Source organism: Ipomoea nil, unplaced genomic scaffold (genome assembly GCF_001879475.1).
Source record: "Ipomoea nil cultivar Tokyo-kokei standard unplaced genomic scaffold, Asagao_1.1 scaffold0706, whole genome shotgun sequence".
Classification (NCBI taxonomy): domain Eukaryota; kingdom Viridiplantae; phylum Streptophyta; class Magnoliopsida; order Solanales; family Convolvulaceae; genus Ipomoea; species Ipomoea nil.
This window is the reverse complement of record NW_017617134.1, coordinates 989,246-1,047,933: the sequence shown is the minus strand read 5'-3', so window position 1 is coordinate 1,047,933 and position 58,688 is coordinate 989,246. Positions and strand designations below refer to the sequence as shown.

General features: G+C 31.0%; 2 protein-coding genes and 1 long non-coding RNA gene across 5 annotated transcripts; 1 reads left to right on the top strand and 2 right to left on the bottom strand.

The window, feature by feature from the left end:
• Positions 1-8,300: 8,300 nt before the first annotated feature.
• On the bottom strand, positions 8,301-9,653 carry LOC109176434. Of its 3 annotated transcripts, none has more exons than XR_002053378.1 (3): positions 9,494-9,613; positions 8,559-8,760; positions 8,301-8,397 (listed from the first exon to the last, which is right to left on the bottom strand). It is a non-coding gene; the product is annotated as an uncharacterized LOC109176434 (long non-coding RNA). The 3 variants fall into 3 exon arrangements; XR_002053379.1 differs by lacking the exon at positions 8,301-8,397 and adding an exon at positions 8,402-8,441 and having other exon boundaries at positions 9,494-9,616; XR_002053377.1 differs by lacking the exon at positions 8,301-8,397 and having other exon boundaries at positions 8,473-8,760; positions 9,494-9,653.
• Positions 9,654-30,051: 20,398 nt separating this feature from the next.
• On the bottom strand, positions 30,052-40,842 carry LOC109176391. Its single transcript, XM_019325826.1, has 3 exons — positions 38,981-40,842; positions 38,807-38,902; positions 30,052-30,286 (listed from the first exon to the last, which is right to left on the bottom strand). Exons 1-3 carry the CDS (start codon positions 40,840-40,842, stop codon positions 30,052-30,054), a joined length of 2,193 nt encoding a protein of 730 aa, XP_019181371.1.
• Positions 40,843-51,467: 10,625 nt separating this feature from the next.
• LOC109176390 (uncharacterized protein YBL029W-like) lies at positions 51,468-57,173 on the top strand. Its single transcript, XM_019325825.1, has 4 exons — positions 51,468-51,613; positions 54,846-55,661; positions 55,897-56,082; positions 56,438-57,173. Exons 1-4 carry the CDS (start codon positions 51,569-51,571, stop codon positions 56,747-56,749), a joined length of 1,359 nt encoding a protein of 452 aa, XP_019181370.1. The 5' UTR covers positions 51,468-51,568; the 3' UTR covers positions 56,750-57,173.
• Positions 57,174-58,688: the final 1,515 nt, after the last annotated feature.

The following is a 58,688-nucleotide window of genomic DNA, read 5'->3' as shown; positions in this document are numbered from 1 at the left end:
GAGAGTATTTTAATAAATCATTTTAGGAGCAAAGAAGAGTATTTTGAAAAATTATTTTATGAGCTAAAGAAGAGAGTATTTTGAAAAATCATTTTAGGAGCATATGAGAGGAGTATTTTGAAAAATCATTTTATAGGAGCAAAGGAGGAATATTTTAAAAAATTATTTTAGGAGCAAAGGAGGGTATTTTAAAAAATCATTTTGTGAGCTAAGGAGAGTATTTTTAAAAATCATTTTATGAAATAAGCAGAATATTTTGAAAAATTATTTTTTGAGCTAAGGAAAGTACTTTGAAAAATTATTTTATATGAGCTAATGAGAGTATTTTGAAAAATCATTTTTTGAGCTAGGGAGAGTATTTTGAAAATAATTTAATCAGTTAAAGAAGAGAGTATTTTGAAAATCATTTTATGAGCTAAAGAAGAGAATATTTTGAAAATTAATTTTATGAGCTAAAGAAGAGAGTATTTCGAAAATTCAATTTAGGAGCAATGGAGAGTATTTTTAAAAAAATCATTTTATGAGGTAATGAGTATTTTTAAAAATCATTTAATGAGTTAAGGAGAGTATTTTGAAAATTCATTTTTGGAGCAAAGGAGAGAGTATTTTTAGAAATCATTTTAGGAGCAAATGAGAGTATTTTGAAAAATTATTTTATGAGCTAAAGAAGACAGTATTTTGAAAAATCATTTTATAAGCTAAAGAAGACAAAATTTTAAAAAATTATTTTAGGAGCAAAGGAGGGTATTTTGAAAAATCATTTTATGAGTTAAGGAGAGTATTTTAAAAAATTATTTTATGAGCTAAGGTGAGTATTTTGAAAAATTATTTTATATGAGCTAATGAGAGTATTTTGAAAAATCATTTTAGGAGCAAAGGAGAGAGTTTTTTAATAAATCATTTTAAGAGCAAAGGATAGTATTTTGAAAAATCATTTTATGAGCTAAAGAAGCGAGTATTTTGAAAAATCTTTTTAGGAGGATAGGAGAGTATTTTGAAAAATCATTTTATAAGCTAAAGAAGAGAGTATTTTGAGAAATCATTTTTGGAGCAAAGAATTTGAAAAATCTTTTTAGGAGGATAGGAGAGTATTTTGAAAAATCATTTTATAAGCTAAAGAAGAGAGTATTTTGAGAAATCATTTTTGGAGCAAAGGAGAGTACTTTTAAAAATCATTATATGAGCTAAGGAAGTGAATATTTTGAAAAATCATTTTATGAGCTAAGGAGAGTATTTTGAAAAATCCTTTTAGGAGCAAAGTAGAGAGTATTTTAAGAAATCATTTTAGGAGCAAAGGAGAGAGTATTTTAAGAAATCATTTTAGGAGCAAAGGAGAATATTTTGAAAAATCATTTTATGAACTAAATAAGAGATTATTTTGAGAAATCATTTTAGGGAGCGAAGGAGAGTATTTTGAAAAATCATTTTATGAGTTAAGGAGAGTTTTTTGAAAAATCATTTTAGGAGCAAAGGAGAGAGTATTTTAAGAAATCATTTTAGGAGCAAATGAGAGTATTTTGAAAAATTATTTTATGAGCTAAAGAAGATATTATTTTGAAAAATCATTTTAAGAGAATAGGAGTGGAGTATTTTAAAAAAAAATTATTTTAGGAGCCAAGAATGTTATTTTGAAAAATTATTTTGTGAGCTAAGAAGATTATTCGTAAAAATCATTTTGAGATAAGGAGAATATTTTGAAAAATGGTTTTTTGAGCTAAAGAGAGTATTTTGAAAATTATTTTATATGAGTTAAGGAGAGTATTTTGAAAACTCATTGTTTGAGCTAAGGAAAGTATTTTGAAAATAATTTAACTAAAGAATATAGTATTTTTAAAATTCATTTTATGAGCTAAAGAAGAGAGTATTTTTTAGAAATCATTTTAGAGAGTATTTAGAAAAGTCATTTTAGGAGCAAAGGAGAGAGTATTTTAAGAAATCACTTTTGGAGCAAAGTAGAGAGTATTTTAAGAAATCATTTTAGGTGCAATGGAGATTATTTTGAAAAATAATTTCATTAATTAAATAAGAGATTATTTTGAAATTTTGAAAAATAATTTTAAGAGCATAGGAGAGTATTTTAAAAAATCATTTTATGAGTTAATGGAGAGAGTATTTTAAAAAATTATTTTAGGAGCAAAGGAGGGTAATTTAAAAAATAATTTTTTGAGCTAATAAGAGTATTTTGAAAAAAATATTTTATATGAGCGGAGGAGAGTATTTTGAAAAATCATTTTTTGAGCTAAAAAGAGTATTTTGAAAATAATTTAATCAGCTAAAGAAGAGAGTATTTTAAAAAATCATTTTATGAGCTAAAGAAGAAAGTATTTTGAAAATTCAATTTAGGAGCAAAGGAGAGTATTTTTAAAAATCATTTTATGAGCTAAGGATCATTTTATGAGCTAAGGAGTATTTTAATGGAGAGAGTATTTTAAAAAATTATTTTAGGAGCAAAGGAGGGTAATTTAAAAAATAATTTTTTGAGCTAATAAGAGTATTTTGAAAAAAATATTTTATATGAGCGGAGGAGAGTATTTTAAAAAATCATTTTTTGAGCTAAGAAGAGTATTTTGAAAATAATTTAATCAGCTAAAGAAGAGAGTATTTTAAAAAATCATTTTATGAGCTAAAGAAGAAAATATTTTGAAAATTCAATTTAGGAGCAAAGGAGAGTATTTTTAAAAATCATTTTATGAGCTAAGGGGTATTTTAAAAATCATTTTATGAGCTAAGGAGAGTATTTGAAAGATCATTTTAGGAGCAAATGAGAGTATTTTGAAAATTTATTTTAAGAGATAGTATTTTTAGAAATCATTTTAGGATCAAATGAGAGTATTTTGAAAAATCATTTTATGAGCTAAAGAAGCAGTATTTTGGAAAATCATTTGAGAAATATAGGAGAGTATTTTGAAAAATCATTTTATGAGCTAAAGAGGACAGTATTTTAAAAAATTATTTTAGGAGTTTGAAAAATTATTTTATGAGTTAAAGAGAGTATATTTATAAATTATTTTATGAGCTAAGGAAAGTATTTTGAAAAATTATTTTATTTGCTAAGGAGGGTATTTTGAAAAATTATTTTGGGAGCAAAGGAGAGAGTATTTTGAAAAATCATTTTAAGAGCAAAGGAAAGTATTTTGAAAAATCATTTTATGAGCTAAAGAAGACAGTATTTAAAAAAATCATTTTAGGAGCAAAGGATGGTATTTTGAAAAATCATTTTAAGATCTAAGAAATGTATTTTGAAAATAATTTAATGAGCTAAAGACGGGAGTATTTTGGAAAATCATTTTATGAGCTAAATAAGAGAGTATTTTGAAAATTCATTTTAAGAGTAAAGGAGAGTATATTTATAAATTATATTATGTGCTAAGGAGATTATTTTGAAAAATTATTTTATATGAGCAATGAGAGTATTTTGAAAAGGGGATTTGTTTGAAAATGAGAGTATTCTGAAAAATCATTTTTGGAGCAAATAAGAGAGTATTTTGAAAAATCATTTTAGGAGCAAAGGACGATATTTTGAAAAATCATTTTATGAGCTAAGAAGAGTATTTTGAAAAATAATTTAATGAGATAAAGACGAGAGTATTTTGAAAATTCATTTTAGGAGTAAAAGAGAGTATTTTGAAAATCAAGGAAAGTATTTTGAAAAATCATTTTAGAAGTTAAGGAGAGAATTTTGAAAAATTATTTAATGAGATAAGGCGAGTATTTTGAAAAATTATTTTATATGAGCTAAGGAGAATATTTTGAAAAATCATTTTATATGAGCTAAGGAGAGTATTTTGAAAAATCATTTTATATGAGCTAAGGAGAGTATTTTGAAAAATCATTTCATGAGTTAAGGAGACTATTTTGAAAATTCATTTTAGGAGCAATGGAGGGAGTATTTTAAGAAATCATTTAAGGAGCAAAGGAGAGAGTATTTTAAGAAATCATTTTAGGTGCAATGGAGAGTATTTTGAAAAATAATTTTATGAGCCAAATAAGAGATTATTTTGAGAAATCTTTTTAGGGGGCAAAGGAGAGTATTTTGAAAAATCATTTTATGAGCTAAGGAGAGTATTTTAAAAAATCATTTTTTGAGCAAAGGAGAGAGTATTTAAGAAATCATTTTAGGGGCAAAGGAGAGTATTTTGAAAAATCTTTTTATGAGCTAAAGAACAACGTATTTTGAAAATAATTTAATGAGCTAAAGAAAGAGTATTTTGAAAAATCATTTTATGAGCTAAATAAGAGAGTATTTCGAAAATTCATTTTAGGAGTAAAGGAGAGTATTTTGTAAAATCATTTTAGAAGCAAAGGAAAATATTTTGTAAAATCATTTTAGGAGCAAAGGAGGGTAATTTTGATAAATTATTTTATGAGTTAAGGAGAGTATTTTGAAAATTCATTTTATGAGCTAAGAGAGTATTTTAAAAATTCATTTCAGGAGCAAAGGAGAGAGTATTTTAAGAAATCATTTTAGGGTCAAAGGAGAGTATTTTGAAAAATCATTTTATGAGCTAAAGAAGAGAGTATTTTAAAAAATTATTTTAGGAGCAAATGAGGGTATTTTGAAAAATCATTTTGTGAGCTAAAGTGAGTATTTTTAAAAAATTATTTTAGGAGCAAAGGAGGATTTTTGAAAAATCATTTTGTGAGCTAAGGAAAGTATTTTTAAAACTCATTATGAGATAAGAATAATATTTTGAAATACCATTTTTTTTTAGCTAAGGAGATTATTTTGAAAATAATATAATTAGCTAAAGAAGAGAGTATTTTGAAAAATCATTTTATGAGTTAAAGAAGAGAGTATTTTGAAAAATTATTTTATGAGATAAAATAGAGAGTGTTTTGAATTAGGAGGTAAGGAGACTATTTTAAAAACTCATTTTGGAAAATCATTTTATGAGCTAAGGAGAGTAATTTTAAAAATAATTTTATGAGCTTAGGAGAGTATTTTGAAAAATCATTTAATGAGCTAAAGAAGAGAGTATTTTGAAAAATCATTTTATGAGCAAAAGAAGAGTGTATTTCGAAAAATCATTTCATGCGTATTTTTGAAATCATTTTTGAAATCATAATTTTTAAAAATGCTCAAAGGAGCTAAAGAGTATTTTGAAAAATTCATTATATGAGCTAAGGATAGTATTTTGAAAAATCATTTTATGATCTAAGGAGATAGTAATTTTCAAAAAAAAAAATCTAAGGAGATAGTATTTTGAGAAATCGTTTTAAGAGCAAAGGAGATAGTATTTTGAGAAATCGTTTTAAGAGCAAAGGAGATAGTATTTTGAGAAATCGTTTTAAGAGCAAAGGAGAGTATTTTGAATGAGCTAAAGAAGAGAGTATTTTGAAAAATCAATTTATAAGCTAAAGAAGAGAGTATTTTGAAAAATCAATTTATAAGCTAAAAGAAGAGAGTATTTTGAAAAATCAGTTTATAAGCTAAAAGAAGAGAGTATTTTGAAAAATCAGCAAAGGAGAGTATTTTAAAAATCATTTTATGATCTAAAGAAGATAATATTTAAAAAAATCATTTTAAGAGCAAAGGAAGGTATTTTAAAAAATCATTTTTTGAGCTAAGGAAGGTATTTTGAATATGAATTAATGAGTTAAAGAAGAGAGTATTTTGAAAAATCATTTTATGAGCTAAGGGGAGTATTTTGAAAAATCATTTTATGAGCTAAGGAGAGTATTTTAAAAAATCATTTTAGGAGCAAAGGAGTGTATTTTGAAAAATCATTTTATGAGCTAAGTCGAGTATTTTGAAAATAATTTAGTGAGCTAAAGAAGAGAGTATTTTGAAAAATAATTTTAGGAGTATTTTGAAAAATCATTTTAGGAGCAAAGGAGAGAGTATTTTAAGAAATCATTTTAGGAGCAATGGAGAGTATTTTGAAAAATAATTTTATGAGCCAAATAAGAGATTATTTTGAGAAATCTTTTTAGGGAGCAAAGGAGAGTATTTTTGAAAAATCAGTTTATGAGCTAAAGAAAGTATTTTGAAAAAAGCAAAGGAGAAGAGTATTTAAAAAATCATTTTAGGAGCAAATGAGAGTATTTTTAAAAATCATTTATGCGCTTAGAGAAGAGTATTTTGAAAATAATTTAATGACCTAAAGATGAGAGTATTTAAAAAAAATCATTTTATGAGCGAGTATTTTGAAAATTCATTTTAGGAGTAAAGGAGAGTATTTTAAAAAATCATTTTAGGAGCAAAGTAGAGAGTATTTTAAAAAATCATTTTAGGAGCAAAGGAGAGAGTATTTTAAGAAATCATTTTAGTAGCGAAGGAGAGTATTTTGAAAAACCTTTTTATGAGCTAAAGAACAGCGTATTTTGAAAATAATTTAATGAGTTAAAGAAAGAGTATTTTGAAAAATCATTTTATGAGCTAAATAAGAGAGTATTTCGAAAATTCATTTTAGGAGTAAAGGAGAGTATTTTGTAAAATCATTTTAGGAGCAAAGGAGGGTATTTTGATAAATCATTTTATGAGCTAAGGAGAGCATTTTTAAAAATCATTTTTTAAGCTAAGGAGAGTATTTTGAAAAATTATTTAATGAGATAATGAGAGTATTTTGAAAAATTATTTTATATGAGCTATGGAGAGTATTTTGAAAAATTATTTTATATGAGCTATGGAGAGTATTTTGAAAAATCATTTTATGAGTTAAGAAGAGTATTTTGAAATTTTTTTTTTAATGAGCTAAAGAAGAAATTATTTTTAAAAAATCATTTTATGAGCTAAATAAGGGAGTATTTTGAAAATTCATTTTAGGAGTAAAGGAGAGTATTTCGAATAATCATTTTAGGAGTTAAGGAGAGTATTTTGAAAAATCATTTTAGGAGTTAAGGAGAGTATTTTGAAAAATCATTTTATGAGCTAAAGAAGAGAGTATTGAAAAATCATTTTAGGAGCTAAGGAGAGTATTGAAAAATCATTTTATGATCTAAAAATAGAGTATTTTGAGAAATCATTTTAGGAGCTAAGGAGAATATTTTAAAAAATCATTTTAAGAGCTACGGAGAGTATTTTGAAAAATCATTTTAGGAGCAAAGGAAAGTATTTTGAAAAATCATTTAGGAACAAATGAGAGTATTTTGAAAAATAATTTTAAGAGCTTAAAGAGAGGATACTTAAAAATTTTCAGCTAACACATCTAACATTTAGAGAAGTTCAAATTCATTAATCAAAAAGTATAAATGGCAGAAGGTGATTTACCTCGCTTCCTTCAGATCCTTGTAGAACTTGTAAATGTTCTCTTCGTACTCCATAACTGCCAATTCATTGTACACATCTCCAGCATAAATATCTTCAATCTTCTCCTTCGGTAATTTAATGTTCAGTCCACAAGCAGCCTATGCAAAAACAATAAAAGTCCAAAAAAACTCTAAGTACTAATCCACACATAAGAGGCAAAATATAGATGTAATGTAATCTAGAGCAGAAGTCACAGACATATACAGAAAGAAGTGAGGGCACATATAACACTCATAGAGCATCAAAGCAACTTCAAAAGAAAATATAAATGAAAGAATTTCATATATCACAACAAAACAAAACTTTCTCATGTTTATCAACCCAAAAGGTCTATGGATAAGCAGAGCTAATAATTATTATCAGGAACCAGAAAAATGTTTCAGCCAGCAGTTAAATGCCCCTTAAATGAAGATAGTTGAAACAGAAAAACGAATGAATTATCAAGCAGGCAGGACTTAAAACTAAGCATGGTTACACGAAATAATCTTATCCATAACGGTTTTTATTTTCAAGTCAGGTAAAGCAGCCAAAAAAAAAAAGAAGTTATATCATGTTTATTTTTGCTCCTGCTATAAAAGATTGATTCTCACCTCAAACTGAAAACGACAATACAATCCCACATATAGCTTGATCATGGTTATATTTTCATCTCACAAGATTGAATATTCTATATTTGGAGTTGGAGGTTAAAATTGGTTAACATGAATTTACACAGCCAAAATCAACAGCACAATAAGTAAAAGTAAAGCTTTAAAAAACATGATTATTTATTGGAAAAAGAATTAGATACCTAACAGATGCCATAGCTTCTCATTCGTCACCTCACGCAAAAGACACTCAACTGATGTATCATGGTATTGGGCAGTTACGACAGGTTGCTTCTTTGAAGGAAGCTTTTTTGCTCCCAATTTTGGATCCATTGAGTTTTGGCCAATCAAGGCAAGCTTCCTAATAGGAGGCTGGGAACTCTTAGCTTGCATTTGCCTCTGATCTGAAGGTTGATTCCAAGAACTCTGTCTATTTATTGAGGGTGCTGGAGTCTCTGCTGGCTTGATTGGCTTCACAGTAGCTCTCTCCTAAGAAGGAGGCTTTCTAGGAACCTCCATTTGCAGCAGCAACTCCATCCACATTCACAGCATCATACATTTCTGCAGCAAATCAAGAGATAAGGCAGAGAACAAGTTCTTTAGAACTTCCGATTTACAGCAACAAAGCATGATGATGGGGTGGGGGGCATGGCATACAATAATTAATAATGGGTCCTAAGCATCATTTAACACTATTGAATAGAGAAATTATAGCCACCAACCTTGTTCTTGTCAGCAACTGCAGCTTGCGCATTAGCCAGTAGATGTGCACAAAAACCCCTTGTGAGGGGGCGAGTCACCTGAGGAAGCTGCTGCTTGCCTTCAACCCCTCAAACGGTAACCATATTGCCAATATCCCCAAGTATCCGGCGGTTCATTCCCTCTGCCGCCATGTTCTTTTGCTTTATTCCCTCAACTGCAAATCTGCAATTCATTTACATTAGGCAAGAAAACACCCAAAAATTAATATTTCTGATCTACAAAGACAAATGTCTCTTATAAAATTTCATCTTGATTACTCCATCAAATAAATTGAAAGACTCTTTTTCATACATCAAATCATAAACACTTTAGTAAATCATGAAGACAAAAATCAAAAGAAATGCATTCCATTAGACATTAACAAACACCCCAAAAATCTTACTTTTTAACAAAGAATATTTCTGTTCTGATCTATAATCAAATAAATTTACAGACTAATTGGCTTTTAACACTCCTTGATTTCATACATCAAATCAGAAAAATTGAAAGAAACGCATTCCATTAGGTAGCAAACACCCAAAGAAAAGGCTTTTTAACACAGAATTTTATATCTATAAGGACAAGAGTCTCTTATGAATTTTATCTTAATTACTCCAAATCAAATAAATTTACATAAAATTTAACTTCTATCAATCTTAGTTTTCATACATCAACTCAGAAACACATTAGTAACTCATGAAAAGAAAGATTGAAAAAACCCAATCAAGAGACCAGTATGAAATAAATCAAACAGTTCATGAGCAGTCAAGAACACAACTCCCCAGCCCTGGATAGAGTCCAAAAATCGGAAAAGCAAGAAAATCAAGACACCCAAATAACCTTTATCGACCATCAATCGAACGAGATTAAAGAATCATAGTAGTAATAAAATCTTCGAAATCAGATATATGATTACCTCCTCTATTTTGCTGTTGAACCACGGGTCTTGAAGCCATTCTTTCTGATATGCGTCTTTCTGGGTATCTCGCAGTCCTTCCTCGTCCTCCTCTTCCAACTCTCTCTGAGATCTTTCTCAATTTCTAGAAACAAAGGAACAAGCCCGATTATTAGAAGAGTTTAGATGGCGCCCCCTTTAAAGCTGTGGAATAGGGCTTCAACGGTCTTATGTTTTTTAAATCATAGCCATCTAAGGTATTGAGGCGGTGATACCATGCGCTGATTAAGGGAGAGAATAAAATTTTGAACACACCCACTCCCTCAACGGATAAATTAATCCTCAGCGGATAAATTAATCCGTTGAGGCGTTGAGAGGGTTTAACCTCTTTTTTTAAAAAAAATAAAATTTCATAACAATTTTTAAAAACCTTTTTAAAAAAAAATAAAATAAAATCTTCACAACCAACTTTTAAAAGGCAAATTTATTGCACAAAAATTATGGGGCCATGTGGACGTGCGCCGGGGATGTGAGTTGTCAAGATTCATGGCAGACTGGTTCGACTTGTCAAATGGGGACAATGCGACGAATTTAGCTGCTGTTTTCTGGGTTATTTGGGTAGCCCGCAATGACGTGGTGTGGCGAAGCAAAACCCCATCCAGCGACTGGGCGTGTGAACAACTGAGCAATTTGCAAGCCGACTAGAAGGAGGTCTACGCTGGCAGAAACCATACTCTAGGAACTGGTACTACTCTGACCGATTGGAGTCCACCACCAAGAAATGTTCTCAAGTGTAATGTGGATGCTATAGTTTCAAGGAATGGTGTTGGATTTGGCGTTGTGTTACGAGATCACGAGAGAGCTTTTGTTGCAGCAAAATGTGAACAGTTGGCCGGAGAGGAGGATCCGTTTATGGCAGAGGTTCTAGGGGTCAAGGAGGCCTTGGCTTGGATTAAGACGCAAGTTTATAGTAATATTATTTTAGAATAAGACTGTTTAAAATTTTGTACTGCCTTCAATTCGTGTTTTTCTGATTTTTCTTATGTTGGTTTAGTTGTGAAGCAATGTAAGTCGATTGCTAGAGATATTGGGAATGTAAGTGTATCCCATATCAAGAGGTCAGCGAATCGTGTGGCTCATGAGCTTGCTCGGGCGACCGTTTCTAGGCCTGTCTCAGGGGTTTGGACTAGTGTCCTACCTGATTGTATTACGCACTTATTCAATTCTAATCAGTAATGGAAGATTTCGTTTTTGCGTTAAAAAAAAAAGGCAAATTTGTGTGAAATTGTTTTTCAAATCTTTGTCGATGAAATATGTCGGATACTAATATTTAGACTGGAAAATATAATACTAATCAGGAATAAAATATTTATTTCTTATATAAGAAAGTGCATGTATGTAATACTTTTACATCTTAATTTAAAAGTATTACATTTTCCTTTATAATTAACAAGCACTTGTCAACATTACTTATAAGGAAAAATGTAATACTTTTTAATGAAAAATTTAATACTTTTAGGTTAAATGTAAAAGTATTAAATTACATTTTGCTTCAAAATATTACAATTTCCTTTATAAATAACAAATACTTTATTCCTTATCAATATTAGTTTTCTCTGCGAGAGAGACCTTCCAAATGTAGTCCTTCCAATAGCACATAAATAACTATAAATATTGAACACTTTACGTCTGTTGTGACGAATTTAGACGCGTAAAGTGATGCATGACAATTTTGTAATTAAAATTATCATCATTAAATTATTTTTTTTTTATTTTTAACCCCACAATAGACGCATATAGTCTTTTTCTTCTTTTTTTTTTTTTTGTTAAAAAATTAGTAAGTATTTGCGTCCTGTATCTACAAATCTAATAAAAGCCAATAAATTTAGTTCCCTAACGAAAATTTAAAAAAATGTTGGTGTAATTGTTTGTTGAAATGAATGATTCATATTATTTTGATTTTTTTTTTTTACTTTACCCCTATTATGTCAATTACTTTTCCTAAATACCCCTGCATTTTGTCAGTGTCAACTTTAGTAACAGAATATTTCGTTAACTATTTATTATTCTTAACGGAATACCACATAAGGAAGGTTTTAGGTTCAAACACATCCCAATCGAAATTGACATTATTATTAAACATAATATACTATGAATATGTTAAAGTTTATTAAAAATACAATATAACATTTAACATGAGCTTTGGTCAATTAATTATAATCACGCATTGGGCATTGATGAAACGGTACACCTAATTTACAGTATATATTCAACACAGATGATAAACCATGCCTATTATCATTGTCTTTTTAGGGAAGAAGGATTTGATTCTGTTTTTGAAGGTGTGCTGCGACAAGACACTAAAATTGCAGTGAAGCACACTAGGAGACTATATCAAATCAATAATTCATTTCTGGCGGAAATAGCAACAAGGGGAAGCATAGATAACGCCAATTAATAGGATTTTGTGTTGCAAAAACTATGCTTGGGTACTATCCAGTGAGGGTGCTTTCCTCTAAAACTATTATTGCACTAGTTAATCCAACATTTCTGCCACAGGTCATAGTTATGCATTATTGAAAAATTTACTTATGATAATCTTACATTGATATACGTTAGGATACCGAATGATACTTTGATAAATTCTAAAACACTAATTTAAAAACACACATTAGGCATTAGACTATTCGCGCAATACGCGTGTGGTAACTAGTATTAGTATACCACGCAAAAGAACGTTGCTTTTTTTTTTTTTTTTCAATTAAGTGAAAAGTTGCACGCGTCTTATATACCACGGAAACTATTTTCTGTTTTCTAATTTTGTAGTTTTCATTCTCTGTTTTATTTGTTTAGAAAACTTGGTTACTAACACTTATTTTTTCAATTTTTTTAATTAACGTTATAAAATAAATACAAGTTTAATTTCGAGTAATTTTTAGATATATTCATTTGAATGACATGTATATAAATATATATTTTTTACTTTGAAATTTGAATTCTAATATAGTAATATATGTGAAATTTCAATATCCGATATCCAGACCAAACTTGCATTACGATATAACATAACTAAAAATATCCGAACCAATAACCAATTGAGTTCAATCAAAATATAAAACTTGGCATAGGTTTCAATTTTTAATTTTGATAATATGAATAATGCATAAGTTTAAGCATAAGCAAATAAGTTATGTTTAAATATGTAATGCAAGTAGAAAAGATAGAAGATGATGATAAGTAAAAGAATATGATAATGAATGTAATCATAGTAGTGAATAAATATGTAAGTAGATAATGGTGAGAATATGATTATAGTGACATATAATCAAATAGATGATAGATGATTATATTTTTCATTTAGAAAACAATTTTTAATAGTTTTCGAGTTTTCTATAAAATTGGAAAATTATTTCATGTTTTCAAAATGGAAAAATGTGCTAGTAAAAATTTATAGTCTCTAATTTTCTAATTTTCCAAAAAACTGAAGAAATTTTCTAGTTAGTAAAACGGTCCCCTAAAAATTTTGTATTCTCATCAACACTTACTCAAATTTACATTCTACTCTCCCACATCCTTAGCAAAATTCCTTCACTGTCTCCGTCGTTGGCAGGTGTTCTTCGTACAGCATCGGTCGCCGCCAACTTGTCTCCATCGCAGCCCGCAGGTCTCCAAGGTTGCCGGTCGCAAAATTGTTAAGTCATCAGCGTATAATTTATTTTTATTTACTTTTTTTTTTTGAAACAGCATTTTATTTTATTTATTTATAATATATTGTTTCCAGTTTATTTGTTTATAACGGTTATTGCTCTCTGATGCTGGGGTAGGCGGAGGAGGAGGTAATGTTTCTTGCTCTCAGACTGTATTTCTACATACTGAAGTGGTCTTGTTCTTTGCTAGAATTATTGTCTTGGGCCTGTTTATGAGCCATTAAAGATTTAAGAATTACAATTGTTATTTTAATTTGGTCATTAAGTATTATAACTATTGCTTAAGTTGATTAAGTTTTTAATCTATCAATAGTTTTCAGGGCAATATAATAATATTTAGTTTTTAATTTTATAGCAAAAGCAATATTGTTGCACTACCACAAATAAAGCTTTTAACGTCAGTTTTTTGGCACTTTTAACGTCGATTTTCTTCGACGTTGTAAAAAACCGACGTCATCTATTGTCTTTAAATTTTAAAATTAACATATATGACGTCGGTGGTTTTTATGAAAAATCGACGCCGTAGCTTATTTTTTAAAAAAAAATGGACATAAAAACGTCGGTTGTAGGTCTTTTTAAAAAAAAAAAAAAAAAAACTACGACGTCGGTTTTTTTTTTATAAAAATCGACGTCGTATCTCTTTAAAAAAAATAAAAAAGAGATAAGCTGTAAAAACTACCCCTTCACTTAGAAGTCCAATATCTTCCCAAATATGAACAAAAATGGCATAAAAATAAAGGTTGCAATCTACAGAAAATATACAGGGAGTCACATAGGATGCATACCAAAAAATGGAAGCGTTATGCTGTGCAACTGTGTGTATCATGCAAAGTGCACACGGAATTGGATCCATAATTTCTATACTATAGATCCATAATTTCTATACTATAGATTCATAATTTCTATATTGTAGATTCACAATTTCTAAACTGTAGATTCATAATTTCTATACTATAGATTTATAATTTCTATACTATAGATTTATAATTTCTATATTATAGATTCATAATTTCTATACCATAGATTCATAATTTCTAAACTGTATAGTTATCAAATTATGAACATATAGTTCAGTGATTTGTGAATACAGAGTTCAACAATTGGGAATATGAACATAGAATTTTGTAATTGTGAATATAGAGTTCAATAATTATGAATCTATGGTATAGAAATTATAAATAAAAAAATCCTATGATTGAATGAATTCAAAAATCCTTAAAAATCCTAAATAAAAAAATTATTAAATAAAAAAATAATGGATGAATTCACAAGATGCAATCCTAAGATTGACCTCGTTTAATACTTTAATTTGATCATCATTCTTTCTCTTTGACTTCTAATTCCTATCAGTGATTACAAGTCATGTTAGGCTAAGGCAAGGCACCTAACATTCCTTAGATTGTATATTAAGAAAGAAAAGAAAATAAAAGAACAGGGATTGTATATTAAGTGATATATTGTTTGTATAATGGTAATTTGGTCATTACCTTAACTTTAGTCTCCCTAAGTATCGTAATAGTTATGATTAATTATTGTGTGGTAAATTGTGATTAGTATTTGACATTTCTTAATTACAGTTTTGTCTTTATTGTAGTTAAATTGTGATTATTAAGCTAATTGTCATTGTTAATTACTGTTATTAAGTTTTGGGACTAATCTCATTTATTACCTTTCATAATAATAATTATTTCTTGGTAATATGTTATATTTGGTACATTGGTATAATTACCCATCCACTTCATTTACATGACTATTAATATTAGTAATTAAGTCCTACCAATAAATCTTTAACGTACCATTGAACGTTGCATCGGGGTTACTGACACCGACGGTGAAGATGGGGAGATGCGGTTTGCATCATTAAGGCAAGTCATTAATATCTTTTATTGTTATTATTGATAATTAGTGCTACAGTTACAGTTAACCGCTAATTTGGACTAGTCACATATTTTATCTTTAGAAAATTGAAAACATTAAAAGGTGCATTACCATACTTTGGTTTGTCGTTATTACTAATATTAATGGTGATTATAATGTTACTTATTACTATTGATAATTAATTAATGATGACACTAATATCGTTATGGTATTCAATTATGAATCTTGAACTGTTTCTAAATAATTTTATGCGGCAATGTTCCAATTAAGAAAATGTCATGGACACTATTATTTTCTTGACATTAATATTTTTCAAAGTTTAAATTTTATTATGTTTTTAAAATTATATTCAAAAATATTTTATAAAAGTTAGCAATTTTAACCATTGTTTTTTCACATTTAATGTGATACTATTATTATGACTATTTATTGCTACTCTTATTATTTGCAATTTTGTCAATAATAATAAAATTATTATTATTATTATTATTATTATTATTATTATTATTATTATTAACTAGATTATGGAGAATGATTTTGAATCAATTTAAAATAAATTGCCCAAGTTTTACAATCATTATTGTGTAGACGGTCCAAGCTCTGAAGACCATTATTGCACTGGTCTAGAGGTAGAAAGCCTCCAAGCTAAGTCTTCATTATTCTTTGTTTTATGGAGTTTCTGTTCACTACCTTATGAGCTTTTCGTGATCATCATATCACTTTTGAATTTATTACAATATTTTGATTTGTGTAAACACCCTATTGGTTGAATTCATTATACAAGAGTTTTTCAATTTACTTGTGTGATTTACATGTTATTATGCATGAGCGGAGTTTACCTAATATATATTTTTCAATAGTGATTGTGAGTTTCTCTCGTCACCCAAAACAAATAATATATACTTCATCTAAAATCAGTTTTGTGAAAATTGATACAACCTGCTAATTACTTTTAATTATGTGAATAAGTCTTGTGTAAGATCGTTTTACTTGAAACATGTAATACTTTTTATTGGTTTATAAACAAAAATATTACATTTTAGTCAAAAAGTATCTATTCCATTTCACGTGGGATTATCTCACACCAGAACTATTATGAATTTTGATCTTAATTTATGATAAAATCTATATCTATATATCTATATCTATATATAATTAAAAGTAAAATCTCTCAGCCAAATTTCCTCCCCCCCCCCCCCCCCCCCCAAAACTTATTGGTCAAATTAATAATTTTAATTGGTCAAAGTAATATTAATAATAAATTTTAATTATGGTAGTTTAATTATGGTATATATATCTATATGCACTACACAAAATAAAATTTTATTGGTCAAAGTAATTAATATTAATAATAAATTTTAATTATGGTAGACAATGTAATAATTAATTATGGTATGTATATATGTGTAGTACACGGAATATTGCTATATATATAGTGCAGATTCCATGAGACCCCATATTAAATGAGATAATGAGACCGCATCCCATCCATTAATACATTTGTAATGAAAGATGAGATTGAATGAGAAATATAGTGTAAATAAGGCCATATTTTAATCTGAAGGGTTAAAAACTAATTATATTAATGTGTTAATTTTGGTTAGAATTAGATTGGAATCTTTGACATAATAATAGACCACATAATTAATGAAAATAAGTAGTAATCCATTCTTGTTAGTAGCTGTAGTATTCAAACCGTGAAAACAGTCTGGTGAAGCGCAGGAACAGTCCAGAGGTTGTGGATGACGAGTAATAACACGGGTATGTGCTGGTGTTTTGATTTTTAGTTATATTTTATGTCGATCTGTGCATTTTGGATCTGCGGCGTGTGCATATTAGCATTTAACGCATTTGTATATGGATTTTGTTGATGTGTTGTGAGCTATTTATATGAAACGCTAACACGAAGGAATCAGGGGTTCTTGTTTCTGATTTTAATTAAAAAGAAGAATGCTTATACAGTTGGGTAATGGGTATACTATTGGTGTGTGTGTTTAAATTGGCATGTGTAGTTTGTAGATTAAGGGGTTTTGGTATTTTATTGTCCTTAATGTTGTATCCAAAATTATTATTAGGGGTGTGCGTGGAATGATATTGTTTTTTCATTTTGAATGAATTAGACGGTATGGGTATTATTTGGTTGTTTTGCTATGCAACGTATTTTTTTATACACGCTGGTGTGTGCGTTTACGAGGGAAAGTGTGTGCAACGTGTTGGGATAAGGCAGGAGAAATTTTTGTTTTGCCCCAACGGTTTTCTTGTAGAAAATTATTATTAGATGTGTGCATAATGTATTGTTTTTTTACGTTGTTGTTTTTTTTTTAAAATGAAAAAGAAGGCAAGAGAGGTATTCCATTAACTTTTGGTCAAACATATTTGAATAGTTAGAGTGGTGTGTTTGTACATGTATTTCAGCGTGTGCATGATACTAGGTTCGAGATTGGCATGGGAGGTGAAAATAGATGTTTTATCTGTTGTTGTGTGTTTTATAACATTTGAAGTGTGTGCATTACCGTGGTATGGTGAGTGCAAATTGTAGGGTAAAGCGGTTTGCAACTTTCGTTAATTCATTTTGGTACATAGATTTATTAATAGGGGTGTGTGTGGAATGAAATTGTTAGTTAGTTTTGAATGAAATAGACGGAAAGGGTATTATTCGGATGTGTTGATATGGGCGGGTTTTTTTGTTTTTGTTTTTTTTTTTTTTTTTGTTTTTTTAATTAGGGCGCTGGTGGGTGCGTGTACATGTTAAGGTGTGTGCAGCGTGTGGAACAGTGTGCGTGAAGTCAAAAAATAATGTATACTATTTTAAAAGGATGTAGCGGAATGTTTGTGTTTATTTTATGTAATGTATACTATTTTAAAAGGATGTAACAGAATGTTTGTGTTTACTTTATGGAATGAAGTATTCTATTATTTATTACATTTTATGGAATATTTATATTGGTGTGTGCGGTGCAGGCCCCGTTGAAAAGAACGATGATGGGAGGGATTGTGTTATGGATTTCTCCTCGGGTAGCATGATGTATTGGATACCGGAATGTGATCCATGTCTCAAACCATTTGAAGGACAAGTATTTGAGACATTAGACGCCGGAATTGAGTTTTATATAAAGTACGCTGCAAATGCTGGATTTGATGTGCGGCGCAGTTCTGATAAAAAGAACAAATACGGTACTATATTGAAAAAACAGTTGGTGTGCTCCCGCGAAGGTTTTAAGGAAACATCGGGTACAGGGACATATAATATTGAAGGAACAAAATCACAAAAGCGGCGACGTACAACTAACAGAGTTGGGTGTCGGGCTAAGATCGTATTCAAGATGGGGAGTGCGGGGAGATATGAAGTAAAGGCTTTCGAAGACAAACACACACACAGTTTGTGCGAGGACAGCGACAAACCTTTCATGAAAGTGAATAGGAAAGATGAAACAAAACTTATAAATGCATTTTATAGATGTTTAGCCATGGCTCAAGGGAGGGGCGAGAAACTACGACAACTGACTGATGTGATAGAAGAGTTTGAAGGAGAAATGTGCAAGGAAGAAGAAGAAGGGAGCCCAGTAATTGTAAAACGTGCAGTTGTGGAATCATATTGTGGTGTGCTAGCACCAGAGACAATCGTAGTGCACCCACCTACAATGGCCAATAACAAGGGATTTGGCAAGTGAATGAAATCAGCGAAGGAGGTGGCGATGATGGAGCAAGTTAAGAAAAAGCGAACGTGCAAAACCTGTGGATTGGCGACTGGGCATAATAGTCGAAGATGCCCACAAACGCAGTGATGTTTTTGTTTTGTTAATATCGCACGTACTGAAAACAAAATCTAGCAAAATAATGGTGTAGTGTGCTTTACTTCATGTTGGATGTGTTTGATGTGTGCATTGTCTAAACGATGGTTTGCGTTACAATATTTATTAAAAAAATATGAAAAGCTCTTAGCCAAATGCATGCGTTTTAATGTTATGGAGTGTGATTAATATAGAGTTAATACCCAAAATTATCCTCGAATATAGTGGTTTTTCTCAATTTTGTCCTAAACGACTTTGGTGACTTAATATAGTCCCAGAGTTTTGTATTTTTACTCAATTTAGTCCCAGATTTTTGTGTTTTTGCTCAATTTAGTCCCCCATTTGTTATTTCGTCTATTTGTTGTTAACTAAATAAACAATTCAGTAATTTTAATATTGTCATCTCTTTACTCATAGACATGTGAAGTGCGAAATCTCTGTTTTTTTTACAAATTAATCCCAGAATCACTCCTAAACCTGCGAATATAAAATTTGATTCGTTGGTCTGGGAGTAATTCTGGGTGTAATTCGTTCAAGAAAGATGGATTTCTCACTTCGCATTTTGAAAGTAAAGAGAAGTCAATAGTGATATTATTGAAGTGTCCCTTTATTTAACACCAATTTGACGGAATAACAAACGGAGGACTAAATTGAGCAAAACACAAAAGTCTGGGACTATATTGGGTCGCCAAAGTCATTTAGGACGAAATTGGGAAAAATCACTATAGTTGAGGGTCATTTTGGGTATTAACTCGATTAATATATGACACGTTTTTTATGTGTTGGATTGAAAACGTGTAATAGAGTATAGCATGAGAATGGTAAGGAGGAACGACTTAAGTGTGTTCGGGCATCGATATTATTGAGTGCAAGAGACTATATATATATATATATATATATATATATATATATATATATATATATATATATATATATATATATATATATATATATGCAGTACACGAATATTGCGGTAAAATTATAAATTTTAATTATGGTAGACTAATTAAAATTACGGTCAAAATATACACTAATTATTTACGGTAATATTATTATGCTAATATTACACTCACACGGTTATTATATATTTACACCAATAATAACATTAAGGTGCGTGCGAATGTATGAAGTGCCAAATGGAAGGGAAGTGACAGTATCAAATGCAAGGAATATGTATTTCACGACAAGGAGGTAAGCCTGTCGATTTTTCATACTGTATTGTTAATTTTGTTAGTGTGTTTGATGATAATGTTCTTTTTTTTTTTTTTTTTTTTTTTTTTTGCATACCAATTTTTCATAATCGTTCTTTTATTCTAATCTACTGCCTTGAAATCTCTATTTTTTAAGATTCTAATTTTTTGTTTTTAAATTTACAAGGAAGTTATTTGTACGGACATCCGTCCGAAAGAGCCAATTTGATAATCTTCATAATGCGTTTGCAGTTATGAAGGGAAGCAACAATATCAAATGCAATGAATGTGTATTTCACGACAAGGAGATAAGCATGTCGCTTTTTCATATTGTATTATTATTTTTGTTAGTGTGTTTGATGATAATGTTTTTTGCATATCTATTTTCCATAATCGTTCTTTTATTCTAATCTACTGCCTTGAAATCTCTATTTTTTAAGATTCTAATTTTTGGTTTTAAATTTACAAGGAAGTTATTTGTACAGACATCTGTCCGAAAGAGCCAATTTGATAATCTTCATAATGCGTTTGCAGCTATTAAGGAAAGCAACAGTATCAAATGCAATGAATGTGTATTTCACAACAAGCAGGTAAGCCTGTCGATTTTTCATACTGTATTATTATTTTTGTTAGTGTGTTTGATGATAATGTTTTTTGCATATCTATTTTCCGTAATCGTTCTTTTATTATAATCTACTGCCTTGAAATCTCTATTTTTTTTAAGAAATCTCTATTTTTTTTTAAGATTCTAATATTTTATTTTAAATTTACAGGGAAGTTATTTGTACGGACATTTGTCTGAAATAGCCAATTTTATAATATTCATAATGCGTTTGCAGTTATGAAGGGAAGCAACAATATCAAATGCAAATTAAGGAATGTGTATTTCACGATAAGGGGGTAAGCCTGTCGATTTTTCATACTGTATTATTATTTTTGTTAGTGTGTTTGACGATAATATTTTTTGCATATCTATTTTTCATAATCTTTCTTTTATTCTAATCTACTGCCTTGAAATCTCTATTTTTTTAAGATTCTAATTTGTGGTTTTAAATTTAAAAGAAAGTTATTTGTACAGTCATCTGTCCGAAAGAGCCAATTTGATAATCTTTATAATGTGTTTGCAGTTGTGAAGATTGTTAACAATTGTGTTTTAGTTGATACTCACTGTCCTCAGCTTCTGGATGCACCAGAGAATGAACAACAAGATATTTGTTATCTCAACCGGAAGTTGATCATGTACTATTGATAACAATTATTTGGGTTAAGATAATTGATAGTAGTTAGAATAATAAAACTAACAATTTTATTTTTATTGTTATTGTTATTGTTATTGTAATAGGAGTTTGTTTTTGACGACGAAGTGGTAAGCGCAATTTGTCACTAAGATTCTGCCAAAGGATTCACTGAAATAGGAAGTGGCGTTGTAAAAGAAGTCTGTTAGATGAATTTTCATCCATACAAAGCTCTAAGAAGACAAAGGATGCGAAACCAAAAAAAAAAAAAAAAAATTGTCTTAATTCATGTGTTTGATTGTAAACAATTTGGATACATAAAATATAAAATTCAATACATGAAATACTAAAAATTTAACAGATCTATTACAGTTACTGAAAATATAAAAATTATAGCTATAAAATGTATTAAAATTAAAAATGTAAAATGAAGTTTACAATTCAATGCTTAGCCGAAATGGAAATAAATAATTGACTGAGAATAAAAATGGTATGGAATTTAGGCCAATTAAAATAGAAAATGACTATTAGTAATTGATTGATAATGAAAAATGCTTCCAAACTGACTCAGTACATGAAAAAAATATTAATCTCGGTTATATATTTTATAAAATGTAGAGTTACTGAAAATATATATAAAAAAATGTGTATATATATGTTACTGGAAGTATAGTTAGGTAAAGATATACATTTAAAAATGAAAAATGGAATAGAATCATTTAGTATCCACAATTTATAAAGAAAATTGTGTAATTAAAGAGGGAAAAGGTTTTGTAATACGAGATGGAAATATAAGGTTCCGAAATGGAAAGAATATTAATCGAAATGGAAATTAATAATTTTTACGCCAAATGTTATTTTATACTAAGAATATAAGGATTGTGTAATTATAAGGTTTAGCCAAGATGGAAAGAATATTAATCTCGGTTATCTACTATATATCTACTATACTAATAAGAGCCCAAGAGAGGTAGGCCTATAATGGGTAGAAAAAATGGCGGTCACAGATTTTAATCAAATGAATGGCTCAGATTGATTGAAAGATTGATCAGATTTAAATTTTACACTAAAATTTCCTAAAATACCCACACATCGTTACTAATTCCGTTAAAATTTTAAGAATTACCGTTAGTTCACCGTTAACTTACTCATTGATTTCAATAGAAAAATGTCTTAGGTTCAAACCTCATCCCAATCAAAGTTGGCATAATTAGTACTTTATTTTACTCTTATTAAATTATATATAAATAATAATTTAGTAGTTACAACAAAAAATAATACATATGCATTTCTTTAATTTATAATTATGTGTCCACAATACCTTTATTCAAAAAAAAATATTCATTATCAATAAATTAAATAAGAGAAATAATTTTATTAGTTATATTGTCTTTATTTTTCTTCAATATAAAAATTCTTTATATTCAAATTTATTAATTGATTATATTCGCTACATTATCCTTACAATGTCTTTATTCAATGAAAAAAAAATTATTAATTATCAATAAATTAATTAAAAGAAATATTTTCATTAGTTATATTGTCTTTATTTTTCTCAAATGTAAAGTTTTTACATTCAAATTCATCAATTGATTATATTCACTACATTATCTATTATCTTTTTTGTGCACTGTTTTTCTAATTAAATATCAAAGTTATAATACAAAATAATGCTATATATTTATTTACCAAGTATTTTATTAATACCATGAAAAATTAAAAAAATATAATTAATAAAGCCAACCATATTAACTACTTGAGAGATTTTGTGACAAAGAGAGTATTCAAATCACACAACAAATTGAAGTGAGAACTACCTCGCAATGTCCTTGTTTGACAATCAGCAGTTAGCGGTTAGCGTTAGCGGATTATACTAGCGGGATTTGACCAGCGAATTTATTTAATTATTAAAGTCTAATATAGAATTATAACTACACCATTAATCTAATTTTAATATTAAAGTCTTAATAGAACTTAACCACAAATCCTAATGTCGGAATCTTCTCAAACAATATTAGTATATATTTAATATTTTATGCCCTAATTTTTATTTGTTCTCCCTTATGTCCCGTATTTGGTTTCAACCATACCTATACAATTATTTTATTGACAATTATAATCAATCTTGACTATATTATCTTGCATTTGTAAACTTAGAATTACCTATTTAACCCGCACAGGCTTAGCTCAATAGTTTAGTGGGTAGTATTTGGGAGAAGAGACCAAGGTTTGAACCTCGGCGGCGGCAGTGCGGGAATTATGTCCAAAGTGGGTAGATTCCTTGTGCGTATCAGCATTTGACCCTGTCTGTTGAACCATTGAGTCACCGTGATTTACAACTTCCCACAATGCTCTGTCGGGCCGGAGTGTGGGGGGCCCTTGGGGTTGGTGACTCAACCTTTGGGAGAAGAATTACCTATTTAAATACGCAAATTCAACCTTCAATTATCTATGTATGAACAATTTCAATATAATCCTGTCTTCATATACTTTAAAGTACTTATTTAAAAAAAGCATTGGGCATTATCCCAATCGCGCAATGCGCGTAAAAAACTAGTATATATATACTAATAAGAGCCCAAGAGAGTTAGGCCTATAATGGGTAGAAAAAATGGCGGTCAAAATTTTTAATCAAATGAATGGCTTAGATTGATCCGATTTTAATTTTTCCTTAAGATTTCCTAATTTATCCTTAATGAATATGATTATCCGTTAACTTTTTCGTTAAATATTATCTTTTCCGTTAATTTCTGTTAGTTCACCGTTAACTTACTCATTGATTTCAATAAGAAAGGTTTTAGGTTCGAACCTCATCCCAATCAAAGTTGGCATAATTAGTACTCTATTTTACTCTTATTAATTAAAATAATAATTTAGTAGTCACAACAACAAATAATACATATGTATTTCTTTAATTTAGAATTATGTGTCTACAATATATTTATTTAAAAAAATTATTCATTATCAACAAATTAAATAAGAGTAATAATTTCATTAGTTATATTATGTTTATTTTTCTCTAATATAAAAATTATTTACATTCAAATTCACCAATTGATTATATTCGTTTCATTGTCCCTACAATGTCTTTATTAAAAAAAAAAATTCATTATCAATAAATTATATAAGAGTCGAAACTCGAAAGTAATAGTAATAACCCATCTCCCATGTGGTATTCTTCAGATCAGACTTCACGGAAAAGACAAATTTTGCCTAATAAGACGTAATATAATGTTAATTTTGACTACTCCTCGTTTGACTCTCATAACAGTGAGATAAGATGAGATAACAATTTCTTATCTTTAAAAAAATGTTGATCAAATACTTTTACATATTTTTACTATTTTAAAATTATATTTTCACGGTATATATACACTATTATATTTTCAATTTCATTTTATCTGATCTGTTATGTTTATCATTTGTAGTTAAAATTAACTTTTTCCCATTTATTTTAAACAATTTTCATAATTAATACTCTATTTTACTCTTATTAATTAAAATAATTAAAAAAATAATTTAGTAGCCACAACAACAAATAATACATATGTATTTCTTTAATTTAGAATTATGTGTTTACAATATATTTATTCAAAAAAATTATTCATTATCAACAAATTAAATAAGAGTAATAATTTCATTAGTTATATTGTGTTTATTTTTCTCTAATATAAAAATTATTTACATTCAAATTCACCAATTGATTATATTCGTTTCATTGTCCCTACAATGTCTTTATTAAAAAAAATTATTCATTATCAATAAATTAATTAAGATAAATAATTTTATTAGTTATATTGTCTTTATTTTTCTCCAATGTAAAAATTCTTTACATTCAAATTCATCAATTGATTATATTCACTACATTGTCTATTATTTTTTTTTTTTTGCACTTTTTTTAAATTAAATATCAAAGTTATAATACAAAGTAATGCTATATATTTATTTACCAAGTATTTTATTAATACCATGAAAAAATTAAAAAATATATAGAATTAATAAAGCCAATCATATTAACTATTTGAGGGATTTGTTGACAAAGAGAGTATTCAAAATAACAAATTGATGTGAGAACTATCTCGCAATATCCTTGTTTGACAATCAGCAGTTAGCGGTTAGCGTTAGCGGATTTAACCAGCGAATTATATCAACGGTTGGTAAAAAGATATTTGAAAAAATTAGTTGTTTAGATTAACATGTAAAATGACCTAAGGGTATACATATATTTAATAATAATTTAATAATAATAATAATAATAATAATTGTTTTTAAAAAATAAAAAAATATAAGTAAGCTAATCATATTAACTACTTAGTGGATTTATTGACAAAAAGAGTATTCAAATCACACAACAAATTGAAGTGGGAAACTACCTCATAATGTCCTTGTTTGACAATTAGCAGTTAACTCTTCAATATTAGTATATATTTAATATTTTATGCCCTAATTTTTATTTACTCTCCCTTATGTCACGTATTTGGTTTCAACCATACCTATACAATTATTTTATTACAATTATAATTAATCTTGACTATATTATCTTGCATTTGTAAACTTAGAATTACCTATTTAAATCACAAATTCAACATTCAATTATTTATGCATGAACAATTCCAATATAATTTTGCATTGATATACTTTAAAGTACTTATTTAAAAAAAAAAAAAAAACATTGGTCATTATCCAAATCGCGCAATGCGCGTAAAAAACTAGTATATTTTATAAAATGTAAAGCTACTGAAAATATAAAAAAAATGTTATTAATAATTAACTAATTAATTAATATTTATTAAAATGAATAATTGACTGAGAATATAAATAGCATGAAATTTAGGACAATTGAAATAGGAAATGATTATTAATAATTGATTGATAATGAAAAATGATTCCAAACTGACTAAGTACATGGAAAGAATTTAATCTCAATTATATATTATATATTTTATAAAATGTAGAGTTACTGGAAATATATATAAAAAAAAAATTGTATATATATGTTACTGGAAATATAGTTATGTAAAGATATATATTTAAAAATGAAAAATGGAATAGAATCGTTTAGTATCCACAATTCATAAGGGAAATTGTATAATTAAAGATGGAAAAAGGTTTTGCAATATGACATGAAAATATAAGGTTTAGCCGAAATGGAAAGAATATTAATCGAGAGGGAAATTAATAATTTTTACACCAAATGTTATTTTATACTAAGAATATAAGAATTATGTAATTATAAGGTTTAGCCGAGATGGAAAGAATATTAATCTCAGTTATATATTTTATAAAATGTAAAGTTACTGAAAATATTAAAAAGAAAATCTGTATATATATGTTACTGTAAATACAAATATGACGTAGTTTTGGGAATGACTACTTTTTAGACAATGAGATTTAGGGGTGTGCAAACTTCACTGAAAGTTCAGTTAGCCAATCAAACCTAAACATTTCTGTTAACTTTTCTGTAACTGAAAAACTTCAGTTCAATTAATGATTAAAGAATTTGTAAAATTTCGGTTCACGATTAATTCAGTTCGAAACTATCGGTTAACCCAATTAATGAAACGATTAACCAAAATTTAAATGATATATATATATATATATATATATATATATATATATATATATATATATATATATATAGAGAGAGAGAGAGAGAGAGAGAGAGATGTATTCAAATGAGGATTGTGCGGACAAGTGTAGCCATGTGCCATTAGTCTCTGTGTGTGCGCGTGTGTATGGATGTTTGGATTTAATAATTTCTGCTTTTATGTTTGTAATGTTGTTATGGTATTGTGTTTGCATATTTTGTTATGGACTTATTATTATAAGTATTATTTTAATTGAATTTATTATTATATGTATTATTTTAAAAATTTAAAACTTTAGTTTAAAAATCTTCGATTAATCCGTTAATTGAACGGTAATACAAACTTCGGTTTAGTTAATGGTTAAAACTTTAAAACTTAAGTTCAAACGTTTTGGTTAACCAATTATACCCCTACCGAGGGCTAGATAGAAATGAAAATGCTTTGCAGAATAAGAGACGAGCGAAATTGATTTTTCAGATTGATTGATAGAGGGGATCGGTGGTTTTAAAGGTGGAATTGGACCAAATGAATCAAAATGGGTTAAGGATTTTTTTTTTTTTTTTTTTTTGATAATTTTGGAAAGTATTGGCCTGAGTTATGTCATTTTGAATACAATATTTAATTAAAATTTGTAAAATAAAATTACTTAAGTAATAAATATCTAATTAATATATAAAATTTAATTTTTTTTAACATCGCGAGTCATTCCTTAACAATCATTTTAACTCTGCCAATTTATTTTTTTAGAAAATAAGTCGTATGGTAATCAGAATAATACACAAGCATCGTTGCTTCGATCGAATATGTTTTTTTGATAATGCTCAGCCGTTGTTAGAATCAATTGTTGGTTCACCAACATTTAGTCCAGTTAATCCCAGAGTGAATGATAATCAAATTTGTTATATCAATAGCCTACCTAACTATTTTACTGAAGCATTTTTAAATTTTCTCCCTTGCTGTAAATAATTGCAATGGCTAGTAGTGAAGCATTGTACGGTGAATTTATGATTTGCTCTCCAAGAACATCAATTAACATGCCTACAAATGGTAATATAACTCACATTGAAATTATTTATAATAGCCTTTACATTTTATTATATACAAATTTTGATTGATTTGTTGCTTTAATTTAAATTATTGATTTATTTCAATTAATGTGTTTATTATGTATTTAGGGAAAATGGCACTTTTTACCCCTGAGTTATATACTTATAGCACTTTTTCCCCCTCAATTCTTTAGGTAAGCACATTAGCCCCCTCAATTATTCTAAAAGTGGTTCTTTTTCCCCCTGATATATTAAATTGACATTTATACCCTTAAAGTAAACATTTTATTTATTTTACTACTCCAACAAATTATTGCGTATACGTAGGGATGACCACGGTTCGGTTTGAATTGAACCGGATACTAAAGCAATAGAATTAATAGTTCCCGGTTATAATTCAGATCTAGAACTCAATATTTAAATGTCAATTTATTAAAATTATGTATCAAAAAAATTGAATCTTGAACCGTGAACTGGCTGTTCCGGATCCGATTCGCGATTTTGCACCGTCTTTATTTTAAAATTTTATTTTTTATTTTTTATTTTAAAATAATCTAAATTCAACAATAAATGTATTTTTTTTTTCAGTTCGGAACATGAACCGTCCGTTCCGGTTCATGGTTTTAATAAGCTCTAAATATCGAATTTCGATTCTAAATTGTAATTGGAATATTTCAGTTTGGTTGCTATAGTGTTTGTTTAGTTTGAACCAAATTATGGTCATAATTTCTTGGAAAAAAATAAATTAAATATTTAGTTTAAGGGTAAATATGTCCATTTAACATTTCAGGGGAGAAAACAGCCACTTCAATAATTTAGGGGGAAAAAATGCTATAGGTATATAACTCAGGGGGAAAAAGTGCCGTTTTCCCATGTATTTATTTGTTTTTATTGTTTCCCAAAAATATTGCAGTTGTTATCAAACCAAAATAATATATAAAATTTAATTTATATTACGTGATGCATTAATAGTTGTGTCTTTAAAGTACAAGTCATTCTATGATAATCTCTTAAACATTGATATTTTTCTTTACAACCAAAGTAATATATAAAATTTAATTTATATTACGAGATGTATTCATAGTTGTGTCTTTAAAGTAAGTTATTCTATGAGAATAATTTAAACATTGATATATATTTTTTTTAATACTATCAACTCTATTACAATGTAGTATCTGTTCTATACTTTCTCAAACTATTGCAACTCAAATTAAAGAGTCAATACCCCACCACCGGGGTTCGATTCTGTGATCTTCCTGTAACATGTTCATTGTAATTACACTATTAAGTGGTGCAAGTTTAATAGGCCAATTATGGCCATTATGTTGTGGTTTGAAACGGAAGTAACGGTTTCCGTTACTTAGCCTATAATGATGACATGCATGTAGGCTATTTAAGCATGGTCCTCCCATTGCTCCTGTGGCAACTTTACAACTACACCATCTAGTTCATACAGGAGATTAATGGTAGACAACAAAACTATGATCATTGGAGTTCTTGAAGCAACAATACAATGCAACAAAGTATCAACTATGGCTGGAGTTTTGCTTGATCATTATGCTTCCGCTATGAGGTTAGGTCATCACATGTGTTGAAATTGTGTGTGTATTCTAACATTTGGTATCAGAGCCTGTTTAATCTCTGCCTAGTTGATGAATTTGCATATGATATATATTTTGATTTATATATTATGCAATATATATGTTTTATTGCTTTTTTCCTCCAGAGTATGTTTGCATGTTTGCAGTATGAATATCTCTGTTGCCATGGAAGTAAAAATGGATACATGTACTTTGTTATTCTCTATATATTTAAATATTTCTAAAATAATTTTGGTAAATGTTATACGGAGTATTATTTTTAACATAAAATTTTAACCTGCTGCATGTTTTTCACGTGAGAATTTATTTTCTTCACTTTGCATATGAGCCTCGGACGGTTGCCATTTTACCATTTTCTCCGATGACCGCTATTGGGCGTCAGAGAGATGACAACGACGGTGATGATGACATCATTACCGTAAGGCTCGTCAGCGGCGTTGGGTTTTCCGGCTAGAGACAGGAGGTCGTAGCTTAGGCTGGCGGCGGATGATGTCGCTAAAGACTGCGGCTGTACTTGGCAGAGGCGGAGGTGCGACGGAGAGATCAGAAGACGTTGGAGGGGTGCGCCGCTGGGTTCCCGGTGGTGGTTGATAGCGGTATTGTTCCTCCTCCATTGGATCCGGGCGGTTTTTCTTCTCCATCTGGTGACATCTCTCTCTTTCGGCGCTCCCGGTTGATGCTGATGCTACCGGTGACTATGCTCCGGCGAGCGGGAGGCAGTGGTGACGATGGTATTCGTTCACGATGGTCACCGTTAGTTTCTGGAAGTGGATCGGATCTGTAGCACAGTTTGAGTACTTTCAATCAGTGCCATAGTAGCACCATTGTTTGCCTTTTGCCCTTTGAACTTGGCAGGGTTGGCGTCGTCATTAAGAGGTGATGATGAAGGGTCCTGCCTGGGATGCTACTGTTATGGACAAGAATGGTAGAGGGAGGAGGCAGTGTGACACTACTGCTGCACTCTGCCACAGCAACGCCATGGGGCGCTGTTGTCTTGTTTCTGGCCTACACCGTCGTCTGGGGCGGCGTTGACATGCATGACCATTGGCGTTGAAATTGGGCTCCTCGGAGTGTTGTGATGAGTTAATGGGATGTTGTGTTCCCGGTGTTGCAACTAGCAACGCAAGGGCGTTGTGACACGACGGGGCTTAGCGGTAATGTACAGCTTCGGGGTGACAATGTCTGGCAATTACCAGTTTGGCTATGGAGAAACATTTGTAAATCATCATAGGGCTGCCGTGCTCCATGGATGGCTTGCTGCAATTGTCTTCCGTCTAGCACTGCATCTTTATCGGTTATGGCAATTGTAAAGGTGAGTGTTTCGTGCTTATTAATGTAGATTTAAAGCCTTGTCATTTTCCTTAATTACTGCAATTATTCTCCGTAATTGATATTGGCATATTATGGTAAAAGTAAATGATTATAATTTGTGGCTGATTTGCCTGATTGACTGTGTATTATTGTATTCGTCATCAATCAATTTTTTAAAAAGGCTCTCATTTCCTTATAGAGTTATGTATGGTAATATGCCCCTCAATATTTGATTCATCATTATATCAAAGATATATTATCTAGATATTATGATTTCATACAATGTTATTTGAATTATGCCTTTATATTAGTTTATTAAAGTTGAAAATGTTGGCTATTATATTTTTCAACATTAATGTATTTCGGATTTTTAATTTTAATACGTTTTAAAATTTCCCCGAAAATGTTTTAAAGGTTTGCGGTGTTAGCAATTGTTTTTCCATGTTAGATCTCCTAATTGTCATAATATTATGTGATTTTTATGGCTATTCATGGCAATTTCATAATTTTGCAACCATGCCATAATTCAATAATATTTTAATTATGGAGTATGATTTTGAATCACAATTTTGGAAAATACATATGTTTATGGCTTTTTGATATTGCTTTAATTTCAGTCTTGCCATAATATTTTCGATTATGATGTTAAGAATTATATTTTGTAATTCTTATTGAATTTGCTTGTCCAAAACTTTTATAGTAATAATGATGATATTATGTAACATTTAATAATAATAATGATGATTATCATTATTATAATTAAATGTTGTTCGGTTACAATTAAGAAAATTGATTATTCCGTTATTACTGTTATATAATAATTATTAGAATTATTATAGTAATAACGAGTATTGGTTTTTGAACCGATGGATCAATGTTTTGTGCCGTTACTGTCATCATTTGTTTTGGATTTTGATATGATTTGTAATCATAATTTTGAAACCATTTCATTCTTGATCCAAAACATATATGTGTTAATAGTGATAATATCATTTTATAGTCATTACTATTAAATGTCAGAGGTTACGATTGAGGAAATTGATTGTTCAGTTATTACTGTCACGTAATTGTTATTATAGTAATAACGATTATCGTTTTTAAACTGAAGAATTAATATGTCGTGACATTGTTATATTATCATTATTGTTTTTGGATTGTGATGCCCACTTTGATTAAAGTATGAATATTTAATTTTGTATTCATATTTTTTAAGTTTGTTTTATGCATATAATTAAATTAAGTGCATAATATTATTGTTTAAATTATGCAATTTAGTTTTATGAGAATTTAATTTGTAAATGTCAACATATCATATGGTTTTGATATGGTTAGAATTTACAATTTTAAGCTAGTTCTCATAAAGTTTACTATATGCATTGAATCACCTTTGTATTGGGCCTACAAGGTAAAACTTTTCAATAATTGGAAAGTATATGATTATTATAAATTATTATTCAAATTTTATAATCCTTTAAGTTTTGGATTTATGTTGTTATTTGAATAATAGTTTTATAGCTCACTTTAAATTGTTATTATGGTGCACAATTTATTTGGATATGAGCATATTGAATTTCACATATAATCGTTCAGTAGCATAACATTATATTTTCTAGTTATGTGAATTTAATTATGCCTTTGGAATTGCATAAGTTAGGAATTATAATAATTCCTTGTTAAGGTGAACCTTGTGTGTGGAATAATAAACAGTAGTGCATTATGTTTAAGCACATTTAGACCGTTTAGAATGTTCACTTGAGATTAAAAGTCTTTCCATATGCGAACTATTAAAGATTTGGAAAGATTGCTTGTCAATTATGCCTTTAGTTTGAGAAAACATAAACCGGTGAAAAGTTTCTCGGGAATGGGCCAATGTGCTACTAGTTCCCTTGAAACATTACTCTGTCTAAGGAGTTGGTTATTTTTAATGAGGCTCCGTCCCAACCAACTTTCCTGGGAGTATACTTGGAATTATTTATCATATTGTTGCATAATTGTTTTTTAAGCTTTAAAGTTGATGCCTAAGATATTAAGAAAATAGTCTAGTGATCTTATAATTTTGATTAATTAAGTAATAGCCACGGTATCTTTGATTAATTGAAATTTTGCGAGATCACATACAGTCATAGACGTATTGATTGTGATTAATTATATGATATAATAAAATTTAGCCCACAGGCAATTTTGTTATGTTTATATGATTAATTAGGATAAAAACACCAAACTATGATCATAATTTAGCCCACAGGCAATTATGCATCGGAATATAGTTTTGGTGAGTTTTATCATTACAGATAGGAAAGTCAATTTATTTAACATATGGTTTTAATATAAATAAATTGGCGTCTTCTATCATAAAGTTATGATATATGTACATATTCAAAAGTATTTTTATGTGTACATTTGTGGTATTAGTCTAGTTTCTTTTATGTGTATTTATTATGCATGAATGAAATTTGGATTAATAGCTTGGTACATTAATATTCTTTTGTGTACAAATATCAAGTGATCAATACAATTTCATAATTGAAATTATTAAGTTATTTTGATCACTTTGTGACTAATTACATAAAGTATAATAAAATCTACCCACAGGAATTTTATTATATTAATGTAAATAGTCAAGATAAAATATTAAATCATATTTCTTAATTTACCCACAGGGATTAAGAAAAGGAACATGGTTTGATAGTTTTTTCATAAAGTTGTAGATGAATATAATTGAATAAAACTTTAGCCCACAGGCAAGTTTTATGTCACTAGATTCTTCTATCCCCTTTGATAATAATTTTATCATAAAGTTTTAGTTGAGTCTAATCGAACAAAACTTTAGCCCACAGGCAAGTTTTGTGTCACTAGATTCTTCTATTTGATTATCATAAAGTCTTAGTTGAGTCTAATTGAATAAATCTTTAGCCTACAGGCAAGTTTTATGTCACTGGATTCTTCTGTTTAAATTGATGATCAAGATAGAATTTTATCATACCAATTTTAGAACTTATAACTTTAAGGCTAGTTATAATTCTATGTCACATGGGTTGCATTGGCAACACATGTATTTTGTTAAACTCCAAAACTTTAGTAACTTAAAATTGTTACTGTATGTGGCTTACTTGATTTTTCAGCCCAACCACAATAAAGCTTTTGAATTTGGACTTGATATACTTTTGGATCCTTATATTGGAATTGTACATATCTAGCCAAATTTCAACTAAAGCAATTTAATTTGTTTAAATAGTTGGAAATTGTGTTTGTTACATGTACATATTTAACATGTCCAACTATGGTGGGGAATTATAATCCTTGTTAAATTAGTTGGACTTGAGGATCATTAGTGTGTATATCATCTATGCTCAAGAATAACTTTATTAGTGGGAGTAATGGTTTTATCAGTGGGAGTGATCATTTAAAAGATCAATAAGATGTCCCATTTGATCAGTGGGAGTGATCATTTGGAAAGATCATTAAAGATGTCTCACTTCAAGATTGCTCCACTTCAAGGATAAGACACCTTGCCTTGTTATTATAAAATCAATAGTTCAATTTGTTGAACTAGCTACAAGTTGTGCAACATATTTCTGAAAATGTTGTAACAACATTAATAGTTTTTATTATAACAATGACATTAAGTTTATGGTGAACTATCACGAGTTAGATTCTTTAGCATTTATTGGAGTCTTTCGTCTCATCAAATTGATCCTGGGCCATTAAGATTTAAAAGGTTCAAGATTCAATGTTGAGAGACATAAAGCATGCAAAGACTCATGATGTTGGTTCATATAGATGAATCTTGAGGGTTTTTTGTTTTTATGATGATACAATATTTTTGTTGTTTCATAAAGTTACATTAATAAATCTTCGGTATTGCTCTATGACATGAAAGTTGGGCTTCCTTCCTTTGTTTTGGAGATCATTTATAAGGTGTATGTTTAAAGTTCCGTTTGTGGGCTTAGACTCATGAATTTGTTATCTAAGTCGTTGGAATATGGACTACTCAATTATTATCTTTGGCTAAGATTAATGAGAATAGGAGTGGCAGACGTGTCAACTCTGAAAACTTAGCTGTCAGCAATAATATTAAAGATAATGAGTTAGTCATGTAATATATTAGCATTTTGCTAATAGTTTCGGATCCCTACTTAAGGCATGCTTATAAAAATTTTAGGGATCATACATGGTACATGGAACTTATTATGTGACTATATTGTACGTACATTTATGTTGTCACTTCTATTTAATAATTTGGATGGTTTCTCCTATGGTTATGCGCATATTTATTTGAGAAACATCCCTAAGGTTGGACCAAGAATAAACGTAGGGTTTATTCATAAAGGATCTGAGTTGGGAATCAAAATGCATGTGATGCATAGATGGTATTACTCACCTTTTAATTTAGAGGACATACCACTATGATTCATGCTTTTGATCTTCAATGAAGGTTGTGCCAATACTTGCACCAAATGGAAAATTGTAACATTTTCCATTAATGTTGTACAAATCAAGTGGTGTAAGTTTATTAGGCCAAATTTAGCCATTGCGGCAATAATTAGTTTTGATAACTAATTATAATCAAGAATGAACATAAGGTTTATTCATTAAGTTTTATACCACATAAGGTACTTAGAGAATAAATTACATTGTAATCATAAGTAGATACTACTCTGATTAAGAGGAACCATCTCTATGGTTCATGTTTTTTGTTTCTTTGAGTTAATACTTGCACCAAGTGGGAGAATGTAACATTTTCATTGTAATTACACTATTAAGTGGTGCAAGTTTAATAGGCCAATTATGGCCATTATGTTGTGGTTTGAAACGGAAGTAACGGTTTCCGTTACTTAGCCTATAATGATGGCATGTAGGCTATTTAAGCATGGTCCTCCCATTGCTCCTGTGGCAGCTTTACAACTACACCATCTAGTTCATACAGGAGATCAATGGTAGACAACAAAACTATGATCATTGGAGTTCTTGAAGCAACAATACAATGCAACAAAGTATCAACTATGGCTGGAATTTTGCTTGATCATTATGCTTCCGCTATGAGGTTAGGTCATCACATGTGTTGAAATTGTGTGTGTATTCTAACACTTCCCTCAAGGGGAGTCACAGATGAGTCATCTAAGCACAAGGTGCTTGACATTGATATTTTTCTTTCTTTCTTTTTGTTTTTTGAAAATGAGTCGGTATTGCAATACATTGTTGGTTCTTCAACATTTTATCCAGTTAATCCAAGATTGAATGGTGTGCAAATTTTATTTTCCAATACCTTATTATACACACCTATTTTCTTCAGTATAAAATGCAATTATAGATTACATGAATATTATTATAAATTATAAAACTATTACTATATAAAATCTAACAACTATTATGCTTATTAAGCTCATAATTACATGAATATTAGTATAATTACAATTAAACATGGTATAAAAGTATAATTTCACAATATTAGTATACTTACCTAATAATTATTATGGTAATTAAGAAATTAATTACATAGATATTAGTATAATTGATTAATAATTATTATGTTAATTAAGCTAATAATTACACGATATTGATATAATTATAATTGAACATGAGTTGTTGGATTTTTATAATAATTACAATGAATTCATTCAGATATGGTGGATGAGGAAAAACTAAATGTGATATGGTGAAAATAATATACTTAAGGTATAAAAGAATAATTATACATATATTAGTATAATTGACTAATAATAATTTACTTAATAATTATTATAGTAATTAAGCTAAACATTGATTGTTGAATTTATTTTTATAATAATTACAATTAAATTATTTCTCATTTTTTCAATATTTATTTTAGTAATAATATAATTACATAAATCATATTACATATTGATCTTTTTAAGATAATTGCAGACAAACGAGTCATATATTATTCAATTAATTGAGTGATACTATTGCACTAATCTTATAATCAAATAAATGTACACGATCAATATTACAATTTTTTTATAATTTTGTTTTTAATTTTATTATCTAAATATATAATACAAATATTATCCGTACATCGCACGGGTAATTGGACAATTATTTGCTCGAATTCAAGCAAGGATAACATTAAAAAAAAAAACATAATCAATCCAACCAATTTCATCAATTGCACTATATAATATTCGATGTTATAATTTATATAATTATATCTCGATCCAAATATTCATAAAATATTATAACAAAATCCATTCCGTGCAGCGCACGAGTACAAATACTAGTTAGTTCAAAATAAAACTTAGTTTACTTGATTCAATAATTCAATTCAATGTATTATAACAAATACTAGAAGACTTATGAAACATACATATCACTTATGAAACATACATACAGCAGTGTAGAGATTATGTCTAAAGTAGACATATCTCTTCTGCGCTATTTACTGAATTACTGAGTTACCGTACCGATTAGAGATTCAACCTTTTGGGGCAATGAAATACAACGATTATGCATGTAGATTAGATCCAAACTATATATATTGAATGAATTAAAATCATCATTTCTTATTACGTCAATTAACCAATAAGTAACATTATATTGTCCATGTATGCAATAAAATTAGCCCAACAGTGAGTGCTTGGTAGCTCATTATTCCAACAACTTTGCATAGATGCAAGCTAAGAGTAGAAGATCAGATCAGAGCTTGTAATTGATTGAAGCCCAATCAAAACTTTAGTACATCAATGTTAGGAATTTGTTTCATCGTATCGACATAACGAATTGAAACATATAATATTTGATTCCAATTTCCTGACCCCACCACAAGGATGCTCAGCTCCAAGAAAGCTAGCTTTAATTTATAGCAGGGAATTGAATGTTTGCCAAAACCGGCAAAAAGCAAAGGGACTATATTCTCAGAGAAAGTAGCCATGGCTGCCAGTTTTGGTATAATCACGAGCAAACCCAAACTGTTACTTGTCTAGATTAGCATAAACATAGTCTTGAAAAGTAGGAAATTTGAAAAGGGTTGTTGAGCCATGTTTTAGCGTACAAGATGGTGACAAAGATATATAGATGCTCCATGATGAGATCTTTTATGTAGATGAGCATATATATATATGGGCTGTTTGGGACATGTGTCTCTATATCTCTTCATTCAAATATTACTAATTATCGTACTTCATGCATGTAATTTTTTAAGGTTGGAGGCGAAGTAGTGATGCTCTTCGAATTCATCTCCAAACCTGAGATGAAGAGGCCTTTGTCTAGAGGCAAGAACCACTCTTTATTCGTCTCTGACTTGGAAAGGAAGAGACCTTTAATTCTTGAAATAAGGGTTAAATAGGTCATCGAACTACACACGAAAATACAATTAAACCATTGAATTCAAAATAACATGCAATTGGGTACTGGACAATACAAAATGATGCAATTGAATCCAAAGTGACCTGTTTTACTTGTTAATTTGTTGACATGGAGGTTATAATATAAAATAATAAATTTTTATTTTATTAAATAATTGTAAATAACACAATTTTTTTTATTTAAAATTTGTTATAGCATATCAAGTTATCAACTCACTTTGTATATGATATATATATATATATATATATATATATATATATATATATATATATATATATGTGTGTGTGTGTGTGTGTGTGTGTGTGTGTGTGTGTGTGTGTTAAACGACATTTCAACGATTTTTTTGACAGATGACAAAAAACGGTAATGCCACAATAATATTATAACCAAATAAAAATGTATGTTCTGAAAAAAAAAATAACTAAAAGTGAATTACCATTGATAAATCTAGGATAAAAAATGAAATTAACTCATATTTTTAAAAACATACATATTTTTGTAATTCACATAGACTCAATTTACGAGTTAGCCCTTGACTATGGTGATATTTTATATTTAATTCTCAACTAAAAATTTTACTATATTTTATTGTCAACTTTATTAAATGACAATCCTTTTTTTTTTTTTTTGAAAGCCAAATATTTTGGTATATTAATGAACGAACATAGTAATAGAGTCAGGTGGGATTACATCCCAGTACATAGGATGTTCCTGATCGAACGCTAACGAAGCTAGTGTATGAGCATGCATATTAGCAGTTCTGGAAATATAATGTAAAGGACAGTAATTAAATAATGACATAGTTGTCCTGCACTGGTCCGCAATGATCCCAACATACGATCGTATTTCGGTACTTCTTGATATTATCATGTTACGCAACTCCATGCAATCAGTGAGTAGATCAACTCTCTGTATATCGCGCCCTTTAAGCCACGATAGGGCTTCCTTGCATGCTAGGGCTTCTGCCATAATGGGTGAAAAGGCACCAGGTAGTGTCCCCGCCGAGGCTGCCATAAAAACACCCTCGTGATTGAGTAACACAACTCCGTACGTTGCTTCCTCCGTGTGTTGTCTGTAGCCTGCATCGAAATAGCACTTGAGCCCATACGGTTCGGTTTCCGGCATCACCGTAGCATTCGGCTGTGCCGCCACTCGTCTCAGCCTGGTGAAGGCCTCCTCGGTCAGCACCGCCTTCTTCACTGTAGCCGTAGGCCGTGGCAAGGCTCTCTCCCATAACGCCAAATTCCTTGCTAGCCATAAGTAGTAGAGGATCCCAACTGTCAGGCGTACTTGCCCCTCTAACAACGAGTCCATCATGCCTATGAACCATGATTGGAAAAAATTAGTTTGAATATTCGTAACAGGTAATCCCGAAATATTCCAAACCATTTTAGAATAATCACATAAAATCAGCACATGCATAATATTTTCTTGTGCATTGCCACACATGGGACATATAGGATCCACCTCCACTCGTTTAACAATTAAATTATCAGTGGTGGGTAGTATGCCAGACACAGCTCTCCATAAAAAGGTTTTCCATTTAGGTGGCACTCTTAATTTCCATAATGTAACCCATTTATCAAAAGCACCTGGGTCATCAGAGTAGTCCCCCATAATACGCCTATAGGCATTCTTAACCGTGTATATTCCTTGTGTGTGACCCTTCCAATACCAAGTGTCATCATAATCTGGGCTTATTGGTATTCTTGAGATTCGGTTCACATCCTCAGGAATAAATAAATCATTGAGAATATGTGGATCCCAGGTACCCGTATCTTGATCTACGAGGCCACTCACTAGTGCTTGTCTTAACTCTTCAGGCATGTGTGTTTGAACCAAAGGACTAGGATCATCAGACAACCAAGGATGTCCCCATATCAATGTATCCCTACCGTTTCCAATCCTTCTGCGCACCCCGGCACAGACTAGATCATGGGTGGTCATAATACTCCGCCAGCAGTGGCTCGGACTATTTCCTATAGTAGCATCAACAAAAGTAGTCGTTGGATAATATCGAGCTTTATAGATCCTTGCTACCAAAGTGGTAGGTTCTGTAAGAAATCTCCATGCCTGTTTCCCTAGCATGGCCAGATTAAAAGCACGAAGGTCCTTAAAACCTAATCCTCCATATTTCTTAGGGATGCATAATTTATCCCAAGCCTTCCAATGTATTCCACGATCTGCACCTGTCCCCCACCAATATTTATTCATAGTACGTTGTATAGACAAACACACTGATTCAGGTAACAAAAAAACACTCATAGAAAATGTAGGCATAGACTGAGCCACACTTTTTAAGAGTACTTCCTTCCTAGCCTGTGAGAGTAACTTTTTGTTCCATGATCCAATTCGTTGCCCGGTTTTATCCTCAATATATGCAAAAACAGCCCTTTTATTTCTTCCTATAAAGGAAGGAAACCCCAGATATTTCCCAAAATTGGATGCCAGTTCCACACCCAAACACCACGCCACTTGCTGCTTCTGCGCCATCTGGGTATTTCTACTAAAGCAAATATTTGATTTATTATAGTTCACCATTTGGCCAGACAATTTCTCATATCTAATCAGGCATTGCTTAACAACAGCTGCTTCCTCAATATTTGCTTTGAAAAACAACAGACTGTCATCTGCAAAAAATAAGTGTGAGACCGGTGGTGCCCCTCTAGCCACCCTACATCCATGTATAGCCCCATCCATCTGTGCTCTCTGTAATAACATTGAGAGTCCCTCCGCACAAATAATAAATAAATAAGGAGAAAGAGGATCTCCCTGTCTCAGTCCACGAGTCGGGGTCACACTTCCACCCACCTCCCTATTTATCATAATCGAATATCTTACTGTGGTAACACACAGCATAATAAGGCGGATCCAGTGCTCATCAAAGTCCATAACAGTCATCATCTTCTTCAGGAAAGGTCATTCCATTCTGTCATAAGCTTTTGACATGTCCAGTTTTAACGCACTCCACCCCGCACGGCCACACTGTTTCCTATGCAAATAGTGTCCCACTTCCGCAGCAACCAATATATTATCTGTAATCAAACGGCCCGGAATGAAAGCACTCTGGGACTCTGAGATTATTCCTCCCATCAGTGGCTTCGTTCTATTGGCAATCATCTTCGCCATTATCCTGTAAACAACATTGCTTAACGCAATTGGCCTCATATCTGCAACTGTCTCAGGTAGTGTTTTCTTAGGGATTAGCACTATATTTGTATCATTCAATCCCTCCGGGAGGGCACATGAATTCAACGCACCTGTTATAAAACGAGTTACATCATCCCCCACTACACTCCAAAAGTGCTGGTAAAATCCCGGATTCATACCATCCAGTCCCGGTGCCTTATCTGGGAACATGGAATACACTGCCTCCTTTACTTCATCCGCCCCATAGGGTCGTATCAACAAAGCATTCTGCTCTTGAGTAACTCGGGGACTAAAATCCTCAAACAACGGATCTGAGCAACTGGAATAATTCGAGGTAAAAATATTTGTATAGTAATCCACTATCACTGCTTTCATCTTATCCCCCTCAACCCACAAATCATCATTATCCTTAATACGCATAATTAAATTCTTTTTCCTACGGGCAGAAGCATACCTGTGGTAGAATTTTGTGTTGGCATCTGCTCCCCGTAACCAATGTTGCTTTGCCCGTTGTCTCCAAAATACATCCTCCTGGGCTTCCAGCAGATTCAGCTGCTCATCAATCTGCCGGAATTCGGCTAGTGCCGCGTGGTCCCTCCGATTGCGGATAGATTCTTGCCGTCGTCGCAGCTGGCCAATACGTTTTCCAAACTTATGAAAACGTTCACCACCCCATCGCATGAGTTTCTCTCCACAATATCGTTGGCACCCAAGCAGCCCTTCAATCTTCCCATCCTGCCAGGCAGTCTCCACAACCTCTTTACAGCCTTCTTCTAAGAGCCAGGCCATCTCGAACCGAAAACCCCTCGGGTTTCCTCCCCTCGGTATGCATGGTGCATTAATGTTGAGGAAAAGAATCGAGTGTTCCGATGCTCTAGTTCGAATATTCTCCAGCCATGCATTACGATTAATATCATTCCAACTCGTTGTGGTCAACACCTTGTCAAGTCTTTCCTCAATCCAATTCTGCGTGCCCTTACCTTTCTCCCATGTGAATTGGTACCCCCTCATAGGCATTTGGGCCAACCCACATTCATCAACAGCCTCCCCAAAACCGCGTAGGAGACTATCAGGATACGGGTTACCTCCTCTCTTCTCATGCTGGAACAAGATATTATTAAAATCCCCCACCACCACCCACGGCAACGCGGACCTACCCTTCAACGTGTGCAACAAATCCCATGAGTCCCTCTTCTCGTTCCACTTTGGAAAGCCATAAAAACATGTCATCCGCCATTGCTTCCCGTCAATCTGTACCTCCACATCCACATGGTTCTTAGAATAACTCAACAACTGTACCGTATTATTCTTTTTCCACAAAAGAGCCATACCACCACTCATCCTATCATTGTCAACATAAAATAACCCCTCGTATCCAAGACTAACACGAATCCGCTCTGCATGTATCCGTGCCACCTTGGTTTCCATTAAGAACACAAAATCTGGCTTCTTACGGGACCCCAAGTCCACAATCTGTCGAACTGTTTGTGGATTGCCCAAGCCACAACAGTTCCAGCTTAACGTACTCATTGGGACGGGCGGGGCTGTGCAGCAGCTCCCACCATGGACAAGTTTTTTGAACCCTCTTACATAATAACATCCTCTCCCTCAAACTCCGTACCCCGTCGGCCTCCATCAGCCTGCCTGCGCCTTTTCCCGGTGGCTTCCACCTGCTCTTCGGCCTCCAATCCGCCCCGTACAGGTACGGCGCCACTGGGTCGTACCACTACCGCCCCGGTCACTCCGCTACCCACCTCTATTGGTCGTGGTCTCCCGCCAACCGGCACAAGCCAGCTATCCCCAACCGCTCTAGGAGCGCTCCAGGATCCACCAGCTCGCATATCCGGACCATACGGGTACCGCTCCAATGGTATGCCAGAATCCCGCGCCCTAATGCAAAAATTATATAGATGTCCCATTAATCCGCAGTAAAAACAAAACCTGTGTAACCGTTCATAGCGAAACGTTACCCAAGCCGTCGTCTTATCCCTTTTCAGTAGCTTCATTCGTCGTCGTAATGGTTTATCCACCGGAATAGAAACCCTAATTCGGTGGAAAGTCAACCACGGGGCCCCTTCAAACCGATCATCATGTTTCACAAAGGTACCAATGAAACTTCCAGCCTGCTCTAACACCGATTGAGATGTATATCCCAACGGCATATCGTGTAACTGCACCCACATATCAATTGTGTTCAACGGGACCTCCCCGGGGAGAGTATTCGGCGGTACCTCCCTGCAAACCAAGGCATTATTCTCAAAAGCCCAGGGTCCTCCAACCAAGACATAATCCACGTCCGTTCTATGAAAGAAAACGAACAAGAACACACCCCTCTGGATCTCCGTAACCTGAACCCCTCTGACCGGTTGCCATACGGAAGCTAAAACCTGACGCATAAACTCTAACTTCACCATCCTCTGAGTCAGGAATCTTCCTATAACTTTCCACGTCTCCTCCATATCCCCGTCGGCCTGCCCTACGTCGTCCCCGACCGGCGCAAAAGCCGCCTCTTCCTCCTCCAGCGACCATTGTGCCCACTGTTCGGTGACCATAGCAACATCGTCCTCCCTCGTTTCCGTTCGCTGATCCGGGTCTGGCTGCACCGTCGCCATCAGAGTGTTCTTCCTTCGCTAGTCGTACGCCGGCTGTGGCCGGAAAGATGCTATCAATGCAAAACCCTAGGAAACCCTAGTATGGAGGCAAAACCCCTAGAGAGATTCTAGAGAGAGAATTTACAATTTTAGTTAAATGACAATCCTACATTAGTTATTTGTTACCAATTTCCACATCTTCTCCCAATCCAAAGGCTACAGGGGCTTTTGGTGCAATGAATGTAAGAAAATAATGCAGTATTTTTGTGAATCTCGTATGATTTTATAAATTGGGGGAATGAGATTTTGTGATAAGAAATGAACTAAAAATTAAGTTTAGAAATTTACATTCTATTGAACAAAATATGGGCATATAACATTTCAATTTTCACATTTCAAATGTTATGTGATATAATATGAACTAAACTCTCTCTCTAAGGGGCGTTTGGTTCATGTCATCTTAGATTGCCTAGATAATTTGAGTTTGGTAATGTTATATTACCTTGTTTGGTTCAAGTTATGAGATTACCAGGTAATGTTATATTACCTGAAAGCTGATGGGGCGGTAATGTTTCAAGTTAATGTGATTACTCCCATTTTTTTTAAGTAATCTTATATTACCTTGAATTATTCCAACTTTGCCCTTGTTAACTAGTCCTTATATAATAATAATAATAATAATAATAATAATAATAATAATAATAATAATAATAATAATAATAATAATAATAATAATAATAATGAAATTAATATATGTTTATATAATCAAATATACATATGTGTATATTTATATAGAGGAAATTTCAATTTTGGTCATATGACTATAGATGTCTTGTTAATTTCAGTCCCTGACTTTCAAAAGTGTCAATTTAGTACCTTAACTATGTAATTTTTGTCAATTTTAGTCACTGAGGCCAAATTGCCGGCCAAATTTCGCCGGAAAAATTTTAATAGTTAAAATAATGAGGGTATTTTGGTCATTTCACGCCTCTTTTCTTCTTCCCCGGCGAGTCCATCTCTTTCTCTCCCATTTCCGACGTTCTTTATCCCTCTAAACCCTATCTTTAATATCATCAAGCCTCCTTTCCTCATCATCTTAGTTCATTACATCCTCCGGAAACGGGAGAGGAAGTGATGGACTTGCGTGGGAAGAAAAAAAGAGACGTGAAATAATCAAAATACCCTCATTATTTTAACAATTAAAATTTTCCGGCAAAATTTGGCCGGCAATTTGGCCGGAGTGATCAAAATTGACAAAAATTACATGGTTAAGGTACTAAATTGACACTTTTAAAAGTTAAGGACTGAAATTAACAAGACCCCTATAGTCCTATGATCAAAATTGAAATTTTCTCTATTTATATATTTAGTTGTTTTAATATTTAAGCTTTGATATATATATTCATAGATGTAAATAAATACACACACAATATATATACATATATATATATATATATATATATATATATATATATATATATATATATATATATATATATATATATATATATATATATATATATATATATTATTGAGGGCATTATTGTAAATTGATCCATATAACCTAAAATATAACTTTGAACCAAACAAGGTAATATTATATTACACCATCCAAATCAAACACACAAGGTAATCTTACATTCCCAAAATCTCACATTACCTTCCAGAAGGTAATCCTAATACCTGGGGTAATCCAAGATTCCGTAAATCAAACGCCTCCTTAATGTATTTAAAAGATAATTACCGAAATGGTCCCTTGACTATAGCGAAATTACCAATTTAGTCCTTGACTTTTTTTTTTACCAATTAAGTCCCTCAACTTTAAAAATCTTAACCAATTTGGTCCTCCGTTTGTTTGACCGTTAGTCAACCGTTAACTTGGGACCAAATTGGTAATTTGATATAGTCAAGGGACCATTTGGTAATTAACTTTAAGGGTGACAATTCGGTTCAGTTTTCTTGAACCGAACCGTACCAAACTAGTTAGATTCGGTAATATAACGAACAACCGAACGGTAATAGATTCTTGTATACCGGACGGTTCAATAAAAACTCGAACCGAACTGAATTTGTTTGGTAAAAACCGAACCGAACCGAATACCATTTGAACTTTGGATTGCTATTTTGTTATATATTAGACTTTGGATATGGACTATGTAAACACCATAACACATAATATATAACTTTTGATAACAAACCATAAAGAAATCAAATAAAACATTTACGAGAGATACCCGTGAAAATATGAGATGAACGACTGAGCAAGCAGTATGGGACTTGGATTTACTTTTTATTTATTTATTTATTTATTTATTTATTTATTATTATTATTATTATTATTATTATTATTATTATTATTATTATATTTAAAAAATCAAACGGTATTTGGTTCAGTTCAAATTTTTACTAAACAATTCGGATCGATTTTTTATTGAACCGTTTGGTATACAAGAATCCAATACCGTTCGGTTGTTCGGTATATTACCGAACCAAATTAGTTCGGTTCGGTTTGATACGGTTCAGTTCGAGAAAACTAAACTTCATTGCCCACCCCTAAAGATAATTACCAAAATGGTCCCTTGACTATAGCAAAATTACCAATTTGGTCCCAAGTTAACGGTTGACTAACGGTCAAACGAACGGAGGACCAAATTGGTTAAGATTTTTAAAGTTGAGGGACTTAATTGGTTAAAAAAATAGTCAAGGACCAAATTGGTAATTTCACTATAGTCAAGGGACCATTTCGGTAATTAACTCTGTATTTAATAATAATAAACAACAGATCGAACTATCAAAATCAAATCAAAATGGAGAGGTAAACTGTATACCCTTTTTGGTGCACAATATCCTATTTAGGTGTGTTGGAAGGATTATTAGTGATTCAACAATCGGGTCCCACACCTCGGTCCGACAAAATAGTGGAGGGATAAAATCACGGTTACTAAGTGGTCAATTAAGTCGGAGGACTAGTATTGTTACTCACAAGGAGCCCACCACATTACGTATAACTCTCATACTACAGTTGTTAAGGCTTGATCATGTGTCTTTATTCAAATCTATCACCCAAGAACTAATTGAACTGTCAATGTGTCAAATTATTAGTTAAGAACTAAATATAAAAATGACACTTAAAAGTAAATTCTCGCTTTTTACTTAATTAGTAGGAAAATTATAACTTATATAGAATATCGTTCCTTTTATTTATTTATTTATTTTTATTTTTATTTTTTTAATGATGCTCCGTGGTCTTTTAAAATAAAGGGAATTATATTTCAACTATTATAGTTTAATCCTTCATCATAAATTATAACCTTTTTGGTTTGCTACTCCATTCCACGCTAAAGACAACAACGTGGTACTGTACGGACGACGTACAAATGAGACATATTAAATGCTAAAATATCAAACATATGGAATCAAGGATGTGGCTTCACACGTACGACTGCAAACTAAAATATCCACAAAATTGAGGGTGTGTTTGGTTCGCACTGAAAAATCGAAATCGAAATTTGTATCGAATACTTAATAATGATAATGCGTTTTAGTGAAAATTATTTTGCATGTTTAGTAGTATGATGGAATGTCAATGATTATCAATAATGTTGTTTGGTTATGTATGATCCTATAATGTGAATAAAGAATTTAAAAACACTAGTACAAAAAAGAGCAAAGAATTTGACTTTAAGCTACCTTTCTTCAAACAAGGGTAGTGTATTGTTAAAAAATAAAAGGACGGTGGTATAATTGTAAATAAGTGCACAAGAAACCGCTACCCTTTTAAACAAAAAGACAGCGTGTGGTAAAAATGGAAAATTTTCCACTACCCTTTCTCGTAGAAAGGGTAGCGGATATTTATATTAATTTTAAATTAATATAATTGTTCGCTTCCCTTTCTACGAGAAAGGGGAGCGAAAAATAAAAATATATAAGCTTTATTTACGCCTTCAGTGTTCAGATCTACAAATTAAGGCATCCAAATCCCAATCCCTTCAAATCTATGAGGTCTCCTCTTCTCATCTCAACCAAATACACCAAACATACATATCTTCTCTTCTCTTCTCTTCAGATCTATCATATCAACCGGCAGGTAGTGCTTTGACGGCAGCCTCACGACGACGCTTGTTGGTGGCGGTAGTGCTTCGACGGCGGCGACTTGTTGGCGACGGTGACGCCGACAACGATTTATCAGCTTGGTCTCACCGGCACCACCACCAACATCCGGAACCGCCACCATCACCTCTTTTTTCTTCAGATCTGGAGATCCTGGAGGCCACCGCTGCTTGGTAGTCGAAGAGCCAAAGCCCTCTGCGCAAGCAAGCAATAGACACAAACAGAAAAAGAAGAAGACTGTTCACCGTGCAAGAAGACTGTTCACAAGGACGCTGGGCGACGGCAAGAGACGAAGCAAAAGAAGAAGACTGTTCACAGTGCAAATTTTTTAAAAATATTTTTTTTTTGCATTTCTTTAATTTTCCTGTACGTGTTCTTATCTTTCTTTTTTTTTTTTTTTTTTGAAAACCTTATCTTCTTTCATTGTTTTGACTTTATTTTGGAATTGCAATTGTTCACAGTGCAATTCCATATTTGGATAGGTTTTGTTTTTTTTTTTTTTTTAATTTTTTTTTTAATTTTAATTTTATTTAGTGTGTACTATTATTTTCATTTAATTAATGTGGTTTGTTGATTATATTGTGTTGATTTGTAGTGTATGACATTTATATATGAATAAAATTAAAATAATTGGAGATTTAAAAGTAATAAATGATTATTTAAAAAAAAAAAAACAATCCGCATTAAAAATAATAATAAATTATGGTATCCGCTACCCTTCTGTTATAGGGTAGCGGAATGCTCAGGGCTTTCAGAGACCCTAAAATCCGCTACCCTTGTACAAGGGTAGCGGATAGTCATTTACAAGGGTAGCAGATGTGCAAATCTGTACTAGTGAAATATAAGAACACAAAATCAAGACAATTGATTCTAATATAATGACATCTAAAACACTAATATGAACAAAAAAAAAAAAAAATCTAAAAGCACTAATCAAAGAGGATGAGAATGAATAAGGGAATGAAAGGAGATGATACCCTTATTTTAGTTGGGTATGAGTTTTCAATTAAAGGGGTATTTGAAACTCATATTAGTGTTCTAAAAACCTAACAATTCAACCAAATAATACCAATCACTTTGATAATCATTCCTTAGAGCTAAACCTGTCAACCAAACACACTCTTAGTATTGTTTTAAAAAACTAATTCTACATGTAGTCACACTCATTTGATACTCTCTCTCTCTCTCTCTCTCTCTCTCTCTCTCTCTCTTTATATATATATATATATATATATATATATATATATATATATATATATATATATATATATATATATATATATATATATATATATATATATTGTTTAAAGTCGACGCTGTTGGAGTTACATGACTGAGATTATCAAACTGACAAGGCTAAAAATTCGTTTAAAAAAAAAAACACAGTGACATTTTCAGAATTTTTACAAACTTTTGTTATGCAAAGTGACAATTTTAAGACTGCAACCACTAATAACTAAGAATGCACTTAAAATTTTAAAAGAGTGTACTCATATATTACAATGCAACAAATTAACATGATTGCACAATTTGTTATGCCTTTAATTTTTCATTATATGCATATACACATATGAAAACTTCGTTTCTCGTAAAAAAAATGTGGAATTAATGATTTCGCTCATTCATCTGGAGTAATCAACAATACATTTGGAAAATAAGTAAAAATTAAAAGAAAAATGTGGTTGCATTATATATCACGAGATTATATATATATATATATATATATATATATATATATATATATATATATATATATATATATATATATATTTATTTATTGTGGGCAGATACCTTTGTTATATATATAAGCATAGTAGTATTTAACAAAGGTACATTTGAACGGGAAAATTATTATCATCCAATAGAGACTATTACAAAAAAGTTCACTTCTTTATTCACATAGAGGTACGTTAAAAAATAAAATATAAAGTTTGATTCAAATAAGTGTGGAATAAAGTTTTTATTTATTTTTACTTTTTACTGTCTTGATATATTCTCCACTTATCTGAACTTCTAACAAAGAATTTTAGATTATAATAATCTGCTTGCTTTAGTATATATCTTTGACCAGAAATACCAATAATACAAAGAATATATTAAAAAGCTCAAATACTTTTTAGTGAAACATACGTGGCAACTAAGTAAGTTGTGAATATTAAAATAGATGGAAGAAAAAACAAAATGGTAATTAGATATATCAACCTAGCTAGTTAGTTCACTTGGTTTCAGCCTTCTGGTCCATTTTGTCTGCACGAGTTTAGCTCACTGATTCAGTAGACAGTATTTGAGAGAAAAGATCAATGTTCGAATCTCGGCAGCAGTGACAGTGTGGGATTATGTCCAAAATGAACAGATTCCTTGTGCGCCCGGGTAATTTAAATCCTCTCAAATGCTCTGTTGAGCCCGGACGTGAGAGGCCCTTGAAGTTACAAATTCAACCTTTTGGAAAAGAAATTATTGCATTTAATAGTTTCGAGTTAATTGAGTTAAAAAAAATTAATTTAACTATAAAATTTCAGGCCATTAGGCTTATCACCCCAACTTAATTACAAATTTTAACATTTAAAAACTAACGTTAACTTCTAAACTTTTAATTTTAACAAATTAGTACATACAATTACATTTTTGTTTCTAGTACCACTAACTCTGTTATAGTACAGTATTTATTTATAACTACTTTCTCAAGTTATTGAAGCACAAAAAGTCAATATTGTCTCGACTGAGACTCAAACTCACTTTAACTTCGTGTCACTAGACCACAAGGTCATGGACAGTACATAAATTTACATTAATAAACATAAAATTAAAATATCTAATCAATCCAAATCTATAAGGCAAACACATATAATAACTTTTTTTATATTAATAATTTTTTTTTTTTTTTTTGAAAAATGCAAATTATTGTAATTTTTACACAAAAGTAATTAAAAATAATGTTGTGAATGTTCTAGAAATTCTTGCCATGTCAGCAACAAGATGCCACATAGATCGACAATCTCACACGTGTGGTGCTATTATGGCAATCATTATTATATGGACCATGGTTCACACAAGTTGTGTGAACTATATTTTGTCTACTGTCAAATAATGTACATTCAGTACAAAAATAATGTACATTGTATTCAGGGGATATACATTATTTTTGTTCTGAATGTACATTATATTGTATAATGTACATTCAGTACAAAAATAATGTACATTTAATATATTAAAAATGTATTTTTTGTTATAATCCACATAACATTGTGTGAACCATAATTTGCCCTATTATAATATGTGAGAGGGATGATTGGTCCAGCGACAACCTTGGGTTGACTTCAGGTATGCCGTATGTGGACTCTTTTTCTATCTAATTTAATTAATTGCAGTTTAAACTACAAAACAAACTTAATTATTATATTCTTTCCACTCAAAACAGACCACCTTGTATATATATATACACTGCCCTTCGTCCCCAACCTCGTCTCTCTCAAAAACCTGTCAATTTACTGTTCTTACAAATTCTATGTCTCTTTTAATTTACTTAATTAGCTTCTAAATCTCCCCTCCTTAGCAGCCTGTAGTCCATTTATTGCATGGAGTTTTCTCCCCCGTTGGTTCCAAATATGAAGTTGATTAAGGTAACAATACGATGATGTTTTTTTCTTGTTTGTTTGTTTGTTTTTTTTTTTTTTTTTTTTTTTTTAAATGTTTGTGAACATTATGAATTGAATGAATACGAACTGGAGAGTCTTGAGCCTTTCAAGTTTATTTTGTTTTTGTTATATATATATGATATATGATATTTCTACACGTTTTGATTGACATACTTGTGGATATCGTTGAAAGAATGAAACACATGTTTTTTTATCTCCATAATTTTCTGCGGGGTTTTTCCATTTCCGTCTTTTTCTCGCCCATGTTTATTGGACAATGTCTTAAATAATATGGTTAACAATTGATTAAGATCTTGAATATATATATATATAATGCCATAATATAACTAACGTACTTGTATCCTCCTCCTCTTTGTTCCTATATATACCCTTCTCTTTTCAAACAATATTCAATCTCCATCCTTCATCTTCTTCTTCATCATCATCTTCAGTATCATCATCATCATATCATATGACTAAGCTGCTAGCTGATCGATCCTCAAATCTTTTCCTAATCTTGGTATTACTTCCTTGCTTTGCCTCAATCTAATTTAGGTTAACTAATTACCTGGTATAATCATGTTCATATATCTATTATGATGTTTTTCATTGTAATATCCTATGTATTGTCATGCATGTTTAAATAAAAAAGATTATAGGAATATGGTCAATTTAAGCACGTCGCAAAACAATCATGATGATGATCATTTCTTAGGAGAGATTCTTTGGGAGGTTTAATTTGCTCACGAACCTATCGTTTTCTTGAGAGGGAACGTAACTTTGGATTGATTCATTAACATTTTGAAGGTTGTTTTCTTGTTGGATTACAATGGAATATTTAGCTTTTGGCCTGGTGATGATCTTTTCGTGGATGCATATATTTTGATTCCTTGATTCATTTCTTAGGCTGGCAGGGGTGGTGCTTTAACAAGGACACCCAAGTTGATGGGCTTGCAGCTAGTAGCTAGAGCTATATAATAGGCCACACAAACACATCACATGTTTTTGTTTATGGGAGTATTTTTTTTTTTTTTTAATTGCTCCAAAAGTTCTTATTTCATCTTCAAATCTTGATTACCTTGGTACTTAGGCCCGGGCCTGGACAAGGACAGGCTGGGCCCAACGCTTAGAAGGGGTCCACCACTCTATCCCATAGTTATGTTTTTTCTTAATTGCTCCAAAAGTTCTTATTTCATCTTCATCAAATCTTGATTCCCTTGGTACTTAGGCCCGGGCCTGGGCAAGGGCAAGCTGGGCCCAACGCTTGGAAGGGGCCACCACCCTATCTCATTACCTTTTATATATACTAGGAATAAGGGTCAAATAGGCCATCGAACCGCACACGATAATGCAATTAGGCCACTGAACCTAAAAAACCATCAATTAGGTCCCTAAACTAACCAATTTCAAACAATTCTTCCAATTTATAGGTTTCCAACAAGTTAACAGGTCATCCTCCCAAATTAATTATTTTTTAAAAAATAAAATTTAAAAATTAATTATTTAAATAATTAAAAAAACAGAATTCAGCCGATCTGTTTTTTTTTTTTTAATTAATAATTAATTTTTAAATTTTATTTTTAAAAAAATAATTAATTTTTAAATTTTATTTTTAAAAAAATAATTAATTTGGAGGATAACCTGTTGACTTGTTGGAAACCTTCCAATTGGAAGAATTGTTAGGAATTGATAAGTTTAGGGACTCAATTGTTGGTTTTTTGGATTTAGTGGCCTAATTGTATTATCATGTGCAGTTCGATGGCCTATTTGACCCTTATTCCTATATACTATAGATGTTTTGTATTATAATTTAGTATAAATTATTAAATTTATGTTACCGAACTAAAAGTTAGCCGAGTGAGTAGGATTTGTGGTTTCTATTCTCAAGGATTTACATTAAATTTTTCCTCCCAGAGTAGATGAATTTAGGGATATTATTATATATTATTAAAATTGTAAGTTATGAAATTTATTTATATTTCTAATTTGTATTTTTTTTTTTAAATTCAATTTGTAACTTTGTGATTTTTTTACCTTTCTATAATTATAGTGAAATTTATAATATAGATTGATTTATGATTCATATCAAACTTTGAATCTATTTCTATTCAAGGAATTTACTACTTATATTTAAAATATGTGTTATTTTGTGAACTTTATAATGAGTTATGTATATGTAATATATTTTGTGCTTTAGTTATGAAAAATATTTTAAAAGATAGTTTAATATTTAGAAGTTATATTGTGTGTCATCGTATTTAAATTAATCTAAAAAAAATTAAAATTGATCTAACTAAAAGAAAAAGTATTTGTAAATATGATATCAATATAGAAGATATGTGACTTATTATTTATTTTTTTATTCAAACTATTTTATCGTGATTAATTATGTTTTATATTTATTATGAATATCTTTTATCACGTTTGGAGTATTTTGATAGATTGCTCCTAATAATTAAGATTTTATGGTATGCTCTTGTAAGTTTTGTTTTATAAATTTTTATTAAAAATTACTTTATAATTTATTATAATAATAATGTGATTCTCTATAAGCTCATTTAGTTTTAAATTATTTATTCATTTTTATAAACTATAATTCTTCTCCCATGAAAGCACTGATGCGGTTATTGATAATTTTAGATTTAGGAATGCAAGAATGCATTTAGAATTGTGTATAATTGTTAAAAACTTGGGAATTTTATTCGACATTAGTATTTTTCTCTTATTTAATTTAAATATTAGCTATAAATAAATATATATATATATATATATATATATATATATATATATATATATATATATATATATATATATATATATTAATTTAATATAAGGCACATTTTTGTTGTTACGCCTAGGCCTATAAAATGATAGGACCCGACCTATTGCTACTTTGATTGTTTTAATTTGTTCGTGTTATTTTTATTTTTTTTTACATTTTTTTCTTGTTTTTTTTTTGAATAAAATAAAATGTAATATTTATACGGAAAGATCTAATTCAATATTAATATAATTATTGAGTCCTTTTTTGAGTATTATTATTGAGTCTTTTTTTTTTTTTTTTTGAAAATATTATTGAGTTGTTTTTATGTTTTCTATATTACACTTATGACATAATAAGTATCATAAATTAATTATACAAATCAGATTGAACGAACAATTCGGAAGTTGTATTTGATCGGAAAGTTAATGTATTTGTCTTTTTATGTTATTGTAGGATGAGATTACAAGCCCGTTGAGTGCACAAGTATTGGAGTTTAGCGAGTCAGAATTATTCCCAGAGACAATACAGAATTCCGAGGTGGGTTCGAGTTCGAATTGCGGTTACGAGGAGAATTCCTCGTACTCCACAAATCTGCCGCTCACGCCAGACATGAATACGTTTAACGGCGGCGACGACAGGAAGGACGACGTCGCCGCCGCCGTTAATCAAGCGTCAAATCCCGCCGCCGACAATAATAATAATAATAATAACAATAATAATAATAATCATCTGTCCATCATTTTCGACGGGCAAGAAGACATAGACAACGACCTCTCGGCGTCCATCGACTTCTCGCTGCCGCCGCAGTTCCTCCACCACCCCAACCAGCTTGATCAATTCGACATCTCGTCATTGGACGGCCACCAGATCCCCGTCGCCGACGTCGGCCGCAGCGGCGGCGGCGGAGGAGGAGGAGACGGTTCCCTCGCCGCCGCGGCGTACCCTTCGGACCAGCAAATGGTGCAGCTCATGGGGCCGCCGCCGCCGTCGTCGCAGCAGATCGTGTACGATGACGAATGCCTCTCGTCGGTCCCGTCTTACTTGCGCCTCACGTCTTCGTCGCCGTCTTGTTCGCTTCTCGATCCCACTCTCGGAAGTTACCTCAACCCCGCCTTGTCCGCAGACAATTCCGGCGTCTTCACCGGCGCCGGCTTTTTTCTCGGCGCGGATTTGCCGCCTCAAGACCTGGAGTTTCAAGGCGATAACACTAGACTTTTCTGCCCTGATAACATTCCACGTGTTTACAACTGCGCCAGTGACCAGTTTCAGGTATTTAACCACAACTAACTGTCAAAAGTTTGTTACTTAAATTTTGGTCAAAATATAAATTAGAATAAAATACTATTTAACCCAAATTTAATACAACCTAATATTTTTTTTTTTAAAATACCACTCTCCCTTACTAAAACCTTGAATTAATTAATAAAAAAAATTAAATTAAATTACTTCCCACATAAACCATAAATTTTATACATTTGTTTATATTATTTTTTGGTTTGTGAAGACATTAAGCAGTGAGAGTCAGCATTTGGTTAGTGGAGCTGGGAGTTCAACACCATTGGCATCAGACATCACATGCTTGGAAGATACCACCTTCAAGGTAGGCAAGCTTTCTGTTGAAGAAAGGAAGGAGAAGATCCACAGATACTTGAAGAAGAGAAATGAGAGAAATTTCAGCAAGAAAATCAAGGTACATACAATATTGCTTTTATATATATATATATATCAATTAAACTCTTAATTAATTTACTACAATCTCATCTGTCCTGTAAATAGTGCCCACAATTGAACTCTTTAATTTGCTGCAATTTCGTTGGATGCAATCATGTCTGACGGGTAAATGGTGCAATTGAATTCTTTAATTTACTGTAATATAATCTCGTCTGTCCTGTAAATAGTGTAATTAAACTCTGAATTCTTTAATTTACTGAAATATAATCCTGTATGACCTGTAAATAGTGTAATTAAAATCTTAACATATTACTGTAATCCTGTATAACGTGTAAATAGTGCAATTGAACTCCTAACTTATTGCAAATGTACAGTATGCATGCAGAAAAACACTGGCGGATAGCAGGCCGAGGGTGAGGGGGAGATTTGCAAAGAATGATGATTTCGGGGACGTGACAGTAGCCAGGGCAGCCATGGGCAACCATGAAGATGACACGGCCATGGACGAAGCCGCCAGGCATAATTTCCTCTACGACCCTAACAATTACCCACCTGCCGCCGCCGCCGCTGCAGCTCTCTCCCACGGCGGCCGGATTTTCAACTCGAATTGCCTCGCCGCGCCGCCCGGCACCGGCCCCTACGACATGTGCACCACCTTGTTCTGCGCCGACGCCAACATGCACTGATCTTATGATACGATGACCGATCAGATCATCCCGGCCGAGAGGTGGTAGATACAGCTAGCTAACAATGCTGATATATCCTCGTATCGGACATGTTTAAGTGACGTGAATTTCTCCGAAAGAAAGACATCATCGTCACTACCTCCAATCCTGGATATATATGAAGTATGAACAATATATATATATATATATATACTTTCGGTTTTATTAGCTTTTCTGCCACAGTTTTGCACGTACGCATTACATACCATCCTGTTGTTGTGATAGGGAAAAATGAATAATGTCTCGTAGACTTACATATAGTATATATGAAGAGCACAGTGTAAATGTTGTAACGAAGAACGTAGTTGTCAGAAACGTGGTCATGATGGATCATATATCGTTTATGTACTCTTTTATTTGAAATGGTGAGTATACCATATATTCTATTATACAATCAAACAGCTAACAAATAAAGTCTTTGTTACAGTAATTTATGTGCTTCATTGTATGTTATTCTCTATATATGTAGTACGAAGTAAATGTTTTGAATGTCAAAGTATGATCGATCATGCACTATAGGGTTAATTTTGTATAATTAATTATTAATTAAGAGCAGTTATAAATCAGTTAAGTCATTAATATATATATATATATATATATATATATATATATATATATATATATTGGATCAAATGAGAACAATTCATTAGCAGATAAATAAGGACCAATCTCAACCTTACATCTGGAAAAATTGGACTAATCAGATAAAAAAAATTAAAAAATTGCGGTGACATTTTCGTAATTCACCAACTTTACTATGCAAACTTGAACACTAAAATCTGTAATCCTCATACCTTTCCAGCTTTGCACATTTAGTATTACCATTTTGCACATTTAGTATAAACATTTGTATATTTAGTTTTAAAATATTGCACTTGCAAAAATTAGAGTTTATGAATGAGTTTTTTGTTTTATTTTTAGTGTTCACTTTTTACTGTTTAAGATCTAGCATTTACTGTTTATATTAGTTTTTCATTCGTTTTAGGGAAAATGACACTTTTTTCCACGTGTTATATATTTATAGGATGAGAGTGGGAAAGATCAAATCATTCAATAACAGTATCCAGATATAATAATACTATCAGAAGGAGTCCCTGTACATTATAGCACTTTTTCCTCCTGAATTATTTAAGAGACAGTTTTTTTCCCTGATATGTTAAATGGACATATTTACCCTTAAATAAATATTTTATTTATTTTTCTTCTCTAACAAATTGTAACCACGATTTGGTTCAAATCGAACAGACATTATAACAACCAAATAGAAAGGTTATTATGACAATTTAGAACCGAAACTCGATATTCAGAATTTATTAAAATTGCGAACTGAAACTGCACGTTAATGTTCTGAATTGAAAAAATAGAATACATTAATTGTTGAATTTAGAATATTTTAAAAATAAACAAATAAAATTTTAAAAGAAAGTTTGAACCAGCAGTTCAAATTGGATCCGAAACCGTGAACTGACGGTTCAAAATCAAAACCAAATCGCGGCTATATATATATATTTATATGTGAGAATCAAAATAAATGCGAAAAAGAACATACACTATTTGTAATATTATAATTCTAATTTTAAGCAAATGCTTGTAGTTGTTCTGATTTGAACCTCTGGTTCACGATTTAGGATCCATTTTTTTTTCAGTTCACGATTTTAATAAACGAAAATCCAAATATTGGGTTTTGGTTCTGAATCATAATCGAAAAATTTTGATTTGATTGCTACTTATAATAATTGAGTTGGCAAATGTGGATGCATGAATAACTCAGGGGAAAAAAGTTCTATAAGCATATAACTCAATGGGAAAAAGTGTCATCTTCCCTTCATTTTATAATTTTCTTTCAGTTTATAAAATTTACCAGATTTGCATATTTTTGGGGGATGGAAGGGGCAGAAAA

Excerpts from the sequence above, each read along its gene's own strand:
- LOC109176391 (XM_019325826.1), bottom strand. The coding sequence starts at position 40,842 with ATGGATGGGGCTATACATGGATGTAGGGTGGCTAGAGGGGCACCACCG. Across the intron at positions 38,903-38,980 it reads AGAAGTACCGAAATACGATC|AACTGCTAATATGCATGCTC; the intron begins GTATGTTGGGAT and ends TTATATTTCCAG. Across the intron at positions 30,287-38,806 it reads CCACCTGACTCTATTACTAT|ATCCGATCCACTTCCAGAAA; the intron begins GTTCGTTCATTA and ends ACTGTGCTACAG.
- LOC109176390 (XM_019325825.1), top strand. The coding sequence starts at position 51,569 with ATGGAGTTTTCTCCCCCGTTGGTTCCAAATATGAAGTTGATTAAG. Across the intron at positions 51,614-54,845 it reads CAAATATGAAGTTGATTAAG|GATGAGATTACAAGCCCGTT; the intron begins GTAACAATACGA and ends ATGTTATTGTAG. Across the intron at positions 56,083-56,437 it reads ATTTCAGCAAGAAAATCAAG|TATGCATGCAGAAAAACACT; the intron begins GTACATACAATA and ends GCAAATGTACAG.